This window comes from Cryptomeria japonica, chromosome 6 (assembly GCF_030272615.1).
Source record: "Cryptomeria japonica chromosome 6, Sugi_1.0, whole genome shotgun sequence".
NCBI classification, from domain to species: domain Eukaryota; kingdom Viridiplantae; phylum Streptophyta; class Pinopsida; order Cupressales; family Cupressaceae; genus Cryptomeria; species Cryptomeria japonica.
This window is the reverse complement of record NC_081410.1, coordinates 646,424,625-646,496,713: the sequence shown is the minus strand read 5'-3', so window position 1 is coordinate 646,496,713 and position 72,089 is coordinate 646,424,625. Positions and strand designations below refer to the sequence as shown.

The 72,089-nt window shown below is 37.4% G+C and overlaps 1 protein-coding gene across 1 annotated transcript; it reads right to left on the bottom strand.

Moving 5' to 3' along the window:
• Positions 1 to 16,995: 16,995 nt before the first annotated feature.
• On the bottom strand, positions 16,996 to 59,264 carry LOC131876767 (uncharacterized). The gene is made up of 4 exons (XM_059222243.1): positions 59,135 to 59,264; positions 58,715 to 59,002; positions 42,006 to 42,547; positions 16,996 to 17,103 (listed from the first exon to the last, which is right to left on the bottom strand). The coding sequence occupies exons 1-4, from the start codon at positions 59,262 to 59,264 to the stop codon at positions 16,996 to 16,998; spliced, it is 1,068 nt and encodes a 355-aa protein (XP_059078226.1).
• Positions 59,265 to 72,089: the final 12,825 nt, after the last annotated feature.

The following is a 72,089-nucleotide window of genomic DNA, read 5'->3' as shown; positions in this document are numbered from 1 at the left end:
GGACACTAGATATAGATGCTTTAAAAGCATATTTTGTCTTAGGTACACTGTTATCTAAACTATTTAACTCAAAAATAGTGAGCTTACCAATCAAAGAATCAACAATAACCTTATCCTTAGTAACCGACCTCAACTCTTTAATAGAATACACTCTAATGGCATAGGCATGCAATAGGGTTCTAAGCATCTTACTCACAACAATGTCTTCTTCTATAGTACCACTAGTACTTTTGATTCCATCGACAACCTCTTTAATCCTCTGTTCATACTGAGTAATATTTTCTCCTTCCATCATTCTCATATCATCAAATTTTCCTCTAAGACTCTCTTCTTTAGCCTTTTAAACATGCTTACCACCACCATAGATTAATTCTAACTTATCCCAGACTTCAAAAGCAATCTCTAAACCATGGACATTACTATATTCAGTATCCGCCAGTGTACTTACTATGGCTTCCAGTGCTTGAATTTTTTCTTGTTGCTCCTTCAACTGATCTGTAGTCAGAAGACCGATAGGAGGTACATATTGATTAATAATATGCTTCCAGAACTAAGCACCCATGCCTTTGATATATATCTTCATTTTATCACTCCATATTCTCTAGTTGTCCATAGTGAATTTGGGACCCTCTTTCTTCATCATCTTTCTTGGATCTTTTCATCAAGCTGTTAAGCTTCTACACAAAGAAGACCTAATGCTCTGATACCAATTGTTATTGTGAGGATACGATTATTACTAAGAGGGGGGGGGGTGAATCAGTAATAAGGATAAACTGCAAACTTTCACCAATCTGCAAAATACTTCACAAAATAGTTCATAACCAGTATCAGTAGTTGATTAAACAATCACTTAATGTAGATTCACCAAAACATTACCAGTAGCAACTTAAGTGTTCATCACAAAGTAAATATAGTAAAGACATCAAATGAACAACTTAACAATCCATCTACAATATGAACACAATAATTTTCACGTGGAAACCCAAATGGGAAAAACCACAGTGGGAATTGGTACCCACAAAATATGCACTCTTTCGAAATGCACCCTGTTAGGATCCTAGCTCGGTTAGGAGCTTTACAACAATGCCTAGTTAAGAGAAGACCCTGTTAGGAGTCACCTGGTCAAGGGATTTTACAACTTAGCTCTGTTAGGAGCTTTACTTTATTAGGAGTAACATCGCTGGAGGATTTAAACCCAAATTAATGAGCCACCGGGTGAAGAGTTTTACAAGATCAGGCCTGTTAGGACCTACCCGATTAAGGGATTTTAATGTTGCTGCAACTGTTAGGAAACAACAAATAAATGATTTGGACTCAACACTTCATAGCTTGCTATTAAATATCCTTGTCATCTCTAATTTGCTTCTCTCATGCAGACATCTCAGTTTGGTTCAACACACACACTTCTTTGATCACCGACACACTCAACCTTGTAAAACTTGACCTAAATAGACTTCACAATTAGGCCGGTTACATAACCCTAACCTACAATGAATCTATCATAGATCATATCAGCTCATTGCAAATCATTTACAAATAATCATACAAATCATTACAACAAATTACAAGACAATTACAACCATTGAATGATCATAACTCATCACTGCACATCGATCTGATAAGTTGTCAAACCCTTGTCACATTCTGCTAAGCACTTCATTATTTCCCAAGAAATTCAATCCTTGTACATGTCAAAACAACATCTTATCTCTTCACATGGATTCTGATATGTCACCATCAACTTATGAACATGAAAAGAATCACCACCAAACCATAAAACATCATCGGCCAAAGATCTTGTTATCGATTCTCAAACCCTAGCTGATTATACAACAGTCAATTACAAACATGACTTTTGGTTCTTGAAACATGATGCGGTTCATGTCATAGACTCATTATGATTCCATAAGCACACATTCCAAACCGCAACACCAGACTCAACACAGATCACTACCAGAACCATCTCCTTCTCTGTTCCTTCTTACCGGTTCACTGTCACTTGGCAGTGTTGCTTTCCAATTCAATCCATTTAAATCCATTACCAATTAGACTTAAATGATAGACTAAAAAACATAAACACACTATTGGCATTTTTGATGATGATGTTGTGATTGTCATTGATGGACACACACTTGCTTTGAGATCACTTTTTGTATGTATGAGTTATGTTCAACCGGTATTATGTATTATAGTCTTTAGACTATCGGTGTTTTCTAGAAAGTGTTACCGATCTCAAGTGGTATGAAGACCTCAAACGGTTCGAGGATCTCAAGCAGTATGAAGGAACTAAAGTGACAGTTATCATTTTTCCTAGTCTTCATTTTTGACAATCGGTAATCGGTAAATGTATGAACCGGTATTACTCTGTGATGAGTTACCAAGCAGTATTTTTGTGATGAGTTATCATCCACCAACACTTTGGCAGTGATTTTATGCCATGTTACCAAATGTGTCCAGATGCACTGAACCTAGGAACTTGCAATGTAATCCTATTGGACCGACATGAAATCAAATTCCTTTATAAGGACATAATGTCTAGGGTTTTAGAGGTTGTCAGGGTTTTTAGAAGTATATGAGTTTTTTTTGTATGTGCGATTACAGAAGAGAAGACTAGGTCTGTGTGAAGAAATAGAGTGTGGAGATACTGCAGACTGATGTAATGCTGAAATGCATTAACAATGAGCTATCAAGGATCTAACCAAGCATACTGTGCTAGTATCTAGATCACTCACTTGTTGATTACTCACATCTTCGACAAGTCTGAAACCTTTAACCAAGTAGGCCTGGTAAAGCCTTTGTAAATCCTCTAACAAGGTGGTTCACAACTATGGATTTGAAATCCTCTCACAAGGTAGTCTTTAATCAGACTTATCTCCTAATAGAGATTGAGATTCCTAACAGGATCTGTTCTGGTGAAGAACATTGTATGACCTTAACTGGTCTGGTTACTATTCTGCAGATAGTTACTTATGAGTTTCATCTCACAGTGGTTTTTCCCATTTGGGTTTCCACATCAAAACCACTTGTGTTATGGTGATTGTGCTCTTGTGGGTGAATGCCTTATTTGCTATTTGGTTTGCATTTGTCTTACGGTTTTTTAGTAAATTTGTTACATCGGTTGACTGCTAAACTATTTAAGTGTTTGAGTTTAGTAATTTTTGGTATACTAATTCACCCCCCCTCTTAGTATTCATCAATTGGTATTAGAGCCAACCTTTCTATAAGTTTAACCACTTGAAAGGAGATATGGGGGAATACACTGAGGGAGCTTACTCATCGTCTCACTCAGACTGAGAAATCCTTTGATGAACTTAAAGTCAAATATAAAGCGTCTCTAGCAAAGAGAAGAGAGCATGTTGAGAAACTGATGGAGATTATTGAAAATAGTTCTTCTGATGAAGCAGACATGAAAGCCCTAGTTGAAGAAGTTGAAAAACTAAATGAGTCTAATGCCAATCTGAGAAGGGAACTGGAAGGACTGACTATCAGAATGTGTCAAGAGCTTGAGAACTAGAGGAAAGCTGAAGACTTGGTAAAAGACAAAGATCATGAGATCTCCAAGCTGAAGTAAGAAATTAGTGCACTTACCGCTCATCTCCAAGATAGTAAAGTGGAAAAAGAAGAAATGCAAGGTGAACTAAACATGGCTATTTCTAAGAATGCAACCTTGAAGGAATCCAATGCTACTATTTCCAAGGAACTCATTGAGTCAAAGGAAATACTTACCAAATTCAATAAGAGTACTGTTAAGCTAGAGCAAAAGCTTGAATCAACAAAACCGGTAAAGAATACCACTGGACTTGGTTTTTCTATTTATGAGGAAGGTGAGACCTCTGGAACAAAAGATGGAGCATCAAAGAAGAAACCGACACCAATGGATAAAGGTAAGCAAAATTTTAAACGTATTTTCTTCAATTGTCTCAAGGAAGGACATATTGCTAATGTGTGTAGAAATAAGGCTTACAATAATTTTCTTTATTTTCTAAACAATAAGCCTAGATCCAATAAATTCAATGGTAACTGTTATGCATGCAACAAGTTTGGGCATAGAGCATTTGAATGCAGGTCTGTTATACATAACACTGGAAAATATCCTCAAAGGAGTCAAGGAGTTTTTCCTGAATCCTTTGTGAACCGGAATCCAAACCAGTATAATGCCTATGACCATCAGTCAGGTGGCGGTGGCTATCAAGCGGCAACCGGTTGGAGGGCAACCTATTTGATTTTCCATGGTAGCGGTCACACTGCTGCAACATGCAGGAGGAAAAATGGTAGAATGAATAATGGACCATGGAGAACACCTGGAATGGTATGCTATCATTGCAATAAACTTGGACACCTTGCTAGAACCTACAGAATGAGAAAGAACATATTAGATGATATACCGGTCACCTCCGAAGGAAAGATTGATGTTGAAACTGTTCAAGCAGATATGATGACAACATGGAAGAAGAAACCTGAAGAAGTGTCACAAGAAGAATCAGTTTCTGCACCTAGTGTGGAAGTCACTGAACCAACAAACTAAGCTTTAGAAAAGCATAGGGGGAACAAATCGGTGAAATGTTTCGAACCCCCAGTTTACACCGGTAAAAGACCTTAACTTGTATTTGTTACTTGTCAATCGACAGAAGACCAGAAATGGTAAAAGGCAAAATTAGGGTTTATAACCTAATGGTGGAGCATTTATTATGGTAGGTGAAGAATTAGTTTAAAAGGGATTTTCGAGTCATTTTCACTTATCAATTTGTGAGCGAAGAAATTTTCAAGTGTAGAGCGACCAAAGGTGATTCGACTTGCGATTCAGAGTGAATTGAAATCTTGCAAAAGAATTCTGAGGTACTTGCAACCTATCAGTGAATAACACTAAGAGGTATTCAGACAATCAAAGTGGTGAAGTGTGCACTATATTGACAAACCCTAAATTTCAAAATTCTGAAGGTATTTAATAAAATTCTTGTTTTTTAGTTAATCATGGCTTCTGCATCACACTGTAGTCCTAGTGCACCTATTGATTCAATGAATTTTATCCAACGGAAGATGAAAAACAATGCCCTATCCCAGATACCTACTGGAGTCATAGTGGAAGATGATATTTCAGGGTACATTGATTGCAAATTGGAAGACCTAGGATCGCTAGTGATCCATTCCTAGCTAGGTCTGTTCTGTGGGGATGACAAAAAGATCAAACCAGAATACAACATCTTGGAGAGGAAGAAACTTCACAATGTGGTGTAATTTCTCGAAGAATTAATGGAAGATCACATCCGAATTATTTTGAGCAGAGTGCATGGTGACAAAATGTATCTCAAAAGGATACATGATATTACGTCTGAAGCCATTCATGCCATCACCGGTAACTGCAACACTAATGAGGTGCCAGCCCTAAGAAAAGTCATCAAGACTGAAATGACTAAGCTCACCAGTTCTGTGAGTGACCAACGGGGAATGACCGTCAACACCATCAAGGATGATTTGGTCAAGTATTCTTGCATGGTGATCGGATACCGGACGTTCTATGCTACCAGAATAAACTCTATCTCTGTAGCTGTGGTGAATGCCGCCTACAAAATGATCATGGAAGATGCCTCATTTGATCTATACACCTATATGTAGAGGTAACTTCTGGTAAACCTAAAGTCTATCAAATAGGACAAAGCCTTAAGATTTAAATTTGGACAACTCTTGGTAGGTCTGTGATGGGTTGGTGCTTGGGATAGACTAGCCTAGTCTATGCTCTTGGATCCTTTCCTTTGGATCACCTGGTGTTCTCCACACACCCTAGGGTCTCTAGGACTTCCTTTGCTTGAGGAATCCCCTAACCTTGCCCAATTCCACCCACCAATGAGTTGCAATGCTTCTCCTAAGGTCTCACCTACTCATGAGACTCAAACCCCTTACTATGGCTAATAAGGGCTAGGCTGGTTCTACACCTTCCAAGGTCTTAGTAAGGTCATATCAGGTCTAATTCATTTTCTTTCCACCCATTCAGGTGCCCCCAAGATGTTTCAAGCCTTCAACCCCTTACCGATCTCACCATTTTGTGTTTTTTCCTTCAAATAGGGCTACAAGGATTAGGTCCAATTAGGCCTCCTAACTGGTCTCCTAGGGCTCCCTCTCACAAACAATGCACAAAAAACCCAAACTCCCAAAATGGACTACCATTCATTTGGCAAGGAATCAAGGATTTTCTAGGTTTTAGGCCTCCAAGTGTCCGTACGCTATCCTAGGTGGATTTTAAGGTTTTCAAGGGTTTTTGTGAGGGTTTTTAGGGTCTGCTTGGGTCACAGTGAAGGTTTTGTGTTTTAGCCACCTTTTTTGGATTGGTGGAGGCTCCTCCTTCACACAAATGATGCTTCACACATTGATCTACACCTCCTCCAAAGGGTGCACTCTCCTCTGGCCAACCTTGCTCTTCAAGATCTCTACAACAACAACCATTCCTAACCGGGCACTGTCCAGTCTCGTCTAGGAATGGGTCTCCAAATGGCTTCCTTGCATTTTCAAGGGCCCTGCTTGCAAAGAAATATGATACAAGGTCTCTACTCTCATTCCCCATGGTTTCATGGTGATTACACAATGGGGAATGGAGTTATGACTTCATTTGCACAAACCAGTCCACACTGGACGGTGACAATGCAATTTACAAAGTATTTACAAACACACTCAACTGGCAAATAAAAACCTAATCTAATTTCTCACAATGAAATTATTTACACCTTAAAAGACATTCCACACATGTTTACTCTCAAATCAATCCATTAGTTTTCTCAGTAGCTTCATTCAAACTGACTGGTAACCCAAAAACAGTCACAGTCAATTCAGTTTGCTAGAGCCGTACAATGTCTGACATCCAACCCATCGAATTAGGGTTTGAAACATCTTATACCACCTTTGCCTTGGTCGGTGTGCCAAAATTAGGGCTCTCCATGCTCAGTAAGGGTTTTTGACCTTTTGGGTGGAAAAGTTGCTTGACAACTTTTAAAAGTTGTCATGCAACTTTTGCATCTTTTGAGCAACTTTGCCATTGTTGCTTTTCATGACTCCTAGGCCTATTTTGGGCTATCCTAAGGACATCAACATGCCAATAAGGCCTAACACACATCTAAGGCATAGTCAACCTCTCCTGCACAAGAAATCACAACAAAAACACTATGGATCTACAACTAGGACCTAGTGAGGAACAAATGAGTTCTTGGCCCTTATTACATGTACAATGGCTTCAAAAGAAGCATAACACCAACAAAACAAAGAAGGATGGAGAGCTTGGAAGGGTTCTCCTGTACTAGTCTATTTTTCTACTTTCAAGGCTATTTTATGAGAGTTGGTGATATTCAATGGTCTGCTGACCAACCGATTACCAAACAAATCAGAGAAAGTCTCCAAGCGGTGGGAACTGGGTATCCTGAAGTCTTGAATAAATATTTTGATGAATTCAAGCAGAAGATGAGCCAGTGGATGAGAATATATGGTGATATTGTTAAGAATTATGAAGAGGACATTTGCTTTATCATCAGAGTAGATGAGTGCATAATGGATGTGGTGGAGCCTAGAAAGGAAAAAATTGAACCCATGGGATATGAGGTGATGTATGACATGCTAGATGGGTATGCCTCTACCCTACTTGCCTCGCCTCTTGATCCAAAGAAGAAGAGAACTGAAACCTACTTGGAAAGGGTAACACCAGTTGAAGAACCTTCAGTGAAGAAGGGAAAGGTAGTGCCATCAGTATTGACACTAGTTACCTCTGCAAGTCCTAAAGTGACCAAGCGGTCACCGGCCAAGAAGAAATTGGAAGTTGCACCTACCAAGGTTTTTGAAAGAAAGTGGAAGACTAAGAGAAACTCACCAGATTCCGAGGATACAAAACCTGAAGTGCAGCCTAAAAAGACTAGGCAAACAAGGAAGAAGGCAAAGACAACCAGCAATGAACCAACATCGTCAGCACCGGTAAATATAGATATTTCCTCTTACAAACCATTGACTATCAAGAATGTTAGGAGAAAAGTGCTAAGTGATTTAATAGATCATTTTGATGATTTTAATGATAATGAAAAGGAGGAAGTTGAACAGGAAGTTATTCAATATCTATGTATTAATGACCGGTTGCCATCAGAAATTAGATCTGTGACACCAGATTCTTTATACAATTCTTTAGTTAACAAATGGTGCATTGCCATTGAAAAAGAATAGGAAATAAGAGAGGAAATCTTTGCAAAATATTTTCCTGATGTGTCAAATTCTGAGCTCTATGAAATCATGGATAAGTACAAAGGCCTATTCTTCATGAGAAGAAGAAGACTCTTGTTACTGGAAGGCAAAGTTTTTGAAGTGGTGAAAGATACACACTCCCATGCCCATGCCACTCTGAGGTTGCACCAAGTGTCTGAAGCCAACAAGAAGGCTGAACAAGAATCGGAAACAGGAAAACCGGATGAGGTATATGACAGTGAAGGAGAACCGGGTACTGAACAAATGGACACTATTTATGTTGATGCTTTGGATGGTGAATATGTCACTCTAGATGCAGGAAAGGAAAAGGCTAATAAAGAGAGAGTGGACAAGGAAAAACAAGATAAAGAAAAGGCAGAGAAGAAGAAACAGGATAAAGAAAAGGCTGACAACGAGCAAGTGGAGAAAGAGCAAAAGAAAAAGAAAGATGAAGAGAAGAGGAAACAAGATGAAGAGAAGAAGAAACATGAAGAAGAGAAGAAGAAACAGGAAGAGGAAAAGAAGAAACAGGAAGAGGAAAAGAAGAAACAAGAAGAAGAGAAGAAGAAACAGGAAGAGGAGAAGAAGAAACAGGAAGAGGAGAAGAAGAAACAGGAAGAAGAGAAGAAGAAACAGGAAGAGGAGAAGAGGAAACATGAAGAGGAGAAGAAGAGAGAAGAAGAGAAGAGAAAAGAAGAAAATAGAAAGAAGGAAGAAGAGAAGAGAAAGAAAGAAGCAGCGGAGAAAAAGAAGGAAGAAGAGGAAAAGAAAAGAGAAGAAGAGAAGAAGGAAGCAACAAAGAGCACACAAGTGGAGACCCCAAAGGCAACTGGTGGTCAAGCCAAACTGGTTGACATCAGCAGTCCTATTGACCTCCAATCTGCAAATGAATCAGAGTTGCTCCAAATCATTAAGCTTACACAAGAGCGATTGGAAGCATTAAGGAGGAAAAAGGAGCAAGATGTTATTCAAACTACGGTTGAAACTCTTACCAGTTTGATTCCTGTTACTAACCTCCCCAGTATCGATTCCTCTCTGGCCCAACTAAAACTTCTATGTATAGTTGTGGAGGACCAGGTGCAATTCCTATAAGAGGTTGTTTAAGATAATGCACAGAAGAAGCATCAAAAGGCACTAAACACTGCCTTAGTGAAGAAACTGAACGAGCTCCAGTCTGAACTTTAGAAAGAACAGAAGGACATAAGAGATGCTATGGATGAGGGAAAATTGTTGCTCAGTAAGATAAGCCAACCCCATCTATTTTGTGATGATGTTCTTGCACAGAAGGAAAAATTGCCATCTGATTTGTAGGCATTTATAAGCACCTTTAAGACTCCCTATGATTCCTTCACTACATATGGGCAAACTGTTCACCAGTTTCAGCTCCAGTCTGCCAGAATTGAAGTAGAGATTTGCAACCGGATGAGAGATTTCTAGGAACTTCAACTGGTTCTACTACCCAGACTGCAAATACTTTAGAAATGCTATCTCAACCTGGATGCGTTAACGGTCACTCAAGAGATGAGCACAATTGATGCCATGGAAGAACAGGTATCCCAGATGCAAACAAAAAGTGAGGTGGCTACCTAATTACTTGAATCATGGTCTTTATCCATGAAGACTTTTATGTAGGATTTTAAATCAATTTTTGATAAGTTTCACTCATTACTGTCAGAAACATTTATTATATTAATGATAATGAGAAACAAGGGTTATTCTACAGTACTTTGTCATTGTTGGCAAGGGGGGAGTAGTATTTTCTATTTTAAAATTTTGATGAATGTATACCTTCATGTTATCTCTTTAAGGGAGTAGTATAAATTGTATTTTCTACAAAAGGGATAGTGTATATGGTTAGGGGGATTAATTTTGATTATGACATTTTTTGTTTTTGTAAAACACTTAGATGTCAAAATTTTCCTAAGTGTTGCCATCAATGCTAAAGGGGGAGATTGTTGGCATTTTTGATGATGATGTTGTGATTGTCATTGATGGACACACACTTGCTTTGAGATCACTTTTTGTATGTATGAGTTATGCTCAACCGGTATTATGTATTATAGTCTTTAGACTATCGGTGTTTTGCAGAAAGTGTTTACCAATCTCAAGCGGTATGAAGACCTCAAGCAGTTCGAGGATCTCAAGCAGTACAAAGGAACCAAAGCGACAATTATCATTTTTCCCAGTCTTCATTTTTGACAACCGGTAATCGGTAAATGTATGAACCGGTATTACTTTGTGATGAGTTACCAACCAGTATTTTTGTCATGAGTTGTCATCCATCGACACTTTGGCGGTGATTTTGTGTCGTGTTACCAAATGTGTCCAGATGCACTGAACCTAGGAACTTGTAATGTAATCCTATTGGACCGACATGAAATCAGATTCCTTTATAAGGACATAATGTCGAGGGTTTTAGAGGTTGTCAGGGTTTTTAGAAGTGTATGAGTTTTTTTTGTATGTGCGAATACAAAAGAGAAGATTAGGTCCATGTGAAGAAATAGAGTGTGGAGATACTGAAGACTGATGTAATGCTGAAATGCATTAACAATGAGCTATCAAGGATCTAACCAAGCATACTGTGCTAGTATCTAGATCACTCACTTGTTGATTACTCACATCTTTGACAAGTCTGAAACCCTTAACTAGGTAGGCCTGGCAAAGCCTTTGTAAATCCTCTAACAAGGTGGTTCACAACTATGGATTTGAAATCCTCTCACAAGGTAGTCTTTAATCGGACTTATCTCCTAATAGAGATCGAGATTCCTAACAGGATCTGTTCTGGTGAAGAAAATTGTATGACCTTAACCGATCTGGTTACTATTTTGTAGATAGTTACTTGTGAGTTTCATCTCACCGTGGTTTTTCCCATTTGGGTTTCCACATCAAAACCACTTGTGTTATGGTGATTGTGCTCTTGTGGGTGAATGCCTTATTTGCTATTTGGTTTGCATTTGTCTTAACCAATTTGTTAGTAAATTTGTTATACCGGTTGACTGTTAAACTATTTAAGTGTTTGAGTTTAGTAATTTTTGGTATACTAATTCACCCCCCCCCCCTCTTAGTATTCATCACACACATGGAAAAATATGGTTGCCATCAGTGACAACACAAATAAATGATCATCAAGCATCATATCATAATTATATCATCACCAATAGTCCATCAATATATCATCATCAACAGTCCTTTAATATATCATCACCAATAGTCGTTTACCGGTACACCATTATCTCCATCAGTTATGCCAACATTCCAACAAATTGATGTAATTTTTCTGCAATGATTAAATGATGAATATGCATCCTTGAAGATCTCTGAAAATGCTTTATGATGAATACTTCACAGATGCATGAATGCTCTAAATGATATTCTCCTCTTTCTTATCTTCTTAGATAAAAACAAGTTAATAAAATATCTTTATATAGGGTTCCCTAGGTAATTTACTGATTAGGCTGACTTCCAATGGTCATGTATTGCCACAGGGGTCAATTTTTGACGGGAGATACAACACCCACCGCAATTTAAATTTGGGCCCCATTAAGAGGGACCATGTGGAGTTTTGGGGCACCATGGTCTCGGCCAGGGTGTTCCACACCCTAGTTCGTTTGCAAACATGAGCAAAATAAGGTGTTAGGGGGAGGGGCACCTTACCATGGGACCCACCAATGGGTTTTCATGGCCTCAAAGCTAGAGAACAAGGTCAAATCGGACATAAAGAGGGGATGAGGGTAAAACATGCTAAATTGGGAGCACAACATGAGGTGTAAATTAAACCAGTGATAAACTGCGATGCTATAGGCTGGATTATAGATCAAAATCAAATAGATAAGCCAATTGGACTTGGATTGTATGTACATAAGGTTAGGTGCAAACAAGGCTAAGAAAATGATTCCAACTATACACAAAAATATGCCATTTGTAGCTATATAAATTCATCAAAACACTACCTCAAACTAAACATACAAATAAATAGGGAAATCTATCACAAATGCATTTTTCACCATTACATTTTCCTCCACTTTGAGGTGTGCATGTGAATCTCTAAGTATAAATCAAGCATCTCTAAGTATGTAACAACATTTTGAAGCATGCAAAAGTAAATACAATTAATGGACAAACCTATTCTCCATAAAGGATAAAGATTCTCTTATCACCTTCTTTTGTTTTACATATTTTATCTTATGAATTGTTGTTAAGATAAATGATAGAATATTTCAGGAGTATCTTCTAACTTGCAAGATATCTCGAATACAAAAAATGATAATGTTTGCATATGTGTATGCAACCCCTTTAATTGATTGCAACCATAGGATGCAATTGATTGAAGGAATATCTTACTAGACATGTCATTAGATAACATGAACATAAAAGGATATATTACTAATAGTATACATTATAATAATGATAATCATCATCATGTGATAAACCAATAACAAATACATGTTAGCACATATAATCATCGAAGCATAAAGGTATACAAATCATAGCCTAATAGTATACTATGAGAGGAATGAAAAATAGATTGGAGATATAATCAAAGTATAGGTTCATTTTCCTCAGCATAGGCATGATAATGATGTAACCCTAAATGGTCAATAACATGATAAAGATACAATAAAACACCTAATATGATATCCATGAACATGAAAATGAATATAATGGTGGTGGGACCTTCTAGCACCTACAAACCAAATAAGGTACAATAAAAAATCCCATTTTAGCATTGATTAGCATGAGTGCATATAGGGTAGGATCAACAAGGGAAGTAGGATTGGTACAATGGTGATATAGTGGGATCTATTACTAAAAACTCCCATAAAAGTATAATAAATTACCTACCACACATATGGTATGATCAAATGACTAAGTAAGATTGAGATAATGGTGATGCAATTCTCTTTGGACAAAATGACCTATGAGAGTACATAATAATTGGCCTAATCTGGAATCCATGAGCACAAACACACATAGTATAAGTAGAATCAAGAGGATAAATAGGATAAAAGGATCAAATAGGACCAATAGGGTTACTAACATGGAATGAAACTTATTTAAGTACAACAAATACCTCATGTTTTTGACAACTTGTTCACTCATCTCCACCCATAATTGTCCTACATAACACATTGAGTACAATTGTCTACACAACCCTCAATGCATAGCCCCTATACTGAGTTACAAGAATTGTCACATGGGCATCTCTTCTTTCACCCAAATATGTTTAGTTTGACTCCATACTTTCCAAAATTCTCTTGTTATATATTATGAGAACACCATATGCATAAGACATTAGTCATCTAGACAAGATTAGAGATGAGTGACTATTCACCTTCTTTAATGGTTCAATAACTAAGCCCTTAAAGCTATAACTCAGAGATTACACATCTATACTAAGTATCTATTAGACTCAGTTTGAAGTTCACTTAACTTATCAACCCGGGGATGTGAGATTTAAATGGGTCAACACTATATGTGCACTAAGACTCTATAATGAATATCATAACTTAGGCAAGGAACAATGCTGGATTTTGAATTGTTGTAAATAACTAATGAAAGAAACTAAATAAAGATTAACAACTAATGTGAACATGCAAATCTTGAATTCACACCAACCATAGGAATGGAATTCCAAACAAACAAACAATAAACTACTCTGCCCGCTTTGGCTGCAGGAACAAACACATAACAGAGTTTAGTGGTTGCATGAACAATCAATTGCTAGAATAGTGCTAACTACTGAATGAAGAATAACTATTAAGCTAACTGAATAGAGTTCTCACCAGGTGATCCCCCTTGGTTGAGAATTCCAAGATTAACACAAGTGCTTGAAACTCAGAATATTTCTTTATTCATAAAAAGCATAAGTACACAAGATATGACAACATGTTCTTAAACTGTATTCTGGACTGAAAGTAAACTTACAACATCAAAATATTCAACCTCTATACGAGATCATCTGAATCATTATTTATAGAAGAAAAACTACCAACTAATCCTAACTGACTAGGTGACCAACTCCACAACATAAGGAGGGTGCGATTCATTGAAAGCATGAAAAGAGGAAAGGATATCTCATGTATGTGCTTAGACAAGTTAGATAGGACTTCCCCAATAGAGATATGGAGAAACATGCCCCTAAATAGACTAAAATTATGTACATGATTAGTTAAAAGGTAGTTGCAACATTAAATAGAAAAAGCTCCTCTACGATGGCTACTCCTTAACTTCTTCAACAACTAGCCAGTTGGTAAGAGTCCTAGTCCTAGTTGCAAACTTCATTATAACACCACTTTCTTAGTACAAACCTGCAAAACACATTAGAACATACAAACAACCACATTTACCAAATCATCTTGAAACAAGATTATTTTCAATACATGCACATTTACCAGATAATTGCATAGCATATGCATTAGTATCATGAATTGTTTCAAGGTTAAACTTAAGCCCAAAAGGTAATAGTTTTTAAGGAAACAGTATAGTGAACAGTGATATCATAGTATCCAAGTCTAAAGTTTTATCATAAACAAGACAATAAACCCTTAGAAAATAGGACTATAAACTTGTCTCATCATTCCCCCCAACCTAAGATCTTGTTGGTCCTCCAACAATATTATTCCTTAGTTGGGTCATGGTCCTCATATCACCAACTGCTAACTGTCCTACAACATTGGCTGCATCTTCTGAATTAGGATCCCAATAAAATCCATGCCTATTTTCCAACCTATTCCACCTTGGCCTTTCTTTTGCTATATCATACTGATAGTATATGTAGTATGGCATTGGCCATAACATGATGGGTGGTTGGTATATTAATGGGAACTAGTAATGCTTTTGTGTTCTGCCAAGCTGTATATATCTGGTACATGTTTTCTTTGCTGCATAATAATTCTGTAGTGAATGTGGCTTAGCCTGTCGTAGCTAATTAGTCAAGCTATCCCATCTTTGTGATAGGTACCCCGCTACTATTTTTCCTGTAGTATCCTCCACTTGTTCATATTATACATAGGCTTCTTCCTACAGAGGCAACACTCTATCCTTAATATCTTGCCTATGTAGAAGTTGGTGCCATTCATAAAACATTTCTCTAGGATCTCATTCATAAAACATTGTTGCAGGATCTCGACATTAAGCCCTAAGAGGCAAGGGTTCTCGTAATTCCCTTTCTCTATAATCTCTGAACTACACACTCCAATGTTTTCATTCTAAATCCAGGACATCAATTCCCTCAAATGGATATCTCCAATATACATCAGTGGGTTCCATTGATGATCATCTGGGACAACCTAATTATGTAGGTACAATTCACAAAGTAAATTATTAGCATCTATTGGAGATTCTTGGTAGGATTGAAAGAACTCCTCAAGGGTTTTGATGGAAGGATTTAATCCCAAAATTACCCTAGAAAGTTGAAATTTTAGATATCTCTCCTTTAAATGCAATGTATAAACCCTTGAAGGGATTCCGCATTCCATTAATTGTGGCACTAATTCTACCACATCATCCACTTGTTTCTTCAATTTAACAATCCCCTCATCTTTCTCCCTAATTTGATTATCCTTTTTCTCTATTTGTTTATGCAATCTAAGGTTTTCTTCATTCCTCTTTTCTATTTCATCCAACAATTTCATCACTACACTATGCTATGAAGATACAATAGGTCTATGAATACCTACCAACATTTTCTAGTCAACATGCTTTGATTGCAGTGTTGGTGGTTGCTCGAATTCCTACTGAAAGGATTCAGCCTGCTCCTACTGTGGTACTTCATCTTCTTTTGCTTACTCTACAACGACAACAAGTCGATATAACCCCATTTTTGCGTATTCCTTAGACACATTCTTTTCAAAAGTTCTCTTCTCTTCATCATGTATCTCTTCCTCAGAGACTACTTGCACTTTTATGACTGCTTTTTTATTCCTAGGGCTTTTTCTATTTTCTGATGCTCCAGGAGAAACGGTGTCTTCAATTTTCTATTTGCCAGGGCTAGGTTTTGCTATTTCAAGAGTTTCAACCCTAACCTTTTCGTTCTCTTTTTTTGATTTCTTCTATTGTTCTTCCTCTTTTCTAGTAGTTGTCCTAGTTCGACGCGGGTTTTGGCATGGCATATCACCATCATGGATTGAAGGAGTTCCTTCTTCCTTTGATTCAGAGGAATCAACTGCTATAGCCACACTAGGTATAGGAGGGCTTGCTTTAGGTCTTATAGCAGAGCTAGATGCTTCAGAAGTGGCTATAGAAAACCTTCCTCCTTTTGCTAGACCTACGAGACTCATTTCTCTATTCCACATTTGTTGGTCTAAACTGATCAACATTCTCAAATTCCTCCCATGTCATACTAGAAACTTCTCATAAAGATTTTTCAATTAGTAATTTTATCAAATAGTGGTGAGACACAAATTTATTCCTACCTTTTTGGGTTTCAGTCGCCATGATCTCCAACAATTTGAAGAGCCCATTAGGCATATTCAGTCTCCTCCCATGCCTTAGGTGGTTTAAAAGCTTAAAATGAATAGAGTGTAGACAAGACTAGTGACCCTCATAGGTAATATATTTGCAAATGTGCACAGTTGCATGCATCCACTTTTTTGGTAGTGATGTCCTCCTTGTTCCCTGTTTATCCACAACAATTGGTGGATCACTAGGTTCAGTGAATTCTGTTCTTGTTGTTCTTGCATCTCGAGATGCAAGGTATGGTTCTCCATCAATGGGCAACCCTGTAACTTCTGCAATTATCTCCTCTGTGAATACCACTTCCAACCCTTTTACCATTGCTTTACCATTTCAAAAAGCCTGTGTGAATTTTGTAGCAATGTCTTCATTGAAACTCTGTAGCTTCAAGAAGTAGTTCAGCGAGCCATAATTTTGAAATTTTGCCAGACAAACATCATCCTGTAAAATTACATCATGAACAATGGGTTCATTCCTAATTAGTTGTCCACCCATCTTTCCTATAGTCACTCTCTAAAACACTCCCTCCCATTATGTCTTCATTAAAAGAGTCAATTTTTCTCATGTTGGCGAAGTTGATCTTTTCTGATTTTTCAGACCCTACAACTTACCCTTTTTTTGTTATTAACTTTGTCGATTAAGACAAAGGAAAATCATTAATGAGATTTTTAGAAAGGCTTTTCTAAAAAAATGGTGACGTGACAACACTTGTTACTTCTCAAATGTCACATCATTATGTCAAATCAGCTAAAGGACAACTAATGGCGTATGCTTCCCCCCCAACTTAAACGAAGGAATGTGTCCTCACAAACTTGAGTTCATGTGAAAAATATGCTATGCTAATACCAAATGTAATGAGCATGATTAAAAGTAATGCCACTTAAGATAATTATGAAAGAAGTAATCGTTGATATGTACCTGATAAAGTGGATTTGCATGCCCAAGATATATGGAGTGCACAATACCTGTCAATCAATCAGTTAAGTAATAAATGAAGTATGAGATGGAGTGTAATGATGGAAAGAGAGATGGAAGATAGAAAATTATGGAGTGAAGGTGGATCATGTACGTAATGAGAAAAGAAGGGATTTCCAGTCAAGTGGAAATCTTTATTATGATTTTATGCATATGTGTATCATGCAGAAGGATGGACACTTGGTTTGCTTCTTTTGGCTGCAAGAGAGTTGGTGAATTGTGTTAGTGTAGGTTTTTTTTTTCCTAGTTGGGTTTATTATTTTCCTTTTTCCTAGGTTTTTCCTACACTTTAATTAAGCTTCCTTAGGTTAATAAAGCATGTTTACTTAAGACAAGTGAGTATTGAGGTGTCGGCATGCTATAAGGAGGTGCATTTACTATGTTTAGACCATCATGGTGGTCTCTCCTCATTGGCTGGTATTGCCACCTCCACCCCTCACTTGAGTCTATATAAATATGATACCTTGCTTGTATTTTCATATTGGATATTGGGAGATTTCTCTTGATGCTATTGTTTCATTGAGAATTCACATCAAGTTTCTCTAGTATTGTTATTCTGTCCATTTTATTTCCAATATTTTGTTCTAACTCTTTCAATTTGATTATGGTTTAAATCTATTTTTTCATATTTTAACATGGTATCGAGCATGTTTTGAAAGATTAGATTATTGTAGAGATCTTGTAAAATCTTGTTGTGTTTTGTTTTGAATTTTGCACGATCTAAAAATCCAGCAAAGGTTTTTTTTAAAACAAGGTTTTTGAAGCTTAGATTTGTGAAGAAACTTTCAAATAGTGTGTTTTGAGGCCTAACAGACCTTTCCTTTGCGTTTGGAAGGCCCAAAAACTTCTATTTTCATATAAAGTGTGTGCAGATCAAACACCAAAAGCTTTGCATGTCATTTTTTCTTTGTTGAGGATATTTTTTTACATTGTGGCCCCATCTTCTGCAAGTGATAAAGAAAAAATCTTTCGGGGTTTGTTTCGTAACTGAAAAAAACCATTTGGGTCGTTTCCAAATTTTGCATTTAGCCAACAGATATTTCAAAAATTGCGTCAAAAAGCTTCCACTAGACCCCTCACCATTGCAATTTTCATTTTTGCATCTGATCTTCAAATGAGATATTCTCAGTCATACAGAGGTATTTTTAGTGCAATGTTTTTTTAAATGAGGTATTTTTTCATGCTCTTTGCAGTGGTGTAATCAATTTTTTTTTAGAAGTTACCAATGTTCTGAAAATTAAGCTTTATTAGCAGATCTGAAAGGTAGTCTTCGTTTTATGAACTTCAAACCACTATAAATTTCACATATGATCTCGGATTTAGGTCATTGTTTTTTTGAAAATAGATATTTTTTCAATTAGAATACTTTGGTTTTGGTTTTATGTTCATATTCTGAGATATTATTTTTGCCTTTAGTATTTGTGTCCATTTTTCGGACTTTGTAAAACTTTGGAAAATAACTCCAGCATTGTAAATGCACTAAATTATAAAGTTCTACCTTATAATATTTGGGAGGGGGTGATTTTTGATATATTAAAAAGGGGGGTGGTCCAGTGTGTTCTCTCTGATTTTTTGTCTCTCTTTCCTGCACAAGCAATCTTACTTTCTGCATTAAAATGGATCAAAATACAGTACCAATACTCGCACCTTACAACTAATATGAGTGGAAATAAAAAATGACAATCTATCTTAAGAAGTTCGGGTTGTTTAGAGTAACTTTGAGACTTGAAACTAAACCAACATTAATTGCAGGAAAGCTAAAATGGTTTAACAAATGTGATGAAGCTTATGGTACTCTATGTATGTCTATATCTTCTGATCTTATTTTTCATGTTGAATCTACTACAACTCCAAATGATGTATGGACCACATTAGAAGGGTTGTTTGGTAAACAACATGAGTTAAGGGGACACCAATTGGAGAATGAGCTAATAGGGATAAATCCATGTAATTTTGATACAATTGAGGACTTCTTCACAAAAGTAAAGGTTGTAAGATTGCAATTCAAGGCATGTGGGATAGATAATAAAGATTCACACTTGATTCTAAGAATTATTTCCAAACTTGGTCTAAGCTATTCAGTTTTTGTTTCTACTTTCTATGCTACAAAAAGTGCCTTAGGAACCAACTTTAAAATGCCTTCTCTTGATGATTTTGCAAAAGAACTCACACAAGAACATGATAAGCTGATTCAAATGGGCACAATTAAGCCCTCCAAATATCAAGCCTTGGTTGTCAAACAAGGTACAAAAGATCAAAATGGGCTTTCTAAGCAAGAAAAGAAACAAAAGAACCAAGGAGAAAAGAAGCAAGAACAAAAGCCAGTTACTTCAAAAGCTACTAATGATGCATGTTCTTCAAAGGGTGACAATCCCAAGAAGGAGAAAACTAAGTGTTCCTATTGTAAGAAACCTAGTCATGATGAACATAAATGTCTAAAGAAGCAAATTGATCATTTGACTCATCTTGTAGAAAAGAATAACATCAAGGTGCTTGATTCTGTCAAACCAAGTTCATCTCAAGAATCTTCAAGGACACAAGTAAGGGTAAAGGTAAGGGCAAGGCTCTAGTTGCTGTTGCTTCCCAGCCTAATTCTTGGATTATTGTCTCGGGTGCTTTGCACCACATGGCTTCATCAAAGGATAGTTTTTCCTCTTTGGAGTCATGTTCTATGCCATCTATTCTATTGGGTGATGATACTTCTGTTGAAGTGCATGGGAGAGGGTTTGTTGACTTGGGTGAAGGAGCATTTAAGGATGTCCTTTGTGTTCCATCTTTGTCAACTAATCTCCTATCTATCTATCAAATCACTCACATTGGCTCTGGCAAGTGGGTTGAGTTCACTCCAAACACAATGGTAATTAGTGAGATGCATAATGGGTCTACAATTGCAGTGGGAAAGGTAGATCATTAGTCTAGACTATATCAATTTTCTCACTTTGTTCCTAATTCTCCTTCACTTGCATTGCTTACTCACTCAGATGAGGTGAGTCGTTTGTGGCATCAATGATTTGGCCACTTGAACTACCGCTACTTGTAGCAGCTTAGTCAACATGACATGGTTATAGGGTTGCCTTCTATTAGATTTCTTGATGGAGTTTGTCAAGGATGCATTCTTGGCAAGTACCTTGAAGAAAAATTTGATAAAGGCAAAGCATGGAGAGCCACATAGCTTTTGGAGCTAGTTCACAGTGATTTAACAAGACCATTTCCAAATCCTTCTTTCAGCAGGGCCAAATATGTCTTGACATTCATTGATGATCTTTCTTGGTACACCTTTGTATATTTTCTCAAACAAAAGTCTGAGGTCTTTGAGTCTTTTTAGGAATTCAAATCCTTTGTAGAGAAGTAATCAAGGAAAACCATCAAGGTTTTGTGCACCGATAATGGGGGGGAATATGTCAACCAGAGGTTTGAACAATTTTGTATCTCAGAAGGAATTGATCTTCAACATATAGTTCCCTACACTCCACAACAACATGGAGTTGTAGAATGTATGAATCATTCCTTGAAGGAAATGGCTAATTGTATGATCTACTCTAGATCATCGGTACCTCAGTATTGGGCAAAGGCTATCAACTGTGCATGTTATATCCAGAATCGGGTTCCTCATCAAGCTATAAAGGAGGTAACTCCTTTCCAAGCTTGGACTGGTCGGAAACCCACAGTCAAACACTTTCGTGTGTTTGGGTCTCCTACATGGGCCCACATTCCAGTAGAGAAATGCAAGGCTATGGATCTGTAGAGAAAGCCTTACATATTTGTTGGGTATCCAGATGGTATCAAAGGCTACAAGCTTCTCCATCCTACCATACATGAGGTTTTCATTGAGAGGAGTGTTCATTTTGAGGATGATACTTTCGGTTCTTCTTCTGCCACTTCTCCATGTTTCATTTCTATGGAGACATTGCGACTTCATGATGATAGTTCTTCCGAGGATTTTTATCCTCCTGATCCTTCTGAGGAATCTTCTTCCTCCACTTCAGATGACGATGATGAGGATTCATCTTCCTCCTCTCTTGGTAATCATTCAGACGGTGATGATTCTCCTCTAGATTCTCCTTATTCTACAACTACTGGGCCTCTTTGGGCTTGTTAGACATTGGAGTCAACAGGTGATTGTGTTGGTGATCCTTTAGATGAGAGAAGAACAAGGTCTCAATTTGAGCATGCTCCACATCTCTTCTTTTCTATAGTTATAGATCCATAATTCTTTCGAGAAGCTTCAGGTTTCCCTGAGTGGGATACTGGTATGCAAGAGGAGTTCAATTCCTTGGAGAGGAACCATACTTGGGATTTATTCCCTATTCCTAAGGGAAGGAAACTTGTTTGGTGCAAGTAGATCTACCAAACAAAATTTTCTGCAAATGGGTCGGTTGATAAGCATAAGTGTCGCCTAGTTGCCAAAGGATTCTCCTAGGTTGCTGGGATTGACTACTCTTAGACTTTTGCGCTAGTTGCCAAGATGAATTCCATCCGACTTGTCCTTGCTATTGTTGTAGCCCATCATTGGGAAGTTCATCAGATGGATGTGAAGAGTGCTTTTCTTCACGGTGACCTTTAGGAGGAGATATATATGGAGCAACCATAGGGGTTCGCCCAAGATCCTTCACTTTTTTGTCACCTTCAGAAGTCTCTCTATGGCCTTAAATAGGCTGCTTGTTCCTGGTATGCCAAGATGGACTCCTTCCTTCTATCAGTTGGGTTTACTCAGTGCCATTTTGATCCAAACGTCTATATTTTGCAGCAAGATGATACTCTCACCTTCCTTGTTCTCTATGTTGATGACTTGTTGATCACTGGGAGTCACTCATCCCATATCAAGGCAATCAAAACTACCCTTCATGATCATTTATTGATATTTGACTTAGGTCTACTTTATTACTTCTTAGGGATTGAGATCAATGAGTCGCCTTCTGGTATCTTCCTTGGACAACCTAAGTATGCTCTTGATATGCTCTCAAGATTTCACATGGCTGACTATAAGCCTATACCGACTCCATTTCTATCAGGAGTTAAACTTTAGGCTTCTTGTTCTTCACCATTGGTGGATATTACCTTGTATCATCAATTAGTTGAAGCCTCATACATTTGACTCACACCTGGCCTGATATTTCATATGCAGCGGGCCTGGTCTCCAGGTTCATGCAAGAGCCACATGAGTTGCATTGGAAAGCAACTAAATGGATTTTTCACTATGTACAAGGTACTCACACTTATGGGATTCATTATACAATGGGTGTGGATATTGACTTGGTGGGATATATAGATTCAGATTGGGTAGGTGATTCTCAGGATTACAAGTCCACTTCAGGGTATTGCTTCTCTCTTGGTTCTGGTCTAGTTTCTTGGTCGAGCAAGAAACAATATGCTATTGCTCTTTCATCTACTGAGGTTGAGTATTGAGGAGCAGTTAAGGCCATTTGGATTCAGATCATCCTCACTGAGTTTGACATTTCCTTTTGAAAGTCTACAGTCATCTTTTGTGACAACCAGAGTGTTATTCAAATTCCTCGCAACTCAGTCCATCATCAACAGACCAAGCACATTAAGATTCGCATGCACTACATTCAGGAGCTGATTCATGAGAAGTTTCTTGATCTTCAGTACTATTTGACATCAGATCAAACTATAGACATCTTCACCAAACCCTTCACTGAGAGAAATTTCATTCATTTGAGAGCTTTGCTTGGGGTGCTACAGGTGTTCTCTTTTGTTGGGGGCTTCTTAGTTCCTTTTTTCTTTCTTTCTCTCTCTATTCTGGGGGGTGTACTCTCCTTTTTTGGGGGAAGCTTCTTCTTTGTTGGGGGGAGGACTATGTACATGGGTACTTCATCAGGCTTCCTTTGCTGGGACCCATATTTTCACCCACCTAAGCTATGCTTAAGGGGGGGTGTTAGTGTAGGTTTTTATTTTCCTAGTTGGGTTTATTATTTTCCTTTTTCCTAGGTTTTTCCTACACTTTAATTAAGCTTGCTTAGGTTAATAAGATATTTATTCATAAGATATTTGATTGTTGCATGATCAGTATGGATGAAGATCTGATATCCTGTGATGTAATGCCCAAATTTGTTGAGGGCATAGATGTTTGCTAACATTTCTTTCTCTATGATTGTGTAATTAAACTCAGCCCCTTGTAGGTTCTTGCTGATAAAATAGATTGCATTCTCAACTAATGTCTCTTTCTAGCCCAAAACAACTCCTATTGCATAAGCTGATGCATCTGTATGAATGTGGAATGGAAGATCCCAATTAGGACCCTTGAGCACAGGTGCTTGTGTTAATGCTTCTTTGAGAGTAGAGAATACTTTATCACAATCTTCTATCCAATTGAATTCTGCATCTTTAGTCAAAAGACTATAAAGTGGTGTTGTAATTTTGCTAAAGTCTTTTATAAAGCACCTATAGTATCCTGCATGACCTTAAAAACTCCTGACATCTTTTTTCTTTGTAGGTGTAGGAAGACTAGAAATTACTGCAATCTTGGTTGGATCTACCTATATTCCTTTTTGAGAGATGTACTATCCAAGGACCACTCCTTGTTGCATCATCATGAAGCACTTTTCACTGTTCATATTATGGTCTTCACATATTTGCAACACTATTTCTAGTTTGTGTAATGCTTCAACAAAATTAGTGTGATAAGTAGTAAAATCATCCATATAAATCTCCATAGATTCATGTGAAATGTCTAAAAATATACTTAGCACTACTCTTTGAAATGTTTTAGGCTCATTGGAGAGACCAAATGGAAGCACTGAATAGGCATAGGTTCCACATGGGCAGGTGAAGGTTGTCTTCTCCCGATCTTCTAGTGCAATTTGTATTTGATTGTAGCACTGAAACCATCTAGGAAGCATAATTATTCTTTTCCTGCTAGTGAATCCAATACTTGATCTATGAAAGGAAGTGAAACATGATATTTCTTAGTGGCAGCATTGAGTTCCCTATAATCAATACAAACTCAACATTTACCTCCCTTTTTAGGAACAATTACCAAAGGGGATACCCATTGGATATATGAGATTGGGTAGATAAATCCTTCATCCAAGAGCTTCTGTAAATCTTCCTTCACTATCTCTCTTAATGTAGGGTTAATTCTTCTTTGTGGCTTCCTCACTGGTGCACAATCATTTTTGGTATAGATCTTATGAGTGCATAATTTACGATCAAGACCCTTCATGTCATGGCAACTCCAAGAAAATGCTTGCTTATGCTTCTTTAACAGGTTTGTCAAAGATAATTGTTTCTCTTGGCTAAGACTATTAATGTTAAGATATTTTCTTTCCGAAACTGGTACTTGTGTAGTCAATTCTATCATGGCTATCTCACTAACATTTGGCAGTTTCAATTCTGTAGGTAATAATGTGGGCAAGATAGCTATTGTTGCGGTAGGAACAACTAGGATAAGTATTGGTGAAGGGCTTCCTAAACTAGATACACGATTGGATGATTCTGCATGAGCCTCATAATGATTTTGGATGATCTGGGATAAAATTTCATCTTCATCACACTGTTGCAAGAAATGGCTTTTGTCTATCATCATTAGCTTTGCCACTGAATTAATGTCTTCAACTTCCTCTCCAATATTTGGCCAAATAGGATTGTCTATGTCTTGGGTTGGTTGAGAAAGCAGATAGATTAGCAACTTTTTAGTATTCCTACTGTAGTCACACAAATCTATCCAGCTTAATTAAATAAATATTCGCTATTTATTTGATTAAAAATCCACTAGCCACCAGTTAATTAAATTAATATTTAATTAATTCATCCCCAAACATTCTTCTATTAATTAAATAAATTATTCAATTTATTTTAATTAATTCATAAAATCAAATTCAAATCAATTAAATAAATAAAATCTATTTATTTAATTAAACCCCCCTATTCCTCTTTTAAATAAATTAAATAAAATATTTATTTAAATCATTACCCCCCCCACTTGCATTTTCCTACAAATGCAACTTGCACACATTTATTGAAATAAACTAATTTTATTTTAATAAAAATCCTATTTTCCCTCACCCACCAAATCCACTTGCAAAATCTAATCCCCTTCTAGATTCTTCTAACCCCTTCCTAATTAGCCTAATCCATCCCTTAATTATTGTCACATTCCTAAGCAAAATGGAGTCACTTCTCAAAGACTCCAAAGTCTTTGAAAAGCATTTAATGCTTTGTGTGTTCAACAAATTAACCCCCAAAGTCTTCCAAGACCACTAATGGCTCTTACATGACCATTTATGGCTCTTACATAACCATTTATGGTTATTTCAAACTTGTCCTCCCAAACATTTATTGTTTTGACCATATTCATCCATTTCACATTTGCACAAGAGTTTATCCATTGGATAAAAGCTTTATTCTTTGAATAAAGATTTTATTCATTCAACCAACCTTGACTCTAAAATCCCAAGGTCATATCAGGCATTTAATGCTTATTCCCTCTCCTCTCAACCTATCTCACATTGACACTTGTCATCCTAGGATTGGGTTGAAAGCCCTCACATGGATTTGAAATCATTCAATCCTGACCCTTGTTGAGATTGCTCAATCTCAACCATCCATTGCTCCATTTTTCCTATAAATAGAGCCCATTTCTTCATACTCTAGATCTTGAAAACTTGTATGCATTTAAGCTATAGGCATTTTTAGAGAGCATTTTAGCATAATTATCTAATATCTTGTCTTTTTGGTTAAAAATAAATCATTTTAGCATCAATAGAATAGTATTAGCTTTTCATTTCACATTTGAAGCACAATACTACAATCTCAATCCTCCATAAGCATCCATAGTGCAAAAAGCTACTAAGAGCTACACTATTTTGGAACTTGGAGAGGAGAGGAACAAGGGAGAAAGGAGCCAAGACCATGCTAAGAGGCATTTGGAGATGTCTCATTATCTTTGTTTCTTTAGTTAGATATATTAGCATGTTTTTAGTGTCTCTCTTGGTATGTCTTTTTAGATTAGTTTTTGATTGACTAACACTAACGATCTTTTGGTTTTTCTGTGTTGTTTTTCATTTGCTAACCTTGTCCATTTAGGAAGGCATCACCTACCATCAGAGATTGCCATATCTCCTGAACGACATCCTATATAAGCATCTATTGTGGCCAACCATGGCCTTCCCAAGATAATAGGATATCCTCCTAGTGTGGCTTTAGGGGAAACGATCATAAAATCCACTCGATACTCCCATGAATCAAGAATAACCATTATATCTTCCACTATACCATCTAGTTTGACAATAGAAATGCAAACAAGCTACAGGATTGTAGAAGTGGGTCTTGGATATACAACATTTAGTTGCTGCAGGATATCCTTAGTCATCACATTTATTGTTGCACCTAAGTCTATTAAGGTGTTATTTATTTGCATACCATTGATGATGATTGCAACTATTGGACTACCTGGGTTAGAATACTTGGGAATAGTTACTTTCCCAAGAATAATGTCTTCCAATTGGCCTACCACATGAACAGTAGCGATATCTTTCACCTTTCTTCCCAGCTTTTTGATACATGCTTCCTTTATTGCTTTTCCATATATTGGGACATCTTTAATGGTGTGAAACAAAGGTATCTTGACACATATGTGTTTCAATTGATCCATAATGTCAAAGGTAGTTTCTTCCTTGATGCAGAGGTAAGGGAAAATAGGATTTGAAAGTTAAGAAAAACTTGTTTAAACACTCTTCACAATTAGGAGATATGGTGAGGATGAAGTAACATTCTAGTCTCTCAACAACCTAATGGGTCTTAACATGGTTTAACACTTACAAGAACGAAAAAAAATTGACATTTGTGATTTGACACAATAACTCAAAGCTAAATGGGATAATTTTTATGTGTTTCCAAGGTCTAGTTATAAAACTTCTTTGTCTATGACTGTTCCTAAGACAAAGATAGTGAATACTCTTAGGAAAGTCAACAAGTTTGATCCACTAAACTCAAATAAGGGTACAAAATCACAATTTTATGGAGCATGGGAACTTTATGCATCAAGAAAAATCTCCCATGGACTCATACAAACAAAGACAATAACACTTTTTATAATTCTTTACTAGTCACGATAGAAGTAGCTAAAACTATGACTACACTTTCCTTAGGACAGTCATAAAGACTTAACAAATCCAATGTAAATAAGGGGTATGAGATTTTTATAACTTGATCTTAGGGACCCCAACCATACAAGAACAGTTCCCCAAGCACATGCAAGTAAAGAATATTGATAAAAACTTAAGTTTTTCAAGGTTTTATTTGTTGTTGTTATGACTGTCACAGTCACCTTCACAAGGGCAATCATAAAAAGAGACTTGTTTAACACACACCAAAGATTATATCAAGGTAATAAAGTGAAGTTAGGGTACCCACTCAACCTCCTTGACATCCCCAAACTCATACCCTTCAATGTTCATTCACCATTCACACATGCAAGCTGAAATCCTTCACCATTTTGACTGATACATATGAAATATTAGTTCTCTTTCATCTCAAAACCATTGTAAACCTCCTCCTCACACCCTACAACTGTAGGGAAATGAAAAACATATAAAAAAAGACTAATATACAATATTTGGTCATTTTACACCATGCCAAATGAAAGTTTTACATTTTGCAAGCTCACGGGTTGCCCTAGGTAGAGTTTTTAACCCTCCAACACAAAAATTGCTATATCTAAGTCAAAAATTGATGAAATAAAGTGATACAAATGCAAAAATAAATTAGACTCAGAAAAATATAAACCCCAATTAGTGTGAAATCATGGTCATAAAGAAAAATGAATCAAAATGAGCTGTTATCAGACTGGTTACACTCAGAAAAACAAAAAACTAGAGAAGTTTTATTGAAAGTTCACTTCAAATCTTGCTCCCAAATCCATACAAATGATCCCAAAAGGATTATTTAAGTAAAAAATTATAAAAAGTAACTTATCCACACCCACTCATTCCTTTTCATATTCTTTTCTTGATTTTTCCCTCTTTTACCAAATTTTGACAAAAAATGCATGACAACTTTTTACAATTTTTTGAGCAACTTTTGCATCCTTTTGCCAATAGGCTTACAACTTGACATAATGATAAAAAATGGCCTAAAATGACATAAGAAGACCTTATTAGGACAATTAAAGACAAAATTTAACAAAAATCCCATTTTCCCTATATGAGGCCGAATAGGACCTAGAGGTGCCCTGCACCATTCCTTTTGCTTGAGAATTTCCAACATTTGAGGAAATGGTGGTTCTGGATTAGATAGGGGTGTTGGTTCAGGATATTTGAATTGTTATTGTTGAGCAGGTTCCTCATCTAGATTTGGATTCTCTTCTTCCTCCTTAGGGAGCTTAGTTATGAGAGGAGTTGAAGGAGTAGGCAATGTAGTTCCTGGACGTAAGTGAATATCACTTAAACTCACAACATATGCAGGGTACAAATTTGGATCAGCAAAATAAACCTGTTGCTATTGTGGTTTATTGTTTGGATTAGGTGTGTTGGTAATTGACACTCATCCCATGATTTCAGAAGACTTTCGAAGATTGATTTGTTGTTTAGGGTTGTCATTGATGTCAACTCTTTGTGGTGATTCAATTTTGCGGTCATGGATTATCCTATCCAGAAGATGGAGGTAATCAGTAGACAGTTAACCGGTAAAATAGGGTATTTTGATAATCTATTAATCCAGAATCATCTCTGGTCTTTGCAGTGTTTGTGGTGATTATTTTCGTGATCTCAGTGTTTGGTAGGACCTTTAGGAAGTGTGTGGTTGCAATATTTTATTCTAGTGCTATGGTATGTGACTGCTCTTCTTAATGGTTCAATAATTTAGAACTTGAAATCATACCTTAGAGATTGGACATCCAACCAAGTAATTATCTTTCGCTATGAAGGTTCATTTAATTGTCAACCCGTGTTTGCATTGTGTTGTCATTGATGTCAACTGGTATAGCAGAACAACCGGTATGAGAAAATAGTTGATATGCCATCCTTGATGTCGACTGGCTTTGTGGTGTCTTTGGTGTTCACCGATAGAGATATCAGTGTTATCAACTGATAGTGTGGATAGTGAAGCCAACAGGTAAGCATGTTGGAGTCACCGGTTTACATGTCAGTTTTGGGAAGAAGGAACTGGTTAGTGAGTATGCATGTTGATGCTAAACAAGCATGGTAGAGCTTGTGACCGGTAAGGTTTGCTGCAGTATGGAATAATAAAGAGCCTGAAGGTCACCGGTATGTTAGTATGTGTCAACTAGCAAGACTCCCACCGGATGAAGAGAAGGTTGACATAGAGTGTCTTGCTTCAGTAAGCAAAGATAACATATGGAAAAGCTATCGAGACATATGTCAAGTTGAAGTGCAATAGTCTATTCTTCCCACTGGTAAGTGGTAATACCTTGCTTATCCCACAATGTACATGGCATACCTCATGACTCTCTGGGATAAGACACTCAGAGTAAGAAAAGACAAGTGATTGGATGCATAGAACGGATGACTAATATGGATGATGAGGAAGCCTCCTGAGTTTGAGATCAGAGATGTGCACCGGATCGACATGTGAAGACAAGATGTGCTACTGGGACAAAGAAGGAAGAGTTGAGATGATGAGTTTTCCACCTTGGCCAACCAGTTGAGAGGAGAACCAATCAAATGAAGATAAGGCTCTGCAATTGTACACATGGAGTTAGCAGGATGCAGATAGAAAGTGGTGTTGCCATAGATGCATAGCAGTTGGAGATGGATGGCATGAAGATATCATGCACATTACTGATATGAAGGCAGAAGCATGTCAACCAGTAAACAAGGTGGATACCGACATACAAATAAGTGAACAAAGAGACAAAAGTGAAGTGCTCTCTATCTGATGTAGATACACATTGTGAGTCATCCTAGATAGCTACTGAGGACCAACATGGTTGATGATCAGGAAAATGTAATAAACCAACAAGACAAAGAAGGAAATTGCAAGAAGGTTAACTGATAAAGTATGATGTACCGGTAAGAATAAAGGACTAGTAGGTGAGAATCAATAGTGCATAATGGTCGGCAATTGAATAAAAACTGACATAGTGGACCATGCAGAGCTGGATACCGATGAGATTTCCACGTAGAGACCTTGTGTCAAATGTACAATGAAATATGAATGGTGAGTAGGTCGACATTAAAGTCAACTGTGTAAATTATAGGTCGAGGCTAAAGGATGTGGCTCAAGGTAGATCAAAGGGTTGATGTTTGCATTGCAAGGATCAAAGAAGGATGTCTAGTTGCAGATCAGATTTATAGAAGGAAACAAGGAGATCATTTAATGTGATTGACCAAAGGAAGTCAAGAAACAAAGCCATGTTTGCTAAAAATAGAAGACGTGCATTGGAAGGCACAATATTGGTGGCGATGTGCAGGCAATCATCTCTGAGACATGATCGGATAATATTTGATTGGATCTGGTAAACCAAATTGGTCGGTGAGGAAACCCTAGTGTGCCAAATTTCAAAATCACGTATTGGCGGGAAAGCTCTGTTATATATATGTTGATCAAAGATTGATGATGTTTGATGATGTCGATCAAGTGAGAGGGGTGTGCAAGAAAAGGATTGATTAGTTAGATAATTTTACTGCTAAACACTGAAGCGATTGAGTGTAGAAGGGACACAACCGGTGAGAAGGTTTAACAAGGGTTTAACTGGTAAAAATGTAAGTGTGCATCAGTGAAGATAACTGCTGGTGGTAGAACTAGCAGGAAGGTTGCTGAGAGTTAAGTGGTGGAGAGTGAGTGTCAAAAGAGAGCTGACAAACCATAAGCAGAGCAAAAGGAGAAGAGATAGAGTGAACATGGTGCTAGCATTTGCATGAAGATTGCATTAATGAAATGTTATGTTGTCATTGATGTCAATTAACTGGTAATGATTGTGTTATAATGTTTTTTTCTAACCGGTAAGAAGAGCTAGAGAAGGTAATTGCAACTGATAGATGAGTTTGTGGAGGAAACCGGTATTGGTATGAAATGGAGAGATGAACCGGTAAACCCTACCTGTTGATATGATAAACCCTAATTGATGGAGTTTGGTGAATTTGTTGTATTGGTTTATGATCTAATGATGAGCGGTAATGATTATGCCACGTATGCATGTGGTATGAGAAGAGTTTCAAATGGTTTTTGGTGCGTAGAGATAATGGTTTTTGTCTTGGGAATAAGAAAGTTCATTGTATGTAATGTAAACTACGTGATGAGTTACAATGTTCAATGAAGTGGTGATCAAGGAGCGGTCAAGGATATCTTGAATAATGTGCAGTGATTGTTATGTAATCCAACGGTCATACTTGAACCGATTTGTTTGTAATATCTATGAGAGAATTAGGTTTGTGATGTGTTGTCAACCTATTGATTTGTTGAAGTATGTGTAAAGGAAGATAGGAGCATGAAAAAGATCTGAACAAGCAAGTGTAGTGCTATTCAAACATATTAGAAAACCCCTGTTGTTTTCTAACAATTACAACAATCAAATCCCCTAACCGGGTAAGCTCTAACAAGCTTAGTGTTATTCAAATCCTCTAACCAAGTGATCCATTAGCTTGGATTCCAAATCCTCTACCGAGGTTACTCCTAACAGGGTATTTCTTCTAATAGGGCATTATAGTCAATCCCTTAACTAGGTGGTCCCTAACAAGATCTATTCTTAACAGGACTTATTGTAAAGATTTAATAGGCTTGGCTCCTAATACGGCGAACTTCAGAAGAGTTCAAAATACTTGTGGGTATTCATCCCCACCGTGGCTTTTCCCATTTGGATTTCCATGTCAAAAATATTGTGTCAAGTGGTGAATTTTTTTGTGGTTATGTTTACTATGGTTGAATTGCTTAACTGCTAAATCCACTTTGATATATTATGTTAACCAACAATAATCTGAAATGAAGTTTTAATACTGTTAGTAAATTATTTGAATGATTTAGTTAAATGGTTTGTGAGTTTCAAAGATGTTTTACTGTTATTCTATTATAATAGTCAATCGGTTTAACTTGCCAGTATTATTGCATTTGAAGTTCATTGTTTAAACCAATCAGTTTAGAGTTTTCTTTGAGAGGCTGATTTTGAGATTGATGAAAGTTTATGTCAGTTTTCTATCTACCGATTCACCCCCCCTCTTAGTAGTTGACTGGATCCTTATTCTTTCATCATACCATCAATTGGTATCAGAGCTATTCAGGTCCTCTAAGGTTTAAGCCTAACAACTTGAGGTAAATATCTTATAAAACATGATGAAGAAAGAAGGTCCAAAGTTTAATAGAGAGAACTATAGAATATGGAGTGATAGAATGATAATCTATATCAAGAGTCTAGGAACTCAATACTGGGAAAATGTTGGTACTCAATATGTTGCACCTAGTGGTATTATGACTGATGATCAGAAGAAAGAGCAACAAGAAAAAAATCAAGCAATGAAGGCTATTATCGGTTCTTTGTCTAATGCAAAGTATGTAGATGTCCATGGTTTGGAGACTGCATGAGGTATGGAAGAAACTTGAAGAGATCTATAGTGATGATGAGCATGTGAAGATTGCCAAAGAAGAGAGTCTAAGAGGAAAATTTGATGACATGTGGATGGATGAAGGTGAGAATATACAACAGTATGGTCAGAAGATCAAAGAGATAGTTGGTGAGATCAAGAGTGCTAGTGGTAAAGTGGAAGATGCCACAGTGGTTAGCGAGGTGTTGAGAACCCTTCTACTGGTCTACTCTATCCGAGTTGCAACCATTCAGGAGATAAAATCTATTGACAAAAATAAGGTAACCCTTGACTCCATCATTGGTAAGCTTACTGCTTTTGAATTAAATGGTTATGATGGTAGTGTTCAAAAATCTGAATCTGCATTTAGAGCTTCAGTTTCTAACCCATCTATGATGAAAAGTAGAGATGTTAGTCATAGCTATGAATCTAGATCCATCAGAGAAGTTGATGATGAAGACAGTTTGGTTGAGATTTAAGCATTGTTGGCCAAGCAGTTGCCTAGAGGTACCAGTAAGTATAGAGGTTAAATTACCTTTGAAATGTTTTGCATGCAACAAGATAGGACACATTGCAACTAACTGTCCTAATGGTGACAATGAGCACAAGAGTGAGAAGTTCAAGAAGTAAAAGGGAAAAGGCAAAATAGATTGTCTCATTGTAGTTGTGGTGGTATCACTAATGAGGAATCTGAGGGAGATACTAATGAAGACATTGTTTTTGTAGCCATTAAAGAGGAGACATCTGATTAGAAGGCATTAATTTCTCGCATGGATAATTCTGATGATTGGATCATTGATAGTGGTTGTTCACACCACATGAACGGTGATTGGAGAAAATTTATTACCTTGAAGGAATTTGATGGAAGAGTTGTGAGATTTGGTAATGACTCACCCTACATGGTAAAAGGTAAGGGAACTATTTCTCTTAATGGAAAGAGCAGTGCAGATGATGTCTACTGGGTTGAAGGATTAAAGCACAATCTTTTGAGTGCTTCTCAACTCAATGACATAGGATATCCATTAGAGTTTAAGAATGGAATGTGAAAAATCTATGGGAGAAAAGGTGAATTGATTTCAACCGGCAAGAAGACTAAAGGTAACCTGTTTCACCTGAATCCTAAAGTCAACAATTGTTTAATTGCTAAAATAGATGATAGTTGGCTTTGGCATAGGAGATTTTTTCATATAGATTTTGATAACACTATTAAAGTGAGTAAGTCCAAGATAGTGAGAGGTTTGCCTTAGTTGGAAAAATAGGTTAATGCTATGTGTAAGGAATGTCAGTTGGGAAAGATGGCATTCTCAACTTTTAAGAGCAAATATTTTTTCAGCAAAACATCTGTTAGATTTGGTTCATACAGACCTTTGTGGATCAATAAGGACCAAAAGTATTCAAGGTGATAGATATTTTATGATCTTCACTAATGATTTCTCAAGAATTATGTGGGTCACATTGTTGAAGGATAAAAAAAAATCCTTTAGTAAGTTCAAGGCATTCAGGGCCTTAGCTGAAAAGGAAAGTGGCAAGAAGATAAAGTGTGTGAGGACTGATCAAGGTGGTGAATATACTTCAAAGGAATTCACTAAATATTGTGAAGAAAATGGTATCAAATAACAACTTTATGCACCAAAGACACCACAAAAAAAGGGTATTGTAGAGAGGAACAACCGGTCAGTTGTTGAATCTTTTAGAACGATGTTGATAGAAGGAGGTGTAGCAAAAACTTTCTGTAGAGAAGTTGTCAGCATAACTATCTACACCATGAATCAGATATTGGTAAAGAGAGGTAAGGATAAAACTCCTTATGAATATTGGTATGGTAGATCACCTAATGTTAGTTATTTTAAGATATTTGGCATTAAATATTCTATTAAGAGAGGTGACTATGTTAGCAAGTTTGAGGCTAAAAGTGATGAAGGTATATTTCTTGGTTACTCCACCAAGAGTAAGGCCTACAAATGTTACAACAATTGGATGCAGAGAATCATTGAGAGTGTTGATGTTCAAGTGGATGAGTATCCTGAAGTCTCAAGAGAAACTAGTAAGGAGAAAAAGGATGAAGATCCCTGCATTCTGATTTTGGAACCAGAACTGGTGAAGCCTAAAGCTGATAAAGAGAATGTTGTTGTACCAGTTCTACCGAAATAGGTAGATTTAGAAGAAGATGATGATAATGAAGAAGAAGAACCTGAAGATAATGATCATAGTATTATAAGGTATGTGAGACTCAATCACAATCTTGACCAGATTGTTGGAGATAAGGATGCTGGAGTGTTAACCAAAAGAAGCATTAGAGAAAATTCTTGCATGATCTCCACTATTGAGCCTAGAACTACTAAGGAAGCATTTTGAGATGATCAGTGGATTAAAGCTATGGAGGAGGAGCATGATCAAATTGAGAAGAAAAACACATGGACCCTAGTACCCATATTGGTGAATAAAAATGTAATTGGTACTAAGTGGGTATTTAGGAACAAACAAAATGAAGATGGTGTAGTAGTCCAAAACAAAGCTAGATTGGTTTTCAAAGGTTATGCACAAGAATAAGGAGAAGGCTATGGTGAGAATTTTGCACTAGTTGCTAGACTGGAATGTGTTAGGAATTTACTTGCATTTGTAGCATATAAGGGATTCAAAGTATATCATATGGATGTGAAGTCAACATTTTTGAATGGAATACTGGAAGAAGAAGTATACATTGAGAAGCCAGATGGTTATTCTTTGACTGATGTAAAAGACATGGTATGTAAATTTCACAAGGCACAGTATGGTTTGAAGTAAGCACCGAGAGCATGGTATGAGAAGTTTCATTCACACCTGATGAAAATAGGGTTTCAAAGAACCAATGAAGATAGCAACATATATCTCAAATCTGAAGGAGATAAGATACTGATTAGTGAAGTGTTTGTAGATGATATCATATTTGGAGGTAATAATGACATGAGTGATGACTTTGCAAATGATATGAAAAGTGAGTTTGAAATGTCTCTAGTGGGAGAGATGAGATTTTTCATAGGTTTGCAAGTACAATAGATGAAGAGTGATATTTTTATCACACAGTCTAAATATGTGAAAGAGGCATTGAAGACATTTGGTATGAGTGATTGTAAATCAGTTGGGACACCAATGGTTATAGGTTGTAAATTGTCTAAAGAGGATGAAGACACATCTGTTGATGAAAAGGAGTTCAGGTCAATGATTGGGAAATTGCACTATGTTGTTCACAATAGACCTGATATAGCTAGTGCAGTTGGTTTAGTTGCCATATTTCAAAAGAATCCAAAGGAAACACACCTGATAGCAACCAAGAGGATATTCAAATATTTGAAAGGTACTATTGACTATAGATTATGGTATCCATATGCAGGTAACTTGGATTTGAAGGTTTATAGAGATATGGACTGGGCAGGTAATGTTGACGATAGGAAAATCACAACCAATGGAGCATTATTTCTTGGTGAAAGACTTGTTTTGGGGAGTAGAAAGAAGTAGAGATGTATATCATAGTCTACTGCTGAAGCTGAGTATGTTGTAACTTATATGAATTGTACCCAGGCTATATGGATGAGGCACATTCTGGAAGGATTCAAGTTGTAGATTTCAGAACCAATAAAGATCTTATGTGACACTACCAGTCCCAGAAATATCTCAAAGAACCCTGTTTTGCATGCATGAATCTAGCATATTGAATTGAAGTATCATTTCTTGAGAGAAAAAGTGCAGAGTAAAGATGTGATATTGGAGCATGTTTCTACCAAGGAGAAGCTTGTACATATCTTTACCAAACCTCTTCCTAAGACTACTTTTGAGTATCTTAGAAGTCAGCTAGGGGTTGTACCCCTACATGAGGTCAATTGAGCATGATGTGGAGTACATCAGTCCTGGAGCTAATTGCATAATTTTACAGTAGGATTGGTGTAGAGTGGAGTTATTCCACATGGGGAGAATCAAGTTGTAGGTTGATGATGCTTAACACTAAAGTTTGACATTGCATGTTTTACTTTCACTTTGGCATTGTTGTCAAAGGGGGAGAAGAACTATGTGATTATGGAGGAGAATAACTATATGAGAAGAATTGTATGATTGATAAAGAGAAGATCTATAGCCAATTACCAGTTGATGACATGGAGACTCAGTTCAAGGAGAATACATGGCAAAATGTAAACCAGAATTCCTATTCATAATCATAGCAATCAAGGGTATTGATACTTGTATTTCCACCAATGCCAAAGGGGGAGATTGTTGGCATTTGCATGAAGATTGCATTAATGAAATGTTATGTTGTCATTGATGTCAATTAATTGGTAATGATGCTGTTATAATGTTGTTTTCTAACCGGTAAGAAGAGCTAGTGAAGGGAAGTGCAACCGATAGGTGAGTTTGTGGAGGAAATCAATATTGCTATGAAATGGAGAGATGAACCGGTAAACCCTACCTTTTGATATGATAAACCCTAACTGATGGAGTTTGGTGAATCAATTATATTGTTTTATGATTTAATTATGAGTGGTAATGATTATGCCATATATGCATGTTGTATGAGAAGAGTTTCAAATGGTTTTTGGCGCGTAGAGATAACAATTTTTATCTTGGGAATGAGCAAGTTCATTTCATGTAATGTAAACCGCGTGATGAGCTACAATGTTCGATGAAGTGATGATCAAGGAGCGGTCAAGGATATCTTAAATGATGTGTAGTGATTGTTATGTAATCCAATGGTCATACTTGAACCCATTTGTTTGTAATCTCTATGAGAGAATTAGGTTTGTGATGTGTTACCAACCTATTGATTTGTTTATAAGGTCGATGAGTTGTTTTATAAAAGAGTTGGCAATTTGTAGTTGAGAGTAAGAGAGTGTGGTTGTCGAACCAAATGATTTATCTAGAGTATGTGTAAAGGCAGATAGGAGCATGAAAAGGATCTGAACAAGCAAGTGTAGTGCTATTCAAACAGATCAGAAAACCCCTGTTGTTTTCTAACAATTACAACAGTCAAATCCCCTAACTGGGTAAGCTCTAACAAGCTTAGTTTTATTCAAATCCTCTAACCAAGTGATCCATTAGCTTGGATTCCAAATCCTCTACCAAGGTTACTCCTAATAGGTTATTACTTCTAATAGGGCATTATAGTCAATCCCTTAACCGGGTGGTCCCTAACAGGATCTATTCTTAACAAGACTTATTGTAAAGATTTAACAGGCTTGGCTCCTAACAGGGCGAACTTTAGAAGAGTTCAGAAAACTTGTGGCTATTCATCCCCACCATGGTTTTTCCCATTTGGGTTTCCACATTAAAAATATTGTGTCAAGTGGTGAATGTTTTTGTGGTTACGTTTACTATGGTTGAATTGCTTAACTGCTAAATCCACTTTGATATATTATGGTAACTGACAATAATCTCAAATGAGGTTTTACTACTATTAGTAAATTATTTAAATGATTCAGTTAAATGGTTTGTGAGTTTCAAAGATGTTTTACTGTTATTCTATTATAACAGTCAACCAGTTTAACTTGTCAGTATTATTGCATTTGAAGTTTAGTGTTTAAACCAGTCAGTTTAGAGTTTACTTTGAGAGGTTGATTTTGAAATTGGTGAAATTTTATGTCAGTTTTTGATCTATTGATTCACCCCCCCTCTCAGTAGTTGACCGGATCCTTATCCTTTCATTATATCATCACAGGGAACCGATAACCAGTTACAGAGATAAACAATCGATAGTGCCTGAACTGGTAAGGAAGTAGCTGCAAGCTAAGAAGATAGAGAGAGAAAGAATAAGAAGAGATCAGATAAGGAAGGGAAGAGTAGAACATGGAGGAGTGGACTGGTGAAGTAGAGGAGGTGCAAAACTAGCAGGGTGAAGCATATGTTGTAGTTACAAGATTCACTTGTAACCAAGGTTAGTGCATTTGTATTAATTTGTTATCTATTGTGAACACTGAGTTGGTGCTCGATGCATGGGTTGGTGCTCCTTGGGTTGGTTCCCTAAATCAGGGGTTGGTGCCCTAAAGTAGGGGTGGTGCTCCTTGGGTTGGTTCCCTACATATTGTAACCAGTGTGTTTATTGTGAGGTTGGATTGGAGCAGTAGACTCTAGTAATATTTCTCACCAAGGTTTTTCCCATCTTAGGTTTTCCTCGTATATACTGATGTTATGTGATGTGCCCTTTGTGTGGTTGAATTGTGTTGTCTTGTTTTATCTTATCATTAGGAATGCTTGGTCCTTAGTTTGGTAACCGGTAGTCTCTCTTGGGGCTAAAAAGGTTAAGAATTTAGAAACCACTGATTCACCCTCTCTCAGTGGCATCTTGTGTTCAACAATTGGTATTAGAGCCTAGGTTCTCAGTTGACAAGATTTCTCCAACTTGGGTAGATTCTGATATTTGAACACAATGGTCTTTTTAGTGTCACCCCCTACTCTAGTGTTTTATGGTTCAAACTTTTCTGTTTAGAGCTGTAGGATGGAAGTCTACATGTCCTCCTTAGGGTATGATGTCTGGATGTCAGTTGCCAATGGTCTCTCAGTCCTATCTGATGAACTTATAAGGCACTGCGAGGGGGGGGGGGGGGGTGAATCAGTACAATTAAAAAAAATACAAATCTGATTATCAATTTCACCAACTTAAAAGTTAATAGGCATATAAGAAATAACACCAAGTATGCAATCACCACATAAAGCATAAACCAAATGAAACAAGAATTTATATGTGGAAAACCCAAATGGGAAAAACCATGGTGGGAGTACGTGCCCACAAAGATCCACTATCTGTAGTATAGACATTTGGCCGGTTAAGATCTACAACTCCTGGTTAGGGGCACACCCTGCGAGAAGTGTCTAATCTCGGTTAAGAGCTTTACAAAAAGGCCTGTGAGGACCATCCCTATTGGGAGATACCCAATTTATTGGGATTTGCAAACATAATTTAATGTGTCACCTAGTTAGAGGATTTAATGATCAGACCTGTTAGGATCTGACTGCACCCTGTTAGGAGTGACCTTGTAAGAGGATTTTCTTGCTGCAACTGTTAGAGAGACAACAAGTACAAATGATCTCAGTATAACACATTCATTGTCTGATAAGATCCATTTTAGAACATTACAAAATCACATAGACTTCATCTCTGAACTCCTCTTATCACCACACTATCAAAAATACAAAATTCACTAATGATCTTTCACACTTTCAAGCTCATACTCATATATCCTTTCATACCTCATCACACATTGAAAATCATCATTAGGTCGGCTAGAAACTTGTTACAATTCCCTAGGTTCAATGCATCAAGACAATGTTGCATTGTATGCCTTAGTTATGTCAGCCATCGACAAAACAAATCCAATTCTGTGTCGTTTTACCAATCTGAGTGATTTTCATCACTATCGGTTAAGTATCAGTCAAAATACTTGCTATGTCAATGAAATGTCGTTCTTCCAATCGAATCTGCACATGCGATCATGAACATAGCTTGATCTACTAGTCTTCATTGTTTCTATAAAACCACATTATCTCATTCTTCATAGATTTCTTGTACTGGTTGTCGGAATATAATACTGTCTGTCTTTTACAGGTTAAATTCCTAAATACCGGTTCTAATAAAACTGTCTCTACTTACTGGTTAAGCCTTTCCGGTTGACCTATAGGACTTAGATGACTGTAAAAGTATAGTTGCCATCAATGAAAACATACAACATAGTCATAATACAACAATCTAATCAAACATGTACCAATTGCATCAAGTAAACTAACAATTATCGGTTTAGATCAAATGATCAAATGCCAACAATCTCCCCCTTTGGCATTGATGGCAACTCCTAGGAAAAAAATTGTCAACTAAGTGTGCAATACAAAAATTGACTATATAACATGTACTCCCCCTTAGCAATAACTCCTATTACTCCCTCTTTACATGACATACAAAATTTTGACTGACTCTTAACTATTACTCCCTCTTTGACAATAATGCCAAATAAAGAAGTAAAATACATGAAAGATATATACATTTTACATCAAAATTCACATCAGAGCATATATAAAAATAAGAGTCATAAAGTTTTTATAAAGCAATTTTAGAAAAACCGTCACTGAAATGAAACTTCAAATGTTTGAGATCATTATCCCATGTCTCTAACAGTGTGTCAGTAATCTCAAAATGTGTCTTTATCTACACAGATAATTCCTCCATTGCATCAACTATGCTCATCTCGCATGTAGCGAAAATAGCCTCTGAAATATTGTATGCTCACTATAAAATTTCAACTTTAGGAATTAGTTGAGTTTGGAGCTCCTTAAATGATCTAACCCGTTTGACCTGCTCATGTTCATACATCTCTAGTTTGTGATGTAAGTCTATAACTGATCTACCAAAAAAAATAGCTAGGTCCTTTAGGGGTCTAAATGTTTCACTCAAGATTTCAAGTCCTTTCTCAACATCTTCCCTTTTCTCCTTCAAATAGTAGCCAAAATCTTTCCTCCGGTTTCTAGTGCATTCTTCAATAGGTCTTCATTAACCATGAGCGCTACCTTACCTTTATCTATCTTGGACATTAGGATTTATGTCTTTTTATTCTTGTAATCCTTTTCAACTGATATATATCCTGCATCTTCAAAAGTCTTGAGTTGATCTCCGACATCGGTAACCAACTATGCAAGTTTGTCAATGGGAGTGGCAAAAAATTTAGTATTAGTCTTCGATAGGAGGCTAGACAAAATATCAACTTCTATCTTGATTGTCTCTGCCTCTCTCTGTTGTTCCTTCATTCTTTTCTTTTGCGATCTAGATTGCATTGTTGTTGCAATCTCCATCAATTGAAAAGAAATCAGATTGTCCATATCAATAGGTCCTTTAATGCTCATCGAATCATCATCATCATCAACATCAATTATTTTCTTCTCCTTTGACTCCTTTTTCTCAGCCTTTTCTTTCTTTGTTTTCTCCTTCTCAGTCTTATATTCTTCTATCTTCTCCTCATCAGTAGTGTCCTTGACCAGTGGTGGTTGTGTCTCCACATTTTGTTCATTCGCTGGTACTTCCTCATCAGTCTTTTCAACAGTCTTTTCCTTTTGTCTATCATCAAAATTTACACTCACCGATGGAATTTGACTATCAGTAGGCTGTGTGTTCATAGGTGGCTCATCAGAGCTCTTTTCTTTAGTTTGATTCTCCACTTGTTCCTCTTTTTGCTCACGTTGTTCAAACATTTGAACATCAACATCAAGTACATCTATATTATCAATAGTATTTTCAACATTATCTCTGGTGTTATCATTGGGAATGAATGTTGGTTCAGTATCAATAGGATCATCATACATATACTTGTTATCCGATTCAAAATTTGTGATCTTAATAGCTTTAGGAAGTTCTTCTGCCTTTAGATTTTCAGAATTATCTTCCTCAACTTGTTCATCTTTTTCTTCATCTTCATCAGGGATGAGACCTAAAGCCTTCTTGATCAAAATCTCAGTCTCCTTCTGGGCTGATTCAGTCTCTCCTATTAACATTCTTGTAAATCTCTTCTTGGATGTGAAAGATGCCTTTGCATTAACCTTTATTTGTTCAATTTCTTCTTCACTTGCTTCTGGTTGCAGGTGCTTAAAGATATAATCAATTAATTATTTGTCTTGGCTAATGCCTGTCTGCCACCTTGCATCAATAAGATTATACAAAGAATTGATTATCTACCCTTGTAACTCAATAAGGGCTCTGCTATAATTATTCATACTGAAGATGACTGCATCTTCAATCTCCCTTTGTTGACTTTCAGATAAATGAACAAACAATATATTCAAACCTTTGTATATCCCATAATCCTTGATTCTTTGAACCATTCTATTGAAATAATCTTGTAATGTAAATGGTTTCTTAGGTGAGTTTCCCTTACTAATTGCCTTAGGCTTTTTAACACTTTCTCTAAGTGCTCTTTTATCCTCCTCTGGTTTAGTAGCCTCTTCATCATTTTCCAGTTTGTGGCCTTGTTGCTTCTTCCTCTTTTTGCTTTCTCCAGAACTGAACTTTACATGGTTTCCCTCTTTGTGATTCAATGAGTTTATCTTCTTCCATCTTCTTTTCTATTGCTTTGGCTTTTGCAACTCTAGTCTTACCAGTAGGGGTACTAGTAGGGGTGCCGGTAGGTGTACTTGATGCTTCACCTTGCTTTGTTGCATACTTAGCCCTTGTTGCTGCTATCTACTCCTTTGTAAATCCTTCTTGCTCAACAAATGCTTCTATCTCCTTGCTTATCTTCTTAGCAACTATAGGTCTCTACAACTTAGAGTAGACTTGTAGAGATTTTTCTTTGTAAGTCCCAAATCTTTATGCAGTGGTATCTGTCAGTTGCTTTAATAGATGGTTAGCATAAGCAATTAGTAGATCCTTGTCTACCTCATATCCCATAGGTAACACCCATGTGGTTCTAGGGATAACTACTTCCATCATATAGGTGTCAGTATCCATCATAAAACAATTTGTCTTCTAATATCGGTTGACTACTTCTACCGGTATACGCTCTCTAGCATGCATTTTATTTTGAAATTCCTTGAAGTAACCCCATGAAATATTATAAAACTTTTCCTTCAGTATCCTAATGTTGTTCTTCATCTATAGTAGTGCAGGGGTACCTTGAATCCATTGAACATCTCCAATATTGGGGAAATGGTTTTGGAAATAGAAAAGCAATCCCAAAATCAATTGACCAAATTTGAATCTCAGCTTCTTATTTTCTTCATAGCTTCTAGATTCAACATTAGCTAACTTCTTAGTGCATCTACCAAATCATAGTCAACATTATATTTTACCATTCAGTAGGCAGTATGAATAGCTACTGCTAGTATGTTGTTCATTCTTCTTGAATAGTAAATCCTATACCCATTCACCATAGAGGCATATTTCACAGCTGGATCATTGATTTTATTTACTGCCATGGCTCTACCATCCCATCTTGATCTTGTCAACTTCTCAACATCATTCTTGGGTACTGATCTAAGTAAGGGTACTTCGTTGGTTGAGAAAAATCTAGTTACTGCATGGATGACTTCCTTGGTTATTTTATATGGTCGATCCAACCACATAAATTGATCATGAATGTGAGTTGAAACAAATCTAACTAACTCATTATCAAAACCATTGATGAAGTTAATTGCATGATGAAACCCTTTCTTGGTGACACTCTTAATCTATTCTTTCAGTATGCCCTTGTTATCACACAATGATCTATATTGTTCATAAATAACTGATACACCCATATCCTCCAGTTTGCAGTGATAAAAAGATCGGACATCTTCGACATGCAAAACTCCATACAGTACACTAGATAGGGCACCGACAGGGTCCGTTTCCTCTAATTTAAAAGGATGTCATTTAAACTCCAGTTGTAACCTCTCAATCACATCAACTAGATGAAGAGTATCCATACTACAATATGCAAAACTTCAAAGGAAAGAGTAGGATTCACTGATAAATACTTGTCCTACTTTTGAACTAGGGTTTCACACTGTCAAAACCTTCAACACCATTCACCAATTCACAATGTACTTTCAATCACCTCAGATCTCTGCTAGACATGTTGAATGCAGCAATCACAAACTTTCTTCTGCTTTGCTCGCTCACCAAATGCTCTCAAGATTGAAATGTGTCAAATGAAATTCAAAATGTTCCTTTTATTTTCTTTCAAACTACTGCATTAAATGCTTTAACCGATAAAACCCTAAAATGCCTTAAAATACTATTAAGCATATTACCGGTTATGATTCAAAAAGACTTATAAACATTAGAATGCATCAGAATATGCAAATTTAACTTACAGTACTTCATTTAGGAGTTCATCTCAAGATTTGACAATATTCTCACCCCAAGTTGTAGAAACAACTTAGTTTGTCAGTGATGGATTCTCCACACTAGGTGAAGAATTTGATTCCTTAGCTAGTTTGTCATCACTCTTCTTCTTCCAGGTTCATTTCATCTCAGCTCTAGTTTCTTCAATACCAACTTTCTACTTTCCTTTCCGGTCTGCAAGATGATTCACTGGTTGGTTCTCCTGTGTTTTGCAAAACTTAGCAATGTGTACCGATTTGTTACAATGATAACATGCCACTCCGGATGCTTTCCACAGTCTGACATTTCATCTACCTGTCCTTCTTCAATAGTTCATTGCCACATGTCCAATGTTGTTGCAGATTGTAGAAACCACATTCGTTCTTTTCTCCATCTCATAAGGACTAGACTAGCTAACATAGGGTCTTTGCCAATTAGTGTTTCTTCAATCATTAAAATTCATTCTCCAATCACCATCAATTCTTGGATTCATATGAGGTGTTAGTGTAGCGTCCTAAAATTGTGACACTTGCAATTTCGACTGCATTTGGGTCATCACGATGGCGATGCAACACGGAACCTGAATGGAGACCCCGAAACTTGTTCATAACATCAAAAACTACATTTTTCCAGCACCCTGGCCTGATCCTCCTTGCACCCTGCTGTCCCGGGAGGTGGGACCAGAGCGCCCAGCGCCCTGGTCCCCCAGGACCATGGCGCCCAGCGCCCTGGTCCCTGGCCCTATTTTGGGCCCGGTCTCCTATTGGACTTCGGGCCTTTTTGTTTGCAATTTGAAAAATAACATTTCCTGGTCGGCCTAAGGTCGGGAAAATTAGTCTATCAACCCTAATTGGCAAGTATAAAAACTACATTTCCTCTCCCATTTGAGGGAGGAAGGACATATGTGTACAAGACGCGAAAACGATATTCAAACATTCAAGCATTCAAGCATTCAAGCATTCCTTCAAGCAATTGATCATTCTAAGTCTCCATTCAAGGTTAAGTGTTGCATTCAAGACAAGGATTCAACCATTGAAGAGGAGATCACTTACAACACATCACATGCTACAACATACAACATACAACAAACAACAACATCTATACCTTCACATATAAGGATACAAACATCCTTACAACAAGGTATTAGTACTTGTTTTACATTACATTTACAACATTTCTCATTTCTTGGTTAATTCCAAAACCGGGGTTTGACCTAAAGGCAAACCCCTAATCCTTAACCCCCCAATCATCTTCGCTTTTCTGTGTGTAGGTTGCAGGTACGCGGCTGAAATTGAAGATCTGGAATCCTTGTGTAGAGACGAACAGATCCCCCTTCGTTTCGCGGATTTTTCGGAGGACCGTGTGCACGCCGGGCGCCATCGTCCCGTCAACTTTTGCTCAAATTTGCAGGACAGCGCTGTCTCGACATTTTACTGCTAATTCCAGGTCCGCAGCTTCATATCATATCCCTATCTCTATTTATAAGTGAATCTTTCTTGCTTCTACATGCATTCCTAGTTCAATCTTTCTATCTACATTCTTTACAAAAGAGGGTATCCTTGATGTCACAACCCTTGAAACTCATATAGAATCCAATCTTGCATTGCGTGGGATTGGATCTTGTGGGTTTCAACCCCTCTTTTGAATGTAAAGTCCCTCCTAAGTGAAAACCATCAACCCTAGTGACTCTCCCTTCTCTCTCCTTGGAGTTGGGGAGGGGAGAATGATTAGGGTTCAATTTTTCCGCTTTACATTTTGGTGAACCCGACGTGAATATCCTTTCTGATTATTCATAGTTAGATCTGAAAATTGGATTCCTTGTTTACATTTCCATGTTTGATCTTTTGCAAAATTTTAGAGGTTAATTGCATAAAAACCCTAAATTTTCTTTTTAAGTAATTAAACTTGTGAAATGTTTAATTGTTAATGCTTGTTTCAGATCTGCCCTTCTATTACAAATTATCAAATCATATTTGTGCATTAATTTTGAAAATTAAGTGGTTAAGTGTCAAAACCCTAATTTTTGAAACCCTCTTGATTCAACCTTTGTCCGACAATTTCACTGATCAAAACATCTCCAAATCGGCTATAACTTTGGATTCCGCAATAAAATCACAATATCTTTCATCCCTGAAAAATTTGGAAAAAAGTTGCGAGGACCATGTGCACTCCGAGCGCCATCGTCCTCGACATTTTTTCTAAAATTTCGGGAGCTAGATCTTACTGTATTTTCCTGCTAAAATCCAGAATTTTGGCTGATTTTATCAATTTTAACACCTTCAAAATTACAGTCAAAGTTGGTCTAGTGATTGCTTGGATTGAGGCTTCTAATCATTCAAAAATTGTTGAAATTGAAATTTGTGTCAAAATTGTGTTTGTTACAGTCCTAAATCTGAAAAGTGTGTTAACATTCATTCGAAATTTCAGTAATTCATTCAAATTTTTGCAATTTGTGACTTTTGAAATTAAGTGCTTAATTACAACAACTTTGATTTCCGCTTTCAAAATTGAATTTTGCGTGAAATTGAGTCAACTTTCAAATTTCAAAACTTGCATTGCTTTTGGTATTCCCTCTAAAATCATAAAATTCAAAATTTCAGTTTCCCTCTCTTCTTCAAAATTCAAATTTTGCATTTTTCGACAATCTTGGTAGGATTCAATTTTGAGATTGCAACTTTAATTTGGCCTATCTACAGATCGTAAAATCACTCAATTTTTTCAGGTTAGCTGTAAAATCATCATAACTTTCATCCCTGAAAATTTCGAAAAAAGTTGCGAGGACCGTGTGCACTCCGAGCGCCACGGTCCCGGACATTTTTTCCGAAATTTTGGGAGATTGTCCTGATTGTATTTAACAGCTTAAATCTAGAAGATTGGCTGGTTTTACTGAAATTTGCTACCTCTAAAATTCAAAATCTTCTCTCTTTCTTTAGTGCATGAGTTTTACAACAATAAGCCCTACTCACACTATTCTCGTTAGACGAAGCCTTAGAATTAAGTCCTTCCAAGGTTTAATTACCGAGGAGATGGAACCTAATTTGAATGGCCTTTTTAACGAGGACATGGGTAATTCCTCTAATCCTCTTAATGATGAAGAAGCTCTCCATGAGGTTTCTGTAGAACAACTTTCAAAATTGGATAACCAATTTGACGATTTTCGACAGTGGATGTCTCAAGAATACCCTGATAGTCAAGCTCTTCCTTTAATTGAGGGTCTAAAATGTATGCTTCAAAGTGATAAGAATGGAATTGATATTTTGCGTGGTATTGCACACATAGTGGATTCGAATGTGATGCCTATGAAGAGTTGTGCCGAAACCTTAGGTTATACACAACCTCCTACTCAAGACAATCATTCTATTCCTTTGACGACTCCTATTGCTAGTATACCTACTTTTACATCAAACATAATGACTACTTCAATACAAGACATTCCTCCTATGATCACTAATCATGGGGGCAATCCTTCTTCTTCAATTAACCCTCTTCCTTCATTCAATCCAACTTCTTCATTCATTCCTTCAGTGAGTGTTCCTATTATATCTCCACAAATGAACATGACGCAAGGGGGCAATTCATTTAACCATTCCATTCCTCCTTGTAGTGTTCCTCCCGTCCAATCATCTCCTATGACTAACTATCATAGTGTCCCACCACCTTACTCTTTACCTTCTTTCAATAACATAACACCTCCATCACAATCTAACACGTCTAATATGAACTCGTCGACTGAAGCGACCATTAACAATATTGCACAAACTGTCTCTTCTTTACAGCAACAAATTGCCTCTATGAATCAATCTAAGTTTAGTGTGCCCACATTTGACGTTGCGAGCCCACTTTCTCTTGACATTGTTCGAGCTATCCCCCCTAAACATGTTGAAATTCCACATTTGGAGCTTTATAATGGTAAGGGTGATCCTCTAACACATGTTAAGACATTTCAAACAATATGTACCGATTTTGCTTATGACCAAAGGTTGCTTGCAAAACTGTTTACTAGAACATTAAGAGATAAAGCCCTACAATGGTATTGCTCGTTGCCTTCTTATTCTATTACTTCTTTCGAACAACTTACAAATGCTTTTATTCAACAATTTCAAAACAATATAAGTCCTAAAGTTACTTTGATTGATTTAATGCATTGTAAACAAGGTGTTAAAGAAAAAGTGACTGATTTCATTGGTAGATATAAGCATTTGTATGCTCAGATTTCTTTTCCAGTGCCTGACAATGATATTCAAAGAATCTTTATTTCTAATTTACAAAAAGACATTAGAGAAAAACTCCTGTTTTCTGAGTTTACTTCTTTCCAACAGTTGTGCGCAACTCTTCACAATTATCAACTGACTGTGAGTCAAATGGAACAATCACATCCTATGGCTCCGAGTGATAAGGGTGATAGTAGTCAACAACCATTTGGGAAGTTTAAACCGAACAGAGAGTCCATTAAATTCAATGAAAACATCATCAACAACAATGTGAATGCAGCATTAGGTGTGTCTCCTATTTCTAAGTTTTTCAAGAAAGAAAGAAAGTTTACTCCTTTGAATGAATCATTGCATAGTATTATGAATAAGTTATTGGAACAAAATGTTCTTACTCTTCCTCCTATAAGGCAAATTGATCTTGCAAAGATTAATTCACCCTATTTTGATAACAAATCTTTTTGTCAATTTCATCGTCAACCTGGGCATGATACTGAAAAATGTTTTGCTTTAAAGGGTAAAATTCAAGATTTGATTGATAATAATACCATCTCTGTTTCTGGAGTGAATGATAAAGGCAATACATCTGTAGCTCCTCCTAACCAAAATCTTCAGATTTTTACTGATCCATTGCCTTCTCATACCTCTAATGCGATTGATACTACTGAATCCTCTATCTCACCTGATGATCTTGTGTCTATGACTCCGAATGTGATTAACTTTGTGGAGCAGCAGAAAATCTCTAAAGAACTTTCCATCACCTTTGATTCTAGTGAAACTATCAGGGCACCTGATGGTCCTTTATATTGCAAAAGTCAAGAATACACCTTGTCGTGGAGTGCTTATTGATCCTTCTTTTATGGTTAATATCATTACTGAAGAATTCCTTTTTACTTTGCAATTGAATCAAGTAATCTATGATGAAACAAATGTGGTTGTGAAATTATTTGATGCATTTTCTTCTCCTGCAATTGGTTCTATTACATTACCTATTGAGGTCCATAACAAAACCCTTGATGTGGACTTTGCTATTATTCCATCATCCGAACAATTTCGTGTGAAGCTTGGCTATCCTTGGCTATCTTCCATGAAAGCTATTGCTTGTCCTATTCACAAGTGTTTGAAATTTCCCCATAATGGTGAAGTTGTTACTATCAATCATAGCCTCTTTAAACCAACTAAAAGAACTTCTAGCGTTCCTATTGATTATTTCTGGCCTAAACAATTCCAATCTCTTCCTCCGCGAAGTGATCATCTTTTCAAATCTTATCAAAAGTGGAAAACAGATATGATCTTATCTCTAAGTGAACATAGAACACCCAAACTTGATATTCCTATCATTCTTGAGAAGGAAGTTCTTCCTTTGAAAGATAAAACTAATGTCTTTCCTCAAGAAGATTCCCAACCCATTCCTATGAATGTGACTATGTCTATGTCTAATAAACTTTCTAAAAGCAGACCTATACCTCCTCATCATCATGGACTTGGTCTCCTTCCTAAACCAAATATTCCTCCCTTATATGGAGCAGTTCCTCCTCCTTCCTCTTATGGAGAGAAGAGACCTTCCTCTTCTCCTATTATTCAACCTAAGAGACCACAACCTAAACACCCAAGCGATAAGGATGAGAACATTCCTCCTCCTCAATCTTCTCAACTTCCTACTAAGACTAGACGAAATCGATCTGCACGTGAATGCCGACGAAAGCGTCGTCTTAGAGCTCAGGCAGCTGCCTCTCAAACTTTGCAATCCCCAAAAACACCTTCAACAAGCATTATTCCATTTTCTCCTCAGCTGACGATTGAGCCGAAATCTCCTAAACATAAGATGCATGATGGTCTTGATCCTGTGCGAGTTAAAGATCCTCTTTTCATAAATCTTGATGATGATATAGATGAAAATGTTATTCATGATGAAAATGTTACTCCTGTTCATTCTGATAGTGAATATGAACTTGTTGATATTGATAACCATTTATCTAATGAATTTTCTAAAGCACTTATCCTAGCTCCTAGACAAGAACACCGTGGCTTGGGGTATGAACATAGCCCTTGTTTGGATCTTGTGATAGCTCCATCTGCTGTGTTGGATGTTCCTCCTCTAGCATGTTCCCTACCTTCCCAAAACATTGATCAGCAAGATTGGGGGGTTGATGATGTGCTAGACTAGTTTCATTAGCATAGCAGTTTCTCTCCTCCTCTATCTCTTTTGTTACTTCTTCTATGTGTTATTCTCATTCTTCTATTTGTTGTCCTTAGTGTTGTCTACTTGAGGACGATGCAAAGCATTGAGATCTCTTGGTCTCTCTCATGTTGACTCAAAAGACACATGTGTTCCCTTCTTCTAGGTGACCTTCCTTGATTGGGGAATGAAGAACAATTATGCATACATACATATGATATACATGAATTATCATACAGCATACTGACCCCAAGGAAAGCGAAGTCACCTTGTGCTTTGTGTTTTGTGTCTATTATCTTTGGGCTTACCTTACACTTGGGGGCTAAATCCTTGTGATAACGTGCTCCTTTCCCTTCTCATTCTTATATGTATCACTACCTTAAAGCAATCACCCCCAGTGAGGCATGTGCAATCGCTTTAACGTAGGGGGGCATACATCCCGTTCATATCTTTTCAAGATACTTGAAAATTTCTTGACAAATTTAGCTTTGCCTTGAAAATTTTTGATATCTTTCTTGCATGGCTCATAGTGAGGGAACCTTACTACTAACAGTCACGGTTCTCCCTCGTGATCTTCCCTTTTAATTTGTCAATCAAAGTCGTAAGATCCTTAGTCCACTGGGGGCTTGGTGTATCTTGCCTCCTTGATGTGGTGAAAGTTTTTCAATGTTGTTTCCTTGTACTTTACCGGAAGTATTGGCGTATGCTTATACTCCCACTAAAGTGGGGGCTAAATGTAGCGTCCTAAAATTGCGACACTTGCAATTTCAACTGCATTTGGGTCTTCACGATGGCGATGCAACACGGAACCTGAATGGAGACCCCGAAACTTGTTCATAACATCAAAAACTGCATTTTCCCAGCACCCTGGCCTGATCCTCCTTGCACCCTGCTATCCTGGGAGGTGGGACCAGAGCACCTAGTGCCCTAGTCCCCCAGGACCATGGCGCCTAGCACCCTGGTCCCTGGCCCTATTTTGGGCCCGGTCTCCTATGGGACTTCGGGCCTTTTTGTTTGCAATTTGGAAAATAACATTTCCTGGTCGGCCTAAGGTCGGGAAAATCAGTCTATCAACCCTAATTGGCAAGTATAAAAACTACATTTCCTCTCCCATTTGAGGGAGGAAGGACATATGTGTACAAGACGCAAAAATGATATTCAAACATTCAAGCATTCAAGCATTCAAGCATTCCTTCAAGCAATTGATCATTCTAAGTCTCCATTCAAGGCTAAGTGTTGCATTCAAGACAAGGATTCAACCATTGAAGAGGAGATCACTTACAACACATTACATGCTACAACATACAACATACAACAAACAACAACATCTATACCTTCACATATAAGGATACAAATATCCTTACAACAAGGTATTAGTACTTGTTTTACATTACATTTACAGCATTTCTCATTTCTTGGTTAATTCAAAAACTGGGGTTTGACCTAAAGGCAAACCCCTAATCCCTAACCCCCCAATTGTCTTCGCTTTTCTGTGTGTAGGTTGCAGGTACACGGCTGAAGTTGAAGATCTGGAATCCTTGTGCAGAGACGAACAGATCCCCCTTCGTTTCACGAATTTTTCAGAGGACCGTGTGCACGCCGGGCGCCATCGTCCCGTCAACTTTTGCTCAAATTTGCAGGATAGCGCCGTCTCGACATTTTACTGCTAATTCCAGGTCCGCAGCTTCATATCATATCCCTATCTCTATTTATAAGTGAATCTTTCTTGCTTCTACATGCATTCCTAGTTCAATCTTTCTATCTACATTCTTTACAAAAGAGGGTATCCTTGATGTCACAACCCTTGAAACTCATATAGAATCCAATCTTGCATTGCGTGGGATTGGATCTTGTGGGTTTCAACCCCTCTTTTGAATGTAAAGTCCCTCCTAAGTGAAAACCATCAACCCTAGTGACTCTCCCTTCTCTCTCCTTGGAGTTGGGGAGGGGAGAATGATTAGGGTTCGATTTTTCCGCTTTACAGTTAGATAATTAGCTCCATACTTGCATTCAATAGATCTATGTCATTACATGTGTTGGCAAATGACACTCATCTGGTTTAGTTGTATTGTCGCTGATGGAAACACACACCATTTTGGGTTGGTCACTTAACCAGTACTCACCGGTATTCATTGTTTAGAAATTGACATTCAGTCATCCGACACACAAGGAACTAAGACCGGTAGAAAAAGAAAACTGACAATCTAGGAATTGGTATATGAGGTCGATATAGGAGATCGATCCAACATGTCTACATGACAACAATCAAAGGCATCGGTCTTGAAGTTTAATGAATTTATTTCTGCTTAGGATGACATATAAATAAATTGTAATATCATTGTAAGCTAACATAAGACATCTATGTTTGTGTTTGGGAAGGGTATTTAACTAGTCAGTTTGGTTAGGTTATTTTGGTAATGAATAAGGATGCATAAGAAGGTAATGGGATATAGTAATGTGATGTTGTGTGAGCAATCTTGATCGACATAATGCAAAAGTAGTATTCTGTAGTTGGTCTTGGATTCTAGTTTAGAGGTTTGGGAATCGAAGCAAGATATCGGTAAATAAGGACACAATATAAACTGGTACAGACTATGCTTTAACCTAAACTAATCCAGCATAGCAGATGCACTATCAGAGTTGAAAATTTTGTTTGTAACTCCATATGTGGTGTTTGTAGTTAGTGAGACTCCTTTTGTGATGAGCAGTGTGCTCTAGGCTATTGGCCTTCCTGCATGTGCAAGCCCCTATTGTAATATTTATTCATTTGGCTAGTGGATAGATATTGTGGGTCTCCAATCCCACTGTGGTTTTTCCTCTTTGAGTTTTTCCACGTATAAATCTCTATGTCATGGTGTATATTGTTGTGGTTTCTTCATTTCTATTTTCTACTTTATTATTCATGTTTACCGGATACTAAATTGCATTGTTAATAAGGTTAAAATTGATTATACCAGCAAAACACTGATTCACCCCCCTCTCAGTGTTCTTGGATTCCAACAATTGGTATCACAACTTGGTGCCTTGGAGTAAGTCTAATAGCTTGAGGAAGACCCTGAATCCAGAATCCATGGAGATGAGTCTACATAAACAACTTGAAGTAGCACTTGAGGACTATGATGCTGAAAGGATGAAGAACTTGAAATTGCAAGATGAATTGAACTCTACAAAGGAATTCATTCTCATCCTGTAGGAAATACTATCATCTGTTCAAGCTAAAAGGAAGGAACTTTTGCAAAATTTGGATGATGAAGAGAAGGATGCCCTTAAGAAACAATGTCAGAAATTGAGTTAGGAGAATGGTGTGATGAAGAATGAAATGCAAGCCATGACTATGATGATGTCCAAGGAGATTGAAGACCAAAAAAAGAATGAAGAAAATCTTGGCAGATATCTGAAAGACATATCTCAGGAATGCATTAGGTTGGCGCATGAGAATGATTTGTTGAGGACTGAGTTGGTACAATCATAGAATAATGAGAAAGAGCTGGAAAGAGGGATATCAATCCTAAGAAGTGATTTGGATGTTGCAAATTAATACAAAGAAAATTTCAGGGCCAGTTCTGCAAGGCTTGATGAATTATTGAAGGATCAAAGAGACACATGAGACACTAAAGCTCTTGGATTTGAGAATGGAGAAAGCTCTGATACTGCAAATCAAGGAAATCCACCAGACAAATGAAATAAAATATCACCGATAAAGCAACCCAATGCACATAAATTTAATGGTAGATTCTTTTTTTGTAATAAGTTTGGTCATAGAGGAAGTCAATGCAAAAATAGACCAAATCAGAATAATAATGTAGTTCCCGGCCAATGTTCAAAATGTAATAAGTATGGTCATAGGATAGAAGATTGTAGAATGAATGTCAGATGTCATTCATGTGGAAAGTTTGGGCATATGGACAATAAATATAGGTTGAAGAATGGTCAAGGACTCAACAAGGCAATTCAAAAATATAATGTCACTTTCTATGCATGCAACAAAATAGGCAATATTGCCAAATATTGCAAAAGCAAGAACAATCTGGTAGGAAATGATGAGAAAGGAAAACCAAAGGTTGAAGACATCTAGAAGGAGCATGAAAGGAAGTGGGTTAGGAAATTTGAAGATCAATTGTCAGAGACAATCAATCTGTTTACTCAACCAACATAGTAGAATGTTCTTGCATCAGCATGAAACTTATCTGGTAACCAAGGCATTAGCCTTAGGGGGAGGAAAATTAATGATGAATCTCGCATTACCCTTGGTAGAGGTCTAAAAGCCTATTTCAGATCTTAGTGAAGAGAGTCTAGATATTCATTGACGCTGAGATAAATCATATTATTGTATTAGTTGAAGGGTCATCTCTGGCAACAGTGCAGGCTGCACCGACAACAACAACCAACAAGGGTGTAGTAAAGAGGAAGAAACTAGAGACTTATATTGCTCCTGTTACATCTAGTTCTGACATTGATGTTGTGCCCTCATAGATTCCCAAAACTTTTATCAGGATAACAAGGAAGAAGGCTTAGGAAGTAAAGAAGCAAAAAGTGAAGGTTACCCCTTTGGCAACACCAAAGAAAATTTCGGAGGAGAGGAAGCCCTCAAAGAAGAGGAAACTAGTTAAGGAGTCTATTTTTATTCCCGATAAGAAGAAGAAATCAGATTTAGATATTGCTCTAGAATCCGGTAAGAGTATTGAAGTCATTCCTCCTCTTTTAGTTGCTGAGTTGATTGATCAAATCACTAAAGATGTAATTTTGAGTAATATACAACATTACTATGTACATATGGATGATAAGGAGAAAATGGAGATAGAGGAATCATTTTTGTTATACTTAGATATATATAAGAAATCACTTTTAGAGATTGAAAAATAGATACATACATATTTGTATAGTAAGCTAGATGCTAGAGGGTTATCTGTGGTTGAAGATGATAGACATATAAAGGTACATGAATTGTTAACTATATATGGTGAAATAACTGATGAAGAAATGCAACAGTGTTTAGAGTTTTCTAATAAATCAATTTTCTGAAGCAAACATCGGCATGTGAGTCGCATGGTAGGAGGAGTGAATGAGATAGTTAAGGAGACACATGATGCTTGGGTAAAATTCTTTGTAGATAAACCAGGATTCTTTACATCACATGAAGTATCTCAAATGTCTAATACTCCATATATACCGGTAGATGATAAGGGGAAAGGTATATTGGGAATGGATATACTAGTTTTGGATTAGAAACTAACTAAGGATATTCTGATAGACTTATAAAGCTAGACTGGTAAAAATAATTAACCAGTTTACTTAAAACTTTGCATGCAATCCAAAGTGTTATAAAAGAATCCACAACAAGTAAAATATTCACCATAACATAAGTGTTTATACGTGGAAAACCCAACTGGGAAAAACTACGGTGAGATGGGACTGATAAGTTAACTATCTGCAAAAATAGATAACTAACCAGTTAAGGTCTACAAAGTGCTCTGTTAGGAGTGAATCCAGTTAAAGATCCCAAAGCGCTATTAGGAGCTATACCTGGTTAAAGGTAGTACCCTATTAGGAGTAACCTCGGTAGAGGATTTTAAATCCAAGCTAATGGATCACCTGGTTCAAGGATTTGTACAATGAAGCTTGTTAGAGCTTACCCGGTTAGGGGATTTAACTGTTGTAATGATTAGAAAACAATAGGTGGTATGATCTAGAAATATCAAATCTTTCTTGTATAGATCCTCTTCTACTCACTCAATACTACATCACCGACATACTCTACAACTCCTTCAATAAATCACATCAACTCTGGCTTATAACATCACTTGTATCTTGCATATTAAAATAGCTCATCACAATGTCTTTTTATAGACATTAGATTTCATGTCGGCTCAAGAACCTCATCATAATTTCCTAGGTTCAGCGTATCTGGACAATCTTCCATAACACATCACAGATCACTGCCAAAATTGTCAGTTAGGGATAACTCATCACACAATCAGTGAAATAGGTTGGAACACTGGTACATGTTGAGTGTTAACCGCTTCTAGCTCATATACCGATTGTCCTCCATTTGCCTCCTAATTGATCTCCATAGTATCTCGAAAATGGTGTCAGTGGAATTGACCAAAACTAATTATCATTCCTATATATACCAGTTGTCTACATATACCAATTTAGACACCTTCATACCAGTTAGACTTCTCTATACAAATGATACTGGTTTGCAATACAAAGACTTATGAATAGTACCAGTTTGTCTTAACTAAGATGACTATGACAATGTGAACATATGTGTGTGTATATGTGCCATGAATGATAACACATAAAGTCATCCATTACAAAAATTATCATCAAGGCAACAATCTCCCCCTTTGGCATTGATGGCAATACTTAAAATTTTTTACAACTTTACAACTAAGTGTGCTTACAAAAATTGTACATACATATTTCTACTCCCCCTTAACAGGTAATACAATTTTTTTCACATCACATACATATTTATACTCCCCCCTTGACAAAAATGCCAAATTAAAAAGTAAAATACATATATATTACATCAAAATTTGCATAAAAAACTACATATACATAAATATAAGAGTTTTTCAAGGTGTGTTCACTATAATTTTTTATAAAATGTCACTAAAAGTAATCTTCATCTGTGCAAAATCATTATGCCATGTTTCTAATAATGTTTCAGTGATCTCAATAGTTGTCATAACTTGTGCAACAAATTCTTCCATTGCATCCACTGTGCACATCTCTGGGGTAGCCAAAACCACCTCTGAATCCTTGTATGCCCTTTGTAAGATTTCAACTTTTGGACTCAACTAGTTCTTCATTTCTTTCAAGGATCTAAGTCGCTTAGCTTGTTCAAAATCATAAACATCTACCAGATTTTGCAAAGCATCAACTGATTTGCCAAAATCTAAGGCTAAATCCTGTAATGGTATGTAAGTGTTACGTATCCTCTCTAGTTCCTTTTATGTATCTTCTCACCTCTTCTTCAAATTAGAATAGAAAAATGAAATTTTAGATTTATAGGCCAAAAGTTTACCTCCAGTCTCAACAACACTTCTTAAAATATCTTTGTTCACAGATAAAGAAATCTTCCCTTTATCAATATCTGGCATTAATTGCTCTCCCCTCTTCTTCCTGTAATTATTTTCAGCTAAGGTATGTGCTTCTTCTTCAAGTGATTTCAGTTGGTTAGTAGCATCAACAACCAATTGTCCAAGCTTGACGATAGAGGTAGAAAAATTGCTAGTTTCAGTCTCTGGTAGGAGACTTGACAGAATGTCAACAACAGTTTGTATTGTTTCTACTTCTTTTCTCTACTCTTTTAACCTTTTCTTTTGAGCCTAGGATTGCATCACTGTAGCAATCTCCATTAGTTTTGATGTACTCAACTTACCTACATCTATAGGGCCTGTTATGCTAATTGAGTCATCATCATCAACAAATGCTTTATCCTTCTTCATTGCTTTCTCCTCTTCATCTTTTTTCACTTCAGTCTTCTTCTCTCCATCCCATTTGTCTAGTTTCTCTTTCTCTTCATCCTTTTTCTCCAGTTTCTCTTTCTCTGCCTTTGTTTCTTCCTCCTCTGTGGTTGTAGTGACTGGTGACAGTTGATTTTCAACTTGGTGTTCCTTTTCCGGTGGCGGTTGAATATCCACACTTGGTTCATTGATTGGTGCTTCCTCTGCTAATTATTGCTCAACAATATCTGGTAGCTGTTCAATTTCCTTAACTGGTTCAATGACATTACCAGTTGTGTCAATAGTGTCCTAGATTTCTTCAATGTCATCTACAAAGAATATAACCAGTGGAGAACTTGTTTCATCCTTATTTTTGACAGGATATAAAACATTCGGTGTAACAAACTCTTCAGCATCTAGCTCTGCTGGAGCTCCAGTCTCAGTTTGATCTGGTTTATTTTTATGATACTTCAATTTCTCATTCATCCTTTAAATTTATTTATCTATACAGTGAGTATCATCTTCAACAGGTTGAGTCTTTCCATCCAATAACCTCAGTCTCCTTGTCTTAGAATGAAATTGTCCTTTGAACTTAACAAGCAATGCTAATAATTCATCTCGAGACAACTCAGGAAAATATTGAATAAAAATCTATCAATAATTTCTTGATCCTGATCTACAACCATTTTTTATTTATTTTCAAAAATAGAATATAAAGAATTGGAAATGCCCTTTTTAATATCTTGTGGAAACCGATTGTATTGACACAAATGGTTGATTACATCTTGAACAATTTCTTGTTTATGACCTTCATCAAATGAATCAAAATATTCCTCTACATTATCAAAATTATTTTTCTTTAATAGCTTCAAAGACCTCTCAAAATAACTCGTTGGCTTCCAAGATATAACATCAATAGAAATATTTTGCTTAGGGATTTCCCCTACAGATTTAGATTTATTACCAATTGCCTTTAGCTTCTCCTACTCTTCACCAGACTCAGTTACCTCAGATTCTGCTTGAAGAATAAGATGTTTGCCTCTCTTCTTTGTTACAGTCTACTTCTTTGCATATACCTTGGGTACCATTTTCTTTTTGATTTGAATACTTCTAGTCACCCTTATACCAGTGGTCACAGAAGTTGCTTGCTCAACTTTTTTCTTTTTCTCTTTGGTACTACTGGGTTGAGCAGGTGCAATCCTTTCCTGATAAGTTCGTAGTATTTTCTTCTTTTTATCCTTAGGAGATTCCAAAAGGTTATTGGCATAACCAATTAGTAAGTCACAACTGACTTCATAGCTGATTTCTTCCATCTCTTCTTCTCTGGGTTGAACGGCCTCCATAAGGCAAAAGTCCATGGTTACAATGAAACGAATGTCTTTTTCAACGTGTTTCACCACTTCATTAGATAGCCTTAATCTCATGCTCATATTCTTTTTAAAATCATTAAAATACCTGTTCATGGCAACAGGAAATGTGTTCTTCACAACCTTAATGCTGTTTTTGATTTGGGTTGTAACTAGTGTGTCCTTCGACCATTGAATATCACCAATTCTTGGTATGAAATTATGAAAGTAGAAGAATAGACCAATAAACAGTTGACCATATTTAAACTTTTGACTATTGTCATTCTTAATTGATTTTAAGTTCAACATCAATTGACTTCTCATTGCCTTGCATAAATCATAATCTACATTCTCTACCATCATCCTGTAGGCGACATGCACAACAACATATGGTAGACTGTTCATCCTGGTAGAATGGAATATCTGATAGCCAATAACCATAGTTGCAAATCTCACTCCTAGATCTACAATATTGTTGACCGATATAGCATGACCGTCGGCAGTGGTCTTTGTTAGTGTAATCACAGTCTCTTTTGAAATTGTCCTCAATTTTGGTACTTCACCAGTTTGGGAGAAACCAGTCACTGAATAGCTTCCTTAGTGATGGTGTGGGATCTATCAGGATACATTTACATGACTAAGAATAATCCTAACATTGTCTTCCTCAAAATCTTCAAGAAAATATGGTGCATTATGAAAACCCTTTTCATAAACCCTAATATATTTGGGTTTAATTTTCCCGCTCTTATCACACAGAGATTTGAGTTGTGAATAGACTGTCAGTGATCCTAGATCCTCAATTTTATAGTCTATATAACTAGATAAATCACATTTGATCAAAACACCTTGTGAAACTTGAGACAATGCATTATAAGATTCTATTTTATCTGATTCCATTGATTCCATAGCTTCAACAATAATCATAAGTCTCTCTATTGGTGTAGACGATAATGTCATTCTAGATAATATTTATTCAAGGGAGAATAACAAAAACACCTTATTCCCTTAGCGCTAGCAGGGTTTCCGGTTGATCTCTCAAATGCACACCCATTTCGCCTTTCCTTATCTTCGAATCAGATTCAACTTTTGATCTGTAGCACAAATTTGTTCACAATCTGCTAACAATGCTCTGTTTTGCTCTGCAAGTGCTCACAAATGCTTCTTCGAATGTAATTAGGGTAAAAATAACTTATTAAAACTTCCTTTTATTAACTTACCCACTGCATTAATTACACAAATGATAGGGTAACAAACCCTAGTTATCACTTAACAAAACCCTAGCCTAATAACAACAAAGATCCACAATAACATATGCAGATTACCTAAGACAATGCAAATCAAATGAAATCACAAAGATTATACCATCACATGTCCAATAGGGTTTGGATCTCCATTCTTCCTATCTCCATTGATCTTGCTTGATATATTTGCTCTCAGATTTTATGTGCACAAGAGCTCAACAAAGAATGGAATGTGGTTGCAAGTAGGATCGTAGGGTAGTCAAGTGCATAAAATTCATTAGGGTTTGATAATGAAGGAAGCATCTCCTTATATAGAAGACACTATATGAAATGGAGGGATAAGATTGAGAGGTGTAAAAGGAGGTCGGCTATGATTAGAGGGTAGGTAGAGGAAATAATAAAATAATGAAAGGGGTAGGTAGTGTATGAATTAAGAGATGAATGACATGTGTCATGGGTAGAAAAGGTTAATGAATTAATTAAATAAATAAAGATTTATTTAATTAATAGAAGAAGTGGGATAATTAAATAAATAAGATATTTATTTAATTTAGGAAAAGGATAATTTAAATAAATAAATGTATTTATTTAAATGAGAAATAAAGCTAGAAGAGGATAAATGAATTAATTAAATAAATAAAGATTTATTTAATTAATAGAAGAATTAGGCTTAAAGTAATTAAATAAATAAAATATTTATTTAATTAGACTGGACAATTTTGGGTGTCTACATTTTGCCCCTCTTTGAGACAATGCGGCTTGTTGCGTTGTTTCAAAGAAGATAAGATGAACTGATACAAAGTTGCCCCAAGATGGGAATGATATGCCCCCTTGAGAGATTAGATGAAAATGTCTGAAAAGATTGCAGACAATCTCTCGATAAGAAGGAAAGACTAGAATGGACTGACCGGATAAAGTGACAAAGTCACGGGATAAAGAAGACTGACTCGGGAGATGAGGGCTAGGGCTAGGGTAGTCTATAAGATAGACCACGGGGGAAAATACATCCTCATTGTCATCTACACATCCACGAGAGCAGAGTGCAGAGAGAGAAAAGAGCAGTAGTAGTCAGCAGCGATGGCCTTTGTTCATAGATTCGACCGCGTTCACCGATTCCAGAGGCCAGCAGAGGTAGGAGAGCGGGTAAGTACCGCAAAACCTCCTTGTACTTTGATGCATTTATTGTTGTCATTAATGCATGGTAGATAGGGCAATAAATGTGCTTTAGGTTAGGGTCCAAAAATATCAAAAAAATCCAGGTGCGTCTGCGTTGGTGCCATGCGCGTCTATGCTCACGAGGCGCGTCTATGTTGGTGTCGAGTGCGTCTATGATGGAAAACGCGTCTGTGCCAAATGCGGTCGCGTCTGTGATGTGTAGGCGCATTTATGCCAAGAAGGCACGTCTGTGTCGCCCAGGCACATCTGTGCAGAGCATAGGCACGTCTGTGTCTTTCAAGCACGTCTGTGTAAAATAGGCGCGTCTATGCAGTCTTCAAGCGCGTTTATGTCAGGTAAGCACGTTTGTGTCCAAAAATGTGAATTTGTGTCTTCTAGGTCAAATCGACAGTTCTGTGATGAACATACGCTGTCGATTGGATAAGCTGCTGAGAGGATACACTAAAGAAGGTCCTCTAGGGAAGACTAGGATAGATCAAGGCACTTTGTGATGAATAGTGAGTACCAAGATAGAGTACTTTGTGATGAACAGGGAGTACTAAAATATGAGTAGCACTTTGTGATGAACAGTGAGTGCAAATGTGAGCAGCACTTTGTGATGAACAATGAGTGCCGAACACGTAGTACTTTGTGATGAACAGGGAGTACCACTAGGATAAATAGCAACACTTTGTGATGAACAGTGAGTGTCACAATGACTGACATGATTGATTTGCTTGACTGCAAGAGTATTTGCCTATGTTGGAGTCACGGGAGAGATTCCCGTCGACGTAGAGATTGCAACCTGAGCTGACCGTTGAGGAGCGAGCTGTGATTAAGGCTATGGGTCTGAGACATATTCTGTATGTGCCTGAGTTTTGGGCAAACATGGGACTGCTGACTGCACTGGCGGAGAGGTGGCACTCCGAGACTTGTACATTTCATTTGCTGATGGGTGAGATTACAGTCACCCTTGAGGATGTATACAAGATCCCGAGGATACCGATTGACAAGAAGCTGATTCTGTATGATCGAGATGGAGATAGGGAGGCCCTGAGACGAGTGTTCCAGGACCTAGGACTAGAGATGAGGGCTGGACATGTGGCTTGGGACACCATGACTGCTACAGGATTGGCGCTACCAGCAGTGATAGGAGGAGCGATCAGTGGGTTCTTGTGTCCTGATAGAGCGACACGAGGGTTGGCTGTGGGCTGGGGAGGAGCATTGGAGACACTGGTGACACAACACACCAGATATGCTTGGGGACCGTATGTGCTAGCACACCTGTATTACGAGCTACATCAGTTTGTGTACCATGGGTCAGTGGGATTGGGCTGCGGGGTCACATTGTTACAGGTGTGGGCCTATGAGCATCTTCCAGTGATGAGACCGATACATTTCAGAGGTAGAGGTCACGGGCGCAGTTTTGTACACTTGTATGATATGATCACTTCGCAGCCATAGATTGGCAGATTAGAGCACTGGCGGCGGGTGATTGATGATATTGACATGGTCATATGGAAGCCATACCTGGGATGTGATCAGTGGGAGGACGATGCTGTAGAGCTGAGGGAGATCTGTCAGGGACAGGCAGATGAGATCCAAGAGTTGGAGAGAGAGAGGGATAGGCTCAGGAGGCGGCTCAGAGATACTGAGCGGGAGCAGGAGCAGGCCATTTAGCGCTACACAGAGGCTGAGACAACACTGAGGGCTGGGAGGCAGGCGGCAAAGGACACAGGGGCCGGATATGCCTATGTTCTGCTGGCAGGGGAGGAGATCGGTTATTGGCGGGATCTCTATTATGGTGCAGTGCCAACTAATCAGTGGATGAGGAGCTTCCATAGACCATCGTGGACATCGACAGCTACGAGAGGGAGTCGGAGGAGACGGGCATCTAGTGGTGGGGTTATGGGTCCTCCACCACCACTAGATAGAGGGGACAGGAGGGATGATCCTGGGGCGGGTCCTTCGGGGGCTCAGATTCCATCGAGGCCAGGTGGCTCCAAGGGAGGGAGTTCATCATAGCCGTAGAGGGCTCCCTATGTATCAGTATTGTACCATTCTTGTATGATGATGTAGACACCTTCGGGTGCTTTGTAGCCATATGATTTTGACATCATTGTATCATAACACTTTATATATATATATATATATATATATATATATGAGATGATTCATCTTTGCGGCAGCTATATGCATGTGTACCTATGTGATGAGATGTTTCATGATGTGATGCTTATGATATGGATGCAAATATGTATATGATGCAATGCAATATTGTTTTTGTTCTTTTATGTTTTTACATGTTATGCCAATGCAAATGTGAATGTATGTAATGCAGATGAATATGATAATGCAAATGTAAATTGTGCTAACAGGTGTTGTGTGCAGGATGTGATGTAGTTGTGATATCTATATGTATGCATGAAATGCTTATATGTGGTAATTCAGGTGCAACTACATGAAATGCAAATGTTTTTGGTGTGTCATTATACTCAGTCATGTGATAGCAGGCTACACGGACTCGAGAAGGATGATGGAAGTCAATCAAGAAAGGGGAATAAAAGACAGAAGATATGAAAGTGAAAGAGCTTCTTGTGCGTTATCATCGTTGAGCTTTATTATGGCAACTAGGTTACGACAATCAAGGCATATGTTCGACCCAGAAAATCATTGTACCTGTTTGCATGGAGATAAGACAGTCACAAACAAGGAATGCCCCAGTTCACACTAGACTCACAGTGTCCTCATATCCTTGGACAAGTCATAGCATTACTAAGAGACAATCCGCATAAAACAAATACAAATAGGTGACGATACCCCATCCTCACCTTTCTAGTCAAAGACATCCTGGAGATAGAATCTCTAGTCAGGGACATCCTGGAAAAGCTAAAAGACATGTCACCAAAAGATAAAATCAAAAGAAAACCAAGACTCGACACCAACATCCACTGTAGTCCTCAAGTTTAGTGTCTCTTGTCACTTGTATAAGTCTTATTTGATTGTGGTCACAATGTTTACTTTCACAGAAAGGATAGATAACACATAACCATAATGTTGTCTGAGTCTGTTGAAAGATTTGATTTGTTGAAGCCCATTGTTGCTGCTGTGTCTCATTTGAAACTGATTGAATCCATGAAATTGATACTTTATTGCGGAGAAGATGAAAATTTATTGTGGATCTGTGATGCAAGTGCTGCTTTATTGCGGATTGTGCGCAGATAGACTGAAGGAAGCTGGAAGAAACTGTACTCCTCGAAACATGTGATGTTCTCAGTTCCACACCCATCACTAGACGTAGGATTTGCCTTAGCCACAAATAGGATCTGATTTATTATGGATGGAAAGGGATGAAAAGGGAGGTTTATTATGAATGGCTAACCAATCTTAGGTAGATCAATAACAAGCCATGATGGGAATGGGTAAGTTTATTGTGGATGAATAGGTTGTGAGTGTGTGCAAAGTGAAGTGATGAAAGTGAATCCTAAAGGAGGGAGGAGCAATGTCTCTACGCATGGCACTGGTGACCCAGTTTTCACCATGGTACTTGCCCAGGGCGTCACCGAAGTGGTTTTCACCATTGGACAAAATTATTTCTCTTTACTTTTTTCGATTTTTCAATGTTTTTTGTGTCACAAGGCACCTGTTTGCTAGGTTTTCACCAAGTAACGATTTTTATATTTTAAGATTTTTTTTGTATTTTTGAATTTTTGATTTTTTTTTTTTGTATTTTTGAAATTTTTTGATTTTTTTGTATTTTTTGAATTTTTGATTTTTTTTTTGGAATTTTTGATTTTTTTTTTGTATTTTTTGAATTTTTGATTTTTTTTTTGTATTTTTTGAATTAGGATACTCTGAAGAGCTATGTGTAAAACCTACGAAGGTGCATGCTGTTGATAGGATCCTCTAAATGTTCACCCTCTGTGGTTGAAAGCTGATATGCTTCAGATCCATATGCTGCTATAATTATGTAAGGACCAAGCCAATTTGGTTCGAACTTGCCTTTATTCTCTCTATCTTGCTGATTTTTGGGGTTTTCTTTGAGAACCAAATCACCTAACTCAAATGTGCGAGGCTTAACCTTGTGATTGTAGCTGCGACTCATTCGTTGTTGGTAAGCCTTGAGATGATTAAAAGCAGTTTGTCTTCGTTCATCCAGTAGTTCCAGTTCTTGTAAGCGAGATACCCTATAGTCTTCATCACTGATAATGTTTTGCAAAGAGACTCGTAAAGAGGGTAGCTTGACCTCAATAGGCAAGATGGCTTCAACGCCATAGACAAGTGAATAGGGTGTAGCTCTTGTAGGTGTGTGGACACTTGTGCGATATGCCCAAAGTGCAGGATTAAGTTGGATATGCCAATTACGGCCAACGTCATTGACTGTCTTTTTTAGGATTTTAAGGATTGTCTTATTAGACGCCTCAGCTTGACCATTACCTTGGGGATAATATGGCATGGAGAAATGATGGGAAATATGGAAGTGGTCACAGAGTTCACGAACATCCTAATTTTTGAAGGGGCGCCCATTATCAGTGATAATGGAAATAGGAATACCGTATCGACAAATGATATAGTTTAGGATGAATGTAGCAATCTATTTTCCAGTGACTTGTGTGAGAGGCACGAGTTCAATCCATTTTGTGAAATACTCTGTGGTAGTGATAATGAATTTATGACCATTGGAAGAAGGAGGGTGAATCTTGCCTATGAGATCGAGTCCCCACTGACAAAAGGGCCAAGGAGATGCAATTGGTTGAAGTTCTTGTGCTGGCGCATGTATGAGGTCTCCATGAATTTGACATTGCTTACACTTCTTGACAAACTGATATGAGTCTTTTTCCATATTGGGCCAATAATATCCAGTCCTGATGAGTTTCTTGGCCAAGGTAGGACCACTAGCATGTGGACCACATATCCCTTCATGTACTTCACGTAACGCAATCTGAGCTTCATCACTTTCTAAACATCCAAGAAGAGTGCCATCTAGACCTCGCCGGTATAGGATATCAGCTAAAATGACATATCGAGAGGATTGGCGAATGAAAGTGCGACGTTGCTTAGTTGATAGATCAGGAGGTAGGGTATTGTCACGAAGGTATATGAAAATGGAACCCTATAACTGGGACTCGGGACCGACAACACATATCATCTCAGTAGGAATGATTTCATATGAACCAAAAGGTTATACACCAAGAACTCATATCGGGTCTCATTTGGAGGTAGATCAATCAGTGAAGCAATTGTAGCCATGGCATCTGTGGCATGATTCTGCTCTCTTGGTATCTGCTCAAAATCTATCTTTGTGAAGTGTTGTTTCAGGTCATCCACCATTTGTTTGTAAGGCATTAATTTTTCATCTTTTGTTTGGTAATCATCAGTTGCTTGACGGATTACAAGTTGAGAGTCCCCAAAAACACGAAGTTCCTGGATCTTCCACTGAACTGCAATCCATAGTCCAATTGTTAATGCCTCATATTCCACTATATTGTTAGTGTAAGGAAATGATAAGCGGCATGATTTTGGTATAGAATCCCCTTAAGGAGTTATAAAGAGGATGCTGGCTCTTGCCCCATGCTGTGTGTATGAGCGGTCGAAGTATAGTTGCCATGGCTTTGCATGTGACATTGTTAAAATGGATTCATCTGGAAATTCTGAACTTAGAGGAACATCAGCTATCATGGGAGCATCTGCTAATTGATCTACGATGGCTTGTCCTTTTATTGCTTTTCTATCCACATAATCGATGTCAAATTCACTCAGGATCATTACCCATTTGGCTAGTCACCCAGTAAGTGTTGCTTTATTGAGAAGGTATTTTAATGGATCGATTCTTGCAACCAACTTAGTCTTATGAGTGAGCATGTAATGTCGTAATTTCTAGGAAGCAAAGACCACAGCAAGACATGCACGCTCAATTGGTGTGTAGTTTAGCTCATATCCCACCAATGTGTGACTGATATAGTATACTGCTTTTTCTTTTCCCTCAACAATTTGTTGTGCTAAGAGTGCCCCCAGTGCTATTGGAGTAGCTGATATGTATAGTAACAGAGGCTGATCTAGAATTGGTGGCATCAGAACTAGCAGATTCAGAAGATAATCTTTGAGTGTCTGGAAAGCCTATTGACAATTATCATCCCATTTGAATTTGATGTTTTTATGTAGCAAGTGCTGAAAAAGATTACATTTATCTGCAAGTTGTGCTATGAATCTTTGTATGGACTGGAGTCTGCCTTGTAAAAATCGAAGTTGACTGATATTTCTTGGTGGTTGCATCTCCAAGATGGCTTTGACTTTTCCTGGATTAGCTTCGATTCCTCTTTTGGATACAATGAATCCTAGGAGCTTCCCGGAGGTTACTCCAAAGACACATTTCTTGGGGTTTAATCTTACTTTGTATTTTTCCAACCGATCAAAGATGACTGAAAGTATGTCCAAATGTGTATTTATGTTTATTGATTTGCCCAAGAGGTCATCGACATAATCTTCCATGGTTACGTGCATGAGATCATGAAAGATAGTAGTCATGGCTCTTTGATATGTAGCACCTGCATTCTTTAGCCCGAAGGGCATGACATTCCAGCAGAAAGTTCCCCAAGGACAAGTGAATGATGTTTTGTGTTGATCCTCGAGCTCAATCTTTATTTGATTATAACCAGAGAATCCATCCATCAATGATAACATTTCATGACCTGTTGTGAGATCAACAATCAAGTTAATATTTGGTAATGGGAAGTCATCCTTTGGACAAGCTTTGTTGATGTCTCTGAAATCTGTACAAATTCTGATGCTGCGATCTGGTTTATTGACAGGCACTAAGTTGGAGATCCATTCAGGATAATCAATTGGGCGTATGAATCTGACATCCAATAATTTCTCAAGTTCTACTTTCACTAGTAATGCGACTTGTGGATGCATCTTTCTTAATTTCTATTTCACTGGTTTTGCCCCCGGTTTAACTATCAAATGATGCATTACCAAATCTGGATCGAATCCAGGCATATCAGCGTATGACCATGCAAAGTTGATTTGTCGTTCTTTGAAGAAACTTATGAATTTTGACCTTTTTGACTCTGTCAACGATTGAACTAGGAATATGTTGTGTGGAACCTCTTCTGTGCCAATGTTTGTTCTGATAGTCTCCTCTACCAACATGGATGACTTTTCCTCATACGATGCTGGGAGAATGTCAAGCCTTCCATCTTTGGGTGCCTCAGAGAGGTTTTCGCCCTTAGATACGTCCTTTCTTTTTACTTTTTTGGGGTCAGACAGTGCCACAGTGTGGTTTTCGCCATAAGACCCTTGGTTTGTTCTTATTTTCACATTTTTGCGACTGGAAGGTCCGACACCCTCACCAAAATATGCCACGCTATTGAGTTCTATAGTGTATCCCGCTTTATGGTCCTTAGGGGGAAGATCATCTCGTATGCCAAGATAGTCAATAAAAGCTTCATCATTTTGGAATGTGTCAAACTGTGCAGCTCCTTCATGATCCCAATCAATGAGTTGGTGTTGAACAAGGGGAAGGCTGTTAATGTCTTCGAGGTTAGCGGGGCTAAGAGTGAAGATGCAGTTATATTCGGGTATGTCAAGGTAATTATCAAGGTCATCGATGACACTCTCCTCATCAGTCTCAATCGCGAACGAATCCAAATTATCATCACTAGTAGCGCATTCTGGGACAGGTGTTCTCATCTTATGTGATTTCAACCTAGGACCTTGAGACAAGGACTGTGTGGAATCCTCATGGGTTGTTTCTTGACCAAGTTTGAATCTTTATAAAATTCCTCTTCTTCCATGGGTTCATCTGGTTCTCTGAATATCTTGGTGAGCTCGTAGTCACTGGAAGACTTGTCTGAACCCCATTCCCATTCATTGGAGTCTGTGGAATAGCGATCCTCTTGTTGAATTTTGGCAGCTTTGATTTGTAAGGATTCTTCTGTCCTTTGAGTGTGGACCTTGGAAGTCAAGAAACCAAGTCCTTTCGAGTGTTCCTTTTTGAAAGTCAATTCAGGTTGTAAAGGTTCAATGATGCCTTCCTTTCGTAACCCCAAAGGGCTTTTTCCATCATAGCCGAATTTTTGTAGAATCTTGAAGCCTTTGCCATATTTCTCACATGGTAGACTAATGTGATCTTGTGTGTCATCTTCAATGTATTTGTAAAGCATTTTGTATAAGTCTTCCTCTTCCAGTTCACCCCATCTTTGAAAGGTAGTAGGGTCCCATTTGAGTACCATGATGGATACTTGCTTGTTAGGATGTGGTCTTCCATATTCTTTTGGGGAACTCATGACTTGTCGTAAGTACATGGTCTGATTTAAAGTGTATTCCCCCATGCTCTTGTCCTAAAATTTGCCTTTAAGCTCACCTTGTTTTGATGTCGAAGGTTTTAATGACTCAGGATCAATGTATACCGAAGAAGGAACAACTTCACGATTACTGGGAATGATGGTCTCACTTTTTTATCTAAGATTATTGTAGTATATGAACGGATTAGGATCACTGTTAACTATTACTTCCACTCCATTGTGAGGAAACTTAATGCATTGGTGATATGTGGATGGGACTGCCCTCATTTCATGAATCCAAGGATGTCCTAGCAATATGTTATAAGTGAGATCTAGATCCAAAACTTGACAAACCACATCCTTCGTAACTGGCCCAACTCTGAGAGGTAAGGTGAATGTGCCCTTGGATGAATTCTCTTCATCATCATATGCCTTGATGGTGATTTGATTTGTAGAATTCACAGCTTTGTTGGAATATCCCAATTATTTAATAGTGCTCAATGTACAAATGTTTAGACCTGCTCCTCCATCTATCAGGACTTGTTTTATTCGATGTTTGTGTATGAAGGCCTCAATGTGTAATGGTGCATTATGTGGCTGACTTACGGAGGCATCATCGACTTCTATGAATGTAAGGGAGTGTGGAATGGAAAGGTATCCCACCATGGCTTGAAACTGGTCCACGTTCAAATCAGTAGGAACGACAGTGTCTCTCAAGGTTTTGTCAAGAATAGCTTTATGTGCGGGGGATATGCGCAAAAGTTCAAGGATGGAGATGAGCGCGAGTGTCTTCCCTAACTATTCTACAAGGTCATACTTAGGTTTGGTTGATGAGGAAGTGGTGTTTTTGGTTGGAGCACCTTCCAAAGTGAATTTACCTCAGCGGGTCGTAACATGACATTCAGAGGTAGGTTCGAAAGAATATCCAAAGCCTTTTAGGACAATCTTGGGTCTCTGGGTAGAATTATCAGGGTTTTTGTCCTTGATGATGATGGTAGAGACATAATTGTCCATCGAGATGTGATTGATGGTTGAATCATAGTTATAGGATGCTCTTGTATAGTTGGTTTGGTCATCTGTGGCTTTAGCTTTTCCTTTGTCATGCTTTGGAAATGGTTCCTTAAACATTTCATGTTCTTGATTGGATGAGTGTCCCTCAATCTCAATGTCACCTCTATCAATGAGATCTTGTATGATGTTCTTTAGTCGATGACAATTTCCTATTTTATGTCCCTTGCTCTTATGAAATTCACAATATTCATCATCATTCCACCAATTTGGTTT

Bases quoted from the DNA above. Each gene is read 5' to 3' on its own strand.
- LOC131876767 (XM_059222243.1), bottom strand. From the start codon at position 59,264: ATGAATGAGAAATTGAAGTATCATAAAAATAAACCAGATCAAACTGAG. The intron at 59,003-59,134 runs GTTCTCCACTGG...AATAATTAGCAG, and splicing joins CAAAAATAAGGATGAAACAA to AGGAAGCACCAATCAATGAA. The intron at 17,104-42,005 runs GTTGATGATGAT...GTAATTTTACAG, and splicing joins AGGAGAAGAAAATAATTGAT to GATGATGTTTGTCTGGCAAA.